Genomic DNA, 72,089 nt, shown 5'->3' with positions numbered 1-72,089 from the left:
AGCCCACTCATATACTGCTCATACCATTCCAATTTTCTGTTTGAACTAGTGTTTTTAAAAGTTGTGTCTTGGTTGTTTATTTAAAGTGCCCCACTGATATTTTTGCCCCAGACTTTAATTTCTGGAATAACACTTGTACATATGTTGATGATAATATATGTCTGAAGTTCTCAAAATACGATAGCATACTACTGCTGGTGTGTGAACCGCTCAGATGTGATGTGCAGAGGCAGCTCCTTGTTTTCCATGCAGGGCCCTTGCCGAAGCTGCAGGTTAAGTGCTGGCATGCAGCTGCTGATGACAATCCTGGGACTGTGAAGTCCTCAGTCAGCACTGCTCAGTTCAAGAGCAACCCATGTGTTGTGTGTTCCCTTGCTCGGGGACCAGCAGTGACACTGAAACGCAGTGTCTGGAGGACTCTGGCTTGAAAGAGAGGACAGTGATGGGTGGAGGATTCAGGTAGGTAATTAAGAGGCCTGGAGATACAGCTGCAAGGAGGGAGTTTGTCTTAATATGCAGTAAAGGTGGGAAAGGATGGGATGGATCCCTGCCTTCATCTCTACATGCATCTTGGAAAATAATGAAGAATAAGCAAGGAGTAGCAGCTGTTATCACTACCTCCTTAGCAAACTAAATTTGGGAACTTCATTGCTGTAAAAGAGATAAGAGGTCCACTGACTTCCAAGATTTATTGGATTATAAGTCACGTTTTCAGTTAGGTTCTCCAAATGTGCACACCGAGTTGAACTCAAAATTTAGGGTTCAGCTATTTTGTCTGTGCACTGTAAGTAACTGGACCTCAGAATTTTATGTCTGATTATACATCTTCTGAGCTTTGCATCTGATTATACAGATAAAATGGGCACCTGCAGAAATCTGAGTGTGAATCTGGCTGAAAACAACACGGTTCAAATTTAACCACATTTGCCCTATTTAAAATCAGTGGCAAATTGTTATTTCATTGAAATAGAGATGGACTGTATTACATTATGTAAAGATATTATGGAATGACACAAAAATCTTTTATTATTCATGGCATCACCAAGCGGAATTTAAGTAGATTTACCTTATTATCAAATACTGGTTTTGATATAATTGTTGATACCTTTTGGCCGCTTGTCTTCCTTCATTGTCTTTGTCCTGCCCAGACTGATCCTTAGCTAAGTAGACTGTATCCAAGATCCTTTCTCTTACTCTGTATTTTCTGTTCTATCCCAGCAGAATTAAGTGTAACGAAGACAAGAACCAAAGTTCCTCTATATGCATCATACACACATCTTTTTAGTGTGGCCATTTGGATACAAGAGTAGGTGAGGTAGAAACCTTTAGTCTGTCGCATGACTGTTTTCCTGGAAAAGCTTTATAAAGTGCTTTCCAGGCCTTCCCATGTTTAAAATGCAATACCATGAAATCATAGGAATAGAGAGGGTAAAGAATGGGAGAGTCTAAAGAATAGCTCCATTGAATTGGTTGCAGATACACTATTCCCACATTTCAACCCATCCCGGTGTAAGCCAGCTTTGGTCCAGAAGCTTGTGATGCATTAGGATAGTGCTAAACACACAAATGACCATGTGTGTAGCTAGGGCTGCCTTGCATACATTGACGTAGAGCTACTACTGTAGTAAAATCCTCAAAGGATTGAAAATATTCTACTCTATTCTACCCTACTTTTACCTCTCACCCTACCAGATGAGGGTGTTTGTGCTGGGAGGTTGGGGTACTTACTCCTCATTGAGAGTAAAGCCAGAAGAACCTGACCCACAAAGTTTACTGTCTTCTGCTTTGTTTCTGGAGCCTTCAAAACTAAATCTATGGGCAAGACAAGGAGGAAAGTGCTATGAACTCTTAGAAACAGCAGTTTTGTGGAACTCATTAGACATTGTTTTCCTAAGTGATATATTAGATTCATAAAAGGGTGTTAGCAGGAATTTATCCTATTTTCTCATTTTGCACCCACAAATTTTGAGATTCAATCAACTGCCTGCTGAGCGGGTGCAGGCAAGAAGCTAATTCCTGCAATTTGTGCTCACAAAATTAGAGGCTGTTAGAGCACATCCCATTAAGTTTTCTTCAGCTTAGCTTGTTGTCTGAAGCAGAGGATGGTCTTGATACGCAAGCCGCTTAATAAAACAGCAAGCTGATACCTAACTCCAGATGCCCACCTGCTTTTTCAATCAGGCAAGATAAAACAAGAATTTTTCACTCACCCAATCAAAAAGTATAGCCAGAGCTAGATTCCTCATTGAACATCTGCCTTGGGATAGAGAAAGGCCATCCACTAGAGCGCCCACCTTTGTCAGGCCTCTTCCCTAACAGACGTGCTTTTCTTCTCGCCTTGGTTGGCTCCTGCTCCCTTGTTTCTCCTGCATGCAGTGGACACAGTCCTGCCGCTCCTGCTCTCTCTGTCTCACTGGTTTGCCTACCTGCATCGCTGTCTAGTGGGGTGCACAAAGGTGATGGGGATGATGCAAGGGGAGCTCCAAAGCCTTCAAGCCCCTCAGAACTGCCTTGTGTCATTCTTGCCAGTAAACCTAATTTGTGGAAAAACAGGCCTCACAGCAAGCATTAAGCTTGTAATCTTATATTTTCCATTGTTAAATGTAATGTTATAACCACAAAGTGATCACATCTGCTGTATTTGGACCTCAGTCTAGCTTCTGTATCATCAGCACTCTGGAAGCAGTAGAGATAGAGAGGAAATTCTAATTCCAGCCCTCCAGGGTGTTAATCAAAGGTTTCAGTTTGGATCCTTGTCCTGTTTTCTCATTTGTTTCTTTTTACCATACATTTCAGTTTCCTTCACTAACCCTAACAATCTTCCGTAACAATAAAGGTCCTTTCTCATCGCTTTCTCCAAGCATGCTGCTAACTGCATGCTAGCTGTACCTTTACATCAAGATTAAAAGCAAAATACTTTAAGTAATTTCGAATACAAATGTGCAATGAAATATCAGCCTGGGTGATGCTATGAGAAGGAAGAGTGTACAGTGTGCTTTATGTGCTTTTAGCTGTTCTACCCTACACTGCAACATGTGCACCCACTCTTGTAACCCTTACTGCTGTGCAAAGATGATCTGTCATTTCTAAGAAATATATATATTTATATTGAGGCAGCTTTGAATCCTACTGCCCTCTAGAGATACTCTACTAGAAAAGCTCAAACTGACAGAGTCAGCAAAAAATAATTGCAATCCTAATCTTAACTTCACCAGCTGCATATAGTGTCAATGACGATCTGTAGAAACAGAAAAGCACTTAAAAGACCCTTTTTCTTGAGCCTCTTAATATCATTTAGACTTGTGGTCAGACTCATGCACAGTTATCCCATTCACTGTATAGGAAAGTTCAGCAAAAAATGAGTTCCTGTTATGCAAGGATTTAAGCAAAAAAGAAACTAAAGCATTTTTTGTAACAAATTTACAAGTGCAAAAGTTGCCTTATATTTCATTGCCAGCATGAGAATGCTTAAATTATTTAAACTACATGTGTAACTATATGATTTTACTCTGTCATTCTCATACTTCTATTTCATATTAAACATGCAGGTGTGATGGTTGCAGATAAAGCTAGCTGTGACTGAGTGCATAAGGTTTGAACTCCCACTGCAGGGCTGCACAGGCAGACTTGGGCTACTCCTCTCAAAAAGGCTGTATTTCCTCCTGCATGTGTAAGTGGGCTTTTAGCAATATAACCGACTGGTTGCATTTATAATTACTGCAATTCCAGCAGTATTGTTGGAAAGCCGTACTTGCATAGTTCTGTAAAATCAAAGTCTCTGAAGATATGGCAAACTGTGTATTTTACAATGCCACGGCAGTATTATTTCATGCAGTTGGGTCAACACAGGCAGAACAGCGACTGCAATATTAGCAATGAACGATAGCACAGCGCAGCTAAGAATATATTCAGCAAACCGAGATCCAGTTTTTACGCTGACAAAAAAAAGAGAAAAATCATAAACTGTGTGTCTGCATGTGTATATTTTTTTTTTCCAAAAGAGCTGAATCCCGCTATCCTGCAGAATCTTATTCATTTAACAGGCTGTCAGCACAAGTTCCTTTACATAGCTCTGCCTTTTCATGCCTAATGGGGTTTGCCCTGTACCAGACAAAGCCTATTAAACATGGCAGAGAAACAGATGATATTAGAGGATGCTGGAAGCAGCGGTGACTGCCCTCTAACGGCACGCGTGCCGGGAGCACGCGCCCGAGCCCCTGGGGACGCCCGCGAGGGTGCCAGCAGGTCAGGGGGCTCCGCCGGACTCGGTCCCACAGCTCCTTGCGTTCGTTGCAGGAGAAACATTTGTATCCAGAACAAAAAATGAAAGTTTCACATTGTATGCTCAGTTTTTCAGAGTGGGGCGACAGGATAGAAGTGGCAAATGCAATCCGAAAGCAGTGCCAGCGCGGAACGGAAGATGTGCAGGCAATGAAGCCACCAAACTGGAGGTCTTGGGAACAAAAATCCGTTCAGTGTGTGAGTATCAAGTGCTGCGCCTTGCAGCTAATCTGTCGATGGAAAGCTATAAATAGTGAATTGTATCAGTGTCTCATTTCTTTTGATTCTACAGGGGAAATTCAAAAGGTTTATAGATTCAGATTGGGTTAAAACTCAAAACTCTGCTTGTTGAGTCAGGATTTTATAACTGTTTATGTATCTGATTTGTGTGTGTGCAAATATCATAACACATAGGTATATGATGAGTTACATGTTTAATTTGCAAGTCTATTGAATAATTGCAAAAGCAACTGTATATATTGAAGAAAATCAACCCCCTAAGCCTGAAAGTGCCATTTAAGTTAAAATCATCAAAGGCACACAAAAAATAGCAAATATCATTATTGTTGTTTTGTTAGAATAGCACTAAAGGATTCAGTATGCCTCTCTGTGCAGTCAGACTCTCTTATAGTCTAAATAAATAAGGGTGGAAAAGGAAATTAAGGTTTCGGTAGTGAATTACTCTGCCCAATCTCTAAGCAGCTCAGCAACAGTGCTTCAAATTGAATCCAGATCCTTTGAATCTCAGACTCTTCCCTCCTTCACTAGACCATTCGTCCTTTCATGTTTCACGTTTCTTGTAATATTTTGCTCACTATACTGTTTTAAATCTCTACTTGAGTCAAAGAGTGCAGAAACAGCAGAAATTTAACTCATGTCTAGAAAAAATTATTCAAACTTTTCTGAAACCTGAAAAAGGTTCTGCTCAGTTTGAGGCAAAGTTTCAGATAGCATTTTACTGTATCCAAACCAAATTTTACTCCATACTTTTATTTATTGTTATTTCTACTAATTCTTTCTCCTCGTCTTTTCCAGTGAGTAATCCAGAGCTCTGCTAAGGATGAATTGAGGCTTTCAGCTAACACACAATTTTACTAACTTTTTTATTTATTTATCCTGTACGTTTACTCTAAACTGAAGGTTTGTTTGCTCTCTGAATACTGAACATCATTCCTATTTGTTATCACTGCTTAAAAATGGTGTCTGAAGATCCCACACACGGGGAAATGTTTTTCCCAGTGTACTGATGATCTAAAGGTGATCTTCCTTATTGATACAAAAGTCAAATAAATATTAGTCTAAAAAGCAAAACTACCATTTCAAAAAAGTTTCCTGATTGTATAAATCAAGTGAGTAAGCTCAGATATGAGAAGGTATTCTCCAGGGCAGCACTCACCTGCCCCTGCGTGTGTTTTGGTGGTGGTGGCCACGGGAACGTCCCGGCACTGTCTCGTTCCACTCGAGAGGAAGCGCACGCCTGCGGGAGAAGGAGGACGCAAAAAAGCTCTGCGTCTTCATCACTGCCGCATGGCAGAAATGGATTCTCAAACATCAGTTTCCACAGTATTCACAATTATTCACTTGCTTGTTTGCCAGTGCCAGGATGGAATGGGGAAATGTAACAGTTGATAGTTGCTGCTAAATTAAACTTAATGTGGGAGTATTGCCTAGTTCCTACCTATTTGATCAAAGTGTGCTTCTGGACAGTGTTATTTGCCAGCACCCTCGCACTGTGGGCTCCTAGATCCATTAGCACAGCTCGTAGCCTGCAGATAGGAGAATAACGGGGCTAGATTTCTGCTTGGACTCACAAAAAATCAGAAGCATGTCTTTTTCTTTTCTGAATCTGAGAAAGCTGCTGTTTGACAGCCTCTCCATTCTCCTCACAAAATCTAGAGGGGAAAACAAGTTTTATGAAGGAGAGCTGAAATAAATGAACAGTGGTTGCCTCTTGCCACAGTGTGATCATCCGAACAGGTATAGGGTCAGAGAAGGAGAAGACTTGATGCTTGCTGTGTTGGAAGAATTTACCCCAAACATCCTAATTTCTAGTTAATTTTACTCATTCAATTTGTTCTGTTGAAGGGGAACCTAAAGATAGAAGAATTTTAACAAGCAGCCAACATCATGGAGGCACTTGAACTTGCATCTCTGTTCCTGGTGAGTGTCTTTACTTGTGGTTCTGAGGTTTATTTTGCTTTTGACCAGAAAATCTACTTGAAACTCAAGAAGTCTTCCCGTCGAACATTTATTCAAAGCTGATATCTTTCCACACAATAAATTCATCTAAATAATCCTCAATTTCCAAGGAAAACATGTTCAGGTAAAAATTCTCAGATAGCTCTATTAACTGACCTAATCCTGCATTGCTAGTGATAACTAAGCCCATACTAGATAAGGCCTGCTCAGCTCATTGAAAGGACAAACTCTCTACAGAGGAGCTTTGGCTTGTGACCATTATCTGCCTAAGATCCACTTTCTACGATACCATCCCATCAGTAGTCACCTGATTGGCCTGTATGTTTATTTTAAAATACTTTTTCATCTTTTCATCATTAATTTTTTATCTTTTCCTAACAACTTTCTAGTATTAATAGCATATATTTCTAATCTGGTTAAAAGGGAAGAAAGCAGTTTGGTAACTTACTGGCAAATCAGATAACTTTCCTGTGGCATTTCTCACTGATCTTAAAACAGCAACCTACTATTCTGCTGGTTTTCCATTGTAACAGAATTTCTGCTGAATCTCATCTTTGGCACATTTCAAACAAGTGTTTGTATTTGTCAGGCATGGACTAAATCAGATATTTTGGGGTGGAGTCCATCAAGGGCTGTTTTTCTTCATGACACTGTCAGCCATACTATTTAAAGCAACTTAAAACTATATGACTTCAGGTTCTTGCACAAAATTTAACATGCTGATATTATCCAATCCCTTTTTTCCATATCTTTCTCTCTCCTCATTATTATAATTCTGTCCTCCAGCTTTTTCCTCTGCTGAGCTTTCAGACACCTTCCTAATCAACATTAGACACAGTGGGAAAATGGGTGGCACCAAAGTGAGTACAAGGCTGTACTGTAATTTGAGGGGCTTCACAATCATCTTCCTGAGTGACGGCACAACCCAGGCAGCAAATACAGCTCACTCACTCTGGGGAAAAACCATTTGATTTTAGATATAAATGTATTTATATTTATGTGCATATGTTTGTACGTGTCAAATATTAATTTCTTTTATTCTAATTTTCTCTCATTTGCAACTGTCCTAGTGCCTCATCATTCTGAGGCTAGCGTGGCTTTGCACAAGGCTTGCCTCTGAGGTGGCACAGAGCAACATCAGTCGAGGGAGGAAACCGAGCCTCTAAGAGGCACAAATCTCAGGCTGTTCCTCCTCCCATGGGGCAGCTGGAAGGTGCAGGTGTGGCTCTGTCACCCCTCATGCCAGTGGTTAGCTGCAAAGCACTTGGATATACATATCCTGGTGCACAGGAGTCAACCTCAGATGCACAGGGTGCCCTGCGTCCCTGAGCGTGCCGGGCTGCATGGTCGCACCGACGGCATGGTGTTAAACAGCTCCTCAGGCTCACGCAAGGGGTTTCTGCCAAGGGCCTCCTGCTGATGAGAGCAGACCTGGGAGCACGCACTGATCCTGGACCAGGACCCAAGGCCACGAGCCCGCTGCAGTGCTGCCAGAGCCCAGACATGACATATGGCACAAACCACTTCCGATTATTAGCCCCTATAATTTGTAACTCTTGTAACATCTCCCCATTCCTTTTGATCTGTATGTGAGATCCTTTATGTCCTTAACAGGGAAAAAACCACCGTGCCTCCCTCAGTGCTATCCTGGAGGCCACCAGGTTAATTCATGCTGCATGCAAGGATAAAGAGGAGGACAGGAGGAAAAGCAGGTCATGCAGTGGCAAAGGTTGAGAAGCTCTGCTTTAAATACTTTATGGGAAATTGTAAAACTTCTAAACAATTTAATAGATTAACTTCCCCTTTCAGTGGCATCAGTAAAACTGAATTATCATCCTCACTTTTAACTGATGCCTAGACCCAATACTCATCCATCAGGGATCATTTAGTGATAAAGCAATCAATCCTGCTATGGTGCAGAGGGGACAAACTACGCAAGATACCATCACCAAATATCCTTTCCACCCCAAAGCATTCTGTGAATCTTTGTCAATGAAAGTGCATTTGTCTAATCTTATCTGCTGCAGTATATGTGGAATACAAAGGAAGAAAGTAAAATATGCATTTGATGTACATGTGCAGATGCCAGACATACTATCAGCTCAAGGAGGAAGACTGCCTTTTTTCCGGGAACTGAGTGTAACCCTTGACACCCAACAGCTATACCACTACATCAAGTACCAAATTAATAGAAATGAAAGTAAACGTGAAGCTGTGTCTTAAAATAAAGCCATGACATATGAATGATTTCAGAGAAAAATGAAGGATGATGTTAAAAAAAATTGTTTCTGTCATATCCCTATTTTAGGAAATCCTTTCTGACTTAAGCCAGAATGTCTAAAAATACTGGTCATCTTTTCATCATCACAGCATGCAAAACATACTTGCTTTTTTAAATTCATGCTTTGACTCCTTACCAGTAACAGTTTTGTTTATAGATGTTTTCTTTTCTAACATATTAAAGATTTATACATGTACTGAGAAGATTACAGATCAGAAAAAATTGGAGAAAGTTACAAACTTCCTCTAATTATTTTGAATAGGCAATTTGATTTTTTATTAAGGAAGGCATATATAATATGTAGAACTATCATTTGGAAAAATCACTGAAAAGTAAAGTAAAAATTGTCCGTGTCCACTACAAAGAGAGGTAGATTTTCAGTAGAAGCAAATCATGTTTGAATGAAACATGTAATAATTTCTTTTCTTGAACAAAGGGAAATGTTTTTTCCCCCAAAATGTAATAACACTTCTATATTATTTGACCATAAAGTAAAGAATTTGAACAATTCCATTTCTCTGCCAGAGGTGAGCTTTACTAAGACAGAATTCCTTGAGTGTTTTGTGAATGATAATGTGGCTACTGGAATAAAAGGAAACCTTCACCTACTGCTGACTAGGAGTTGGGATTTTCATCAACAAACAGGTTCAGGCTAAATTAGGAGGTTCAGTATAGGAGAGTTCTTCAAAAGCTTTGTAGTTGCTCAACTCCAATTAAAAGTCAATTGAATTGGACACTTAATTCCCATTTGTGTCTATGAAAATCTCTCTTCTATAGTGCACTGAATTGCAATTCTAGGCTGAAAAGCGGATGCATAGAAATGTATAAAGAATGAAGAATGCATTTATGTATTTTGAGGAATAAAGGAGATAATAGATACTGTATTTCATGGTTAGTATTTACAAATGCTTAACAAAGAATATCTCCACAATAGTACACAAATAATAACTAGATAATGACAAATTAAGATTTTAATATTTCTAGTTATGTACACGACCTATCGCTCAAGTAGTTATAAGATTTTTAAGTCTAGAAAATGTGTTTTATATTGTGTGCCGAGACAATTGGACTACCTAGCTATAAGCAGCACATGACAGATAGCCAGTACAGCACAGACATGCTGGTGACACATAACTGAATTTCTTTTCAAGGGAATTAACAGGGGCAGTAACCGTAGTGGGGCTCAGAAGTGATGACAATAGAAAATTCTTCAGGGAAGATAGTCTGACTCTGCAAAAAATTACTGACATATGTAGGACAGTGGAAACAGCCCAAGAGCAAATACAAGTCCTATCTGAAGATCGTGTGGTGAAATGTATCAGAAGGAATTACAGGAGATGCAAATGCAAAGGTAAAATGTAACGTGGAATTGTGTCCCCCCCCGCTGCAGAGAAAAATGACATATCGTATCAATCTGGTCTGAAAGAAGCCAAGAATGTCAGAATTACAGGAGACATGAGGAGGGTCAAAACCTGACATTCAGTCTCAAATACTTTTGAATTTATAAGCAAGTCAGGTTCAAATGACGAGACCAAAACCCACCCCAGAGGACTTGATTTTGAGATGGATTTGCATGTGGAAGGACTTGATTTCTTGCTTCTGATTCGGACATGGCTAAAAACTCCCAGCAGCAGCTGCTCCCTGGAAGTTGCTGGCATTTGGGGCTGAAATATTGTGAGAAATGTTCTTGCAGTTTCAATTTCCATGGCTAGCGTTGAGCAGACCAAACTGTCAGTGTGTCCACCTAAAGCAGATTACAGCAATCCTAATGCAAACTTCAGCCTTGTAAATCAGTTAAAGCATCTGGTTGCAGCTGGACTTTTCTCACCATCCTCCTCTGTTACTGAGCAGATCTTGTGTTAACTGCCGTGTCCACTGAAGATCTGTTAACATGAAGTCAGCTCCTGGGAGAGCGGCTGCTTCTTTAGTACCTCCATCCCGACTGTAGTCAGGTGGAGCCTCTCCAGGTTACTTCTTCAGTGGTTTTGAGTGGTTTTATTGAACCTGCAGATAAACTGCCTGTAAAGAGACTATCCGGGCTCTGAGAACAGAACAGTAATTATAAGGAAAATGAATTGCATCCTCCAAGTGTGACCCTGTTGAGCACCATTTGGTCAGCAGCAGTTTTAGATGCTAACAGCATGAACAAGAAGTCAGACCCACTAGCTGAAGAATTATCTGCAAGCATTAAGTCTAGTTTTATCAGTAGCAGCATTAAGCAATAAAAAGCTCTTGCTATCAGTATGCTGATGACTTATTTTATAGAGAGCACTAACCAACGTTTCTCTGTAGAGCAAATACAAGCAGCATTTCTTAATTCTGCTAATCAGCCACCAGCTGATGCAGATCTCTACCAAAACTTTGTGCCTGGCTTTTGTTTGCTTGCTAAGTAACTCCAGCCGGCCAGCCAGGGGCCCAGCTATTGCCGGCTACACAGTGAGCTGGCTGGTGTGATTTGGCTCTGAGACAGGGCCTACACCTCTACTCTTCTTCCATGGCCTCAGGATAGATGTCTAAATTAGCACTGAGATGGGAATTGAACTGTTTTAACGAAAATCGGTCAAAAAGAAGTGAAATCTATTTAAGCAACAAGTGACATTTAGACGTGTTGAGTCACCTGGCGAATTGCTTAGGCCCAAACCATTCCCAGCCAGAGCACTGAACACAAAAGGGCTGTCTGGCAAATCCGTCTTTTGCAGGTGCTTCTCGGCCTCTCTCCTTTCTCTCTCACTTCAGCTTATCTTGCTCGGGGGCGTTATCTTTCGCTAGGCTTTTGTCTAGGGCAGGTTGCCTCATCTCAGTTCTAGGTGGTCCAGTAACTACGAGAAAAATGAGCGAGATTCCTTGTCTCTCCATCCAAGAAAAGATTTTAACCCCCTCCTGCTCCATTATATACTTTTTCTAGTGTAAAAAAAGCTAGAGGAACAGAAGTGTGCTCACTGCCATAAAATATGACATAATATACACACATTCTCTGCACAGATAAACAGAAAGACAACGATAAGTAAAAACAGTGAAAAACTCTCAAATAGCATAAATGTGGCAAAGAAAGGTAAGAGAAGAGAAGGAAAATTATTTCTTCAGAAATTCAGCCAGCAACCAAAATACAGTTTTGTAGCCTCTGGAGCTCATGGCCTGCTTCCATTGTGCAGCCCTATGATTGCACTTTATCCAATGAGAGCTAGGAAGAAGGACCATGAAGAGAAGACTCAATGCCCACCATGACCGGGGAATCTGGCAGAAGCCTTCTACAGCTTCTGGGCTTATTGCAGCTCTGTACTGCCAAAAGCAGGACTGTGTGTCAAACCCATAGGTTATATCTAGCCTACCACAATTGTGGTGGTCACCAAAGTGTGAGCTGTATCTAATATGTGTAAACCTTCATAAAATCTTATTCCAATACATCTTTCTGCAGGCACCTGATTGCTTAATAGTTGCCTGTTAAGTTTACAGTTAAGACTTGGAACAATGAGCAGAAGACAATGCATTGGTATCTTCTGTGCTAACAACCTTTGTGCCACATGATGCAAAATCGAGAGAGATGAAAAGGCAGGAGAACTCCCTATGCAGCCAGATGTGAAGGATTTGGACTGGCTAATTGGGACCAGGTGCAGGACCACAAGGATGAAGCGCGCAGCAGCTAGTGCCTCATGCAGCAGGTAGTGTGCTCCTGCACGACTGCGCTTGTGGGGGACCCTGCATTCCCCCCACGCGCTGGCAGCAGAAGCTGAGAATGATGAGAACAGTTAAAGACTTTCTGGGAAAAAAATAGGCTTGTGTTTCTCTGTGCTGTGCAAGTCTGTAAACTTGGGACTTGATGCATTTCCCAAAAAAGCAATGGAATAATCGCCCTGAGTGCTCCAGACCATTGACCATTTCATAAAAGTCTGTGAGGCACTTCCATATAGTCGTTGTGCTTAAAAACGATTTCACCACCTTTAGTACGAGCAAGGGGTTGGAAACGTGGCCATGTGGCTTCCAGGCTACTAATGAGACTTTGCATATAGACCAAAGCGACATGCTTCTCTGGCTTGTGTGGATGACCTGCAGTCTCCCTTGTACACCAGGTGATGGCACTAAGATGAACCTCAGTTTGTGTAAACTTGTACATGAAAGCAAATGATACAGAGAAATAATAGTGTTAAAAGAGGACTGGTGGAACAAATGTGCAGATATGCAGCAATCAGTGTTCAATAACTTTTCAAACAGAGAATCCACAAAGCATTTTTAGTACCTTAAGCCAGAGAGGGTGGTAATGAGCCTTCAGAAACACAGTGATGTTCGACTGTCATTTCTCTGGTAGCCCTGGGAACTTCTCAGGATCAATAAATATTAATAGATGTAAGACCTAGGTGCAAATTTTCAAAACGCTTTAGGGCCAGTTTCTATGTGCTTGCTACTCACAATGGACTCTAGATTTCCATAAATACTTGGTTTCTATTTAATTAAATAAGTAAGAGTTCAGTTATATAAGTAAGTTGTTCAGTGTTTCATGTATCCCATCCCACAGTGATACTGTTGCTGAGCTCTTCTGAGAATCTGGCTCCAAGGGTGTGCACTGAGTAGCTGGAAAATCTAGCTCATTCTGATCTGGCAGGCTGATTTTGAAATATCTGGAAATCCACTTGCAACATTTGTAATAACTATCCATTTGCATATACAAAAGTTGACTTTTGGCATGAATACAGTTTTCTTGTACCTTGCCTTTAAAAATCTGATCCAGATTGTCTAGACAAGTCAAAACTCTCATTTGTGCTCAAAATTTTGTAATTTATTATTTTGCTGTCCTTTCTGATTATTTGGAAACGTTCCTCAATAAAGAACTAGTGATAGTTTTTTAGGTTACTCATAATCCCACTGCTCTGGTCATACATATCATTAAAGTTTGCTCTAAAGCTTTTGCACACAAGCCCAAACTTATAAATCTTATTCAATCTATTGGCATGCACTTTCAGACATCCACAGTTCATTCAAACACAAACTTATGCATTTGCTTTGTATTTCTTCCTACACTTTTTTTTTCAATAGTAGCATTGTAAATGTTTAAGCAGGTGAGCATTGTAGAGCTAAAAGAAATTTAAATGTGCCATGTGTTTGCTAAGCAAAGATACCATGGCAAGACACTGAGACACCTTTAAAAGGGTCTGCCTCCCTCTCTTTCTCTCTCTTTCTTACTCAAAATACAGCTTTTACAAATATGACATCTTAAAATTAAAATGTTTGTTCTGAAAGTAATAGCCAAGATCATAGAATATTTATGTGATCATTAATATTTGAATTTTGAATAATGCATCCTTATATATTTCCACAAAAGAATGCAATGTGTGTTTTATACCAAAGTCATATTATTTTCCCTGTAACAAGTACGGAAGCAGCTTTATTTGCATTACTCACTTGCAGGTATGTAATATCAGATTACACCGTTAATTCTCTTTGTTTCCTGGAAATATTGATGTCAGACATTTTTCCTTTGCATACATAGGAGGTCCATATTCATAACAGTCAATTTTAAATGCAGAAAAGTTCTGTGCGCTTACCTGTTAATTTTGAAACATTGCCTTTGCTTCTTTTGTAATTCATTCCATTTCATTTATTGCTAATTGCATCCGGTTCTTACCAAAAGTTTTGTCTCTAGGAAAGCTAAACCACATCCTACTACTTTATCAGTAATGGTATGTCTATGTGCAAGGACACACAGCTGCATATCAAATAGCACTTCCATGCTCTGCCATTCGCCATCACTCTTCGGGAAGCTGATGAATGTGCTGACAGACAAAGGCTAATTGGCAGACTGTACAGAGTCAGTTTTTGATGACACAGTAGAAATAATAGGAGACAGAGCAGGTAACAAAGAAAGTTTAGAGGGAATAATAATAGAAATATAGACAGAGAGCATTTCAGACCAGGAGAGCGTGCAGTCTGAAATACAGCAGGAGGGAACTGCAGAACCCGACAAATACACAAAAGCGTGAAAGAGGAAAAAGTAAAGGAGAGGTAACTCCATACTTACTGCTGTTGCAACAGAGACACAGAAAAATACTGTGATGCAAAATTTTAGGCTACATGAAATTAGGTTTGGGATTTCCTTGCACTTTCAAAACTGTGAACTGGTTCACTGAAAGGTTTGCTTAAGGTTCATGAACCTGCTAAGCAAACGTAAATCCATTTCCATAAGAGCCTGGACTTGATATGTATTTTCTATTTCAAAATGTGGGCTCCATATGCAGCAATTTCGCCTGACTTTCACCTTGAGATTTGGGTACAGATGCAGTCATTATGAATGCAAACATTCATTAAAATATTCTGCTGGACATTCATTGGGAAGTTTAATTACAGTATGTGATTATGAGCACAAAGGTATTCGTGGTTTTTTGTGAGGTTACTTGTAAACGGGCAATTCTGAGCATAGACATGGAGTTAATTTGAATGCAGTCCAGATTTTAAGCTCATTCACACTGGAACTGTCTCTTACTGTGGATTTATATAGCACCCAGCTCCAGGAGAGCTGATGGGGCCTTCAAGCACTACTGCAAAACTTGAAACCTGAAGAGGGGCTCTTATGTGGATACCACCTGAGAAAGATATTGCAAAGTAAAACAAATTCACTAAATTGTCCACAGACAGTTCTTCTTTAATTGAAAGTGATTGGTAAAGGATTTCCTATAGTTAACTGTGTAATTAAAAGAAGATTGACATCCTCTAGTGCATTCTTCCATTAGAAATCTCATGTATATCCAAACCTGGATTTTGAGCTTTAGAAACAGTTTGACGTATCAGGCTAACAGAAATCACTTTTTATCCAGTGTTTGTAATAAAATTGCACAAGTGGAGCCTATGGACCTGTATTTCTAAATATCTTGTCTGGATACACGCTTATTAGCAGAAACATGGGGGTGTTATATGCTGGTCAACTAATGGATGTAACTGACTGAAGAAGAACATGTGCATTTAAATGAGTTGAGCCTCCAGCTGAAACCTTTTGCCTCTGTTTTTAAAGGGAGCCAGTGTACTTGGCCTCTTCTTCCCCAGCACAATCCCACTGAGCCACGTAGAGCGTGGCCAAAGCATTTGCATTGCCGACTGTGAGCTTCCATTAGGGATTTAGACGTCTCCACGATCTAAACTGCACTTGTAAATAATTGCAGGTGAATATGCACTCATAATTATTGTTTTTCTCACAAAAATGTTGGCATTTGATCCTTTCCTTTCTATTTTTTTTATTATAAAGTACAAACATGAAAAATATGCCATCACACTCTGCACTGTGCACAGAGACGTTTTACCCTTTAAGCCTCAAAAGAAATATCAGGCCCAAGTAAATGACCTAATTACCGTGTCTCCATTCAGCGTGTCCCAGGTCAGTGTGCAGATATATGCAAAAAGGCAATAGCAGCTTTGGGAAATAATCTTCTTGATTATAAAACAGCCATATGCATGTTCTCCTGTGTGTAAATGTGTGCCACTCACCAAAATATAATCACACAGTATTGCTGATTAGGTATCAAAATGGACGGGGAATATATGAATGCTTAAGAAGGATTTTTAAACATATTTGTCCCCTATAAAGCGCACACACTATCAGTCAATGGGAGTTATCCTTTTAAAATCTGACCCTCGAAGCACACGAAACACCTTTATGTCAGACATTGCTCTCAGTAATTTACTCCAGAGGTAGCTCCCTGATAAGCCTAATAATCACAGTCCATGCATTTACTTTTATTTAGCCAGTACTGCGCGTTCATAATTATGGGATCATTGTTCAAAAGTGAGCATTTACTACTGCATTGAGGTAACTAAGAAGTCATGCCTTTTTCCTCTTCTCTTGGCATGTGAATCGGTTTTCTAAAAATTCACTGTAGTAATCACAAAATGCTGCTGCAAAGAATTACTTGATAAAACCTATTGAGATTTCAGCCTACCTCGTCCCTTTGTTTCATAACTAGAAGGAGTATAATGAATGCAGAAACTCAGTGAATAGAGCTCAGCAGGGCCTACTTTTTTCTCATGACTCCTGTGATTATAATAATTTGATTTTATAGGTGTCTATCCTAAGACCCCAGCTAGGGAGCAATCTTTACTGAGTCATGAACTTTCACATCATTAAATCTCTCTACATTTATTTTAAACATATCAAAAGTGTCAAATAACTTTAGATGTACTAAATTCTATTTGCATTGGGTAAAATGAAGTTTAGCCACTTGGGAAAATAAATGAAATAGTTTCCTTAGCACTCAAGGAAAGTAGTTAGGCTCTGGAGCCTGTGTGATTCCACCCATATGGCAGTGCAGCACATCTCCTGTACAGGCCAGGACACATGTTTACAAGGACAGGAATCTGAGTAATTTCCTAACGGTCTGAAGGGAATATTAAATTCTTCTGTCAGTTGGTAGTACATTATTTATGTTCCTTTTTTTATTATTGTTGTTGTTGTTGATTTCAAAAAATATTTCTTTGTTGGTGCTACACTGACTCCCGATAGAAAGTGATGAAATGCCCAATATGTTAAAAAACCTTATCACTAAATCAGAAGCAGAACCATAAATTTTGGCTTTTGAAACTGAACTGACTGTTGAGGATCATTTTGCTCCTGAAATATTACAGCAGTGATCAATTTGCTGTAAAATTAAGCAGTTTAGCTCTGCAATCTATAGATGGAAAACATGTTGTTCTTGAGCAAAGTTTATGCCCTGCCCAAGGGATAAATTAAATTTTATGGGTAAGACATGCATTATTATATGCTTATCTGTTTAACATATCATTCTTTTCCACATCAGTATTATAAATATTTTTAATCATACATTTGATCTCTTGTGCATATAGTGATATGGTAATTCCCCCTGCCCCCCTCAAAAAATATGACCAAACACAGTTAATTCATCACAGAACAGGGGAGAATATTCTAATCTTTCTAAGAAATATGCTGAAGATTGAGGCAGAGGCAGTTAAAATTGGGGCTACTTTGCAATCATTTAGTGAAATAAAATTTTCCTGAAGGAAGGGGTGGAGCTACGTTACCCATTTTTATTATGGTTGTTATTATTGAATATTTATAATATAAGTCTCTAATCAAAACTGGGGGCTGCAGTCTAAGACAATTCACTTATGAAAGTTAGGGAAAACAGTCAAATATATGCATTTAATAAACTTGTTACTGCTTTTATAAATTTCTGTTGATTTTCTTTAAATTGTATAAACTACAAACAAAGCCCTCAGACTGACCCTCAACCCAGCCTTCAAACACTGGGCAATTTCTCTTAGAGGTTTCCACAGAAATAGATCTTCTGAAGGGAACAGAAAGAAGAGTGAGAAGCTGTGAACCCTTTTATCTTTCATATATGTGAAACGGCATGGAGAAGATCTTAAGGTATTGGTAGGAAAATGAGAATAAGGAATCCTGATACAGTGGCAAATAAAATCATAGGTATAATCACCTATTCAACGTTTAAAACATGTAACACTATTGCATGCTAAAACACTCCAAATTACAAGTAGGTAAACTCCACTTGCCTGTGTTTACCATCAGCCACGCCACGGAATATGTAAAAAAAAATGGCAATGTAGTAACGACACGGTTTAAGTGAAGGTGGACTTCAGTGATCATCAGTGTCTTTTCTTTTTTTGGCCTTGTTAAAGGAGATTAAAGAGGGTAGACTCAAACCCTCAATTACGAGTTAATTTATCTGGTCATTTAGAATAGGAAAAGTAAACAGCAAAGGTATCGTAATTTAGATATATGCTAAACTGTTGACTTAGCATCTGTCATCTCCACTTGGTGCTGTTCATTGTGAATCCTCGGTGTCGTACTTTGTTATAAGTACAATCCTTCCATGTGCAGTTTTGCATTGAGATACCAGCAAATTGTACTGATTTCATGTGGAACTGTGTGACTTCTTTACTCAGCTTTGAAAAATCCAGAGCGTGGGTCCTTGTAACATTATCTTCATGGTTGACAGCCCTTTTCTGCTCTTACCGCCCACTTGCTTCCTTTCAGTCACACAGATCATCAGTCTTCTAGTTTTTGGTGACATGGGTATCGCTGCCATATTATTTCCAGTCATCTCCATCTGTACTTGTTTCTTGCTTTTTATTTTCTGTAGCATATGCTTCCATCATTTTTTCTTATCTGATATAAATGCTTTAAACAGGTACATTTAGCCCACATTTCAGGCTGCCTACAGATATGTTTCCATGTAAATAACCTTTCCCCAATTTTATGGAAAGAAAAGTTTAGGATGAATATCTATTAAAAAAAAAAAGTCCTTTAAGGTGAGATCTATTTGACTATGAAGAAAGCACTGGATGATACACTGTAGGGGACAGTCTTGCATTGTCAGGAAGACAAACATGATAGAGGTAACTTGCCTTACTCACTGGGGTACTGTGAGGATTAATCAGTTAATGTTTTACAGCCATTGGAAGCTGTAAAGAGCTATGGAAGTGCTAAATATTATTATTATTTTACTATATCGTTGCACTCTATATTCAAAGGTGAAATATTTGGAGGAGACAATGCAAATGTGTCTCTTACTACCCTTGCTCTCAATCACTGTGAGAAAGTTCTGCAACTCAAATGTACCTTTCAAGAGCGTGCTGCTGAAATGTAATTACTCAAGGTGTATAAATGGGCTGCCTTCTCAGGCCTTTTGGTAAACTTTAATCCTATTTTTATAAAATCTCTCCTAAAATATAGCTCTCTGGGGCAGGCACTGTCCATGTGATCTGTGTTTGTACAGCTCAGTGGGATCTTGATCTGTGACTCAGTCTCCTAGATACCAGCACACAAAAATAAAACAAAAATATATAAAAATGTTACTCACTGAGCAGAAGTTGTATCAGGCAAAAGATTCAAGCCCTATACATAATAAAGACAAAGTAAATACCGTGCTCCAAAAAAGTCTAGCTAGCCTCTATGACAGACATAGAGTTGATATGTAATTATGTTGTGAGAACTGATTTGTAACTAATTTATAAGTACAGGCTTTGACCTGATCACTCAGAAGTCATTGTGTATTTGGATTTTAAAACTTTCTAGTAAAATCACAATGACGAAATGTAAATGGAAATTATCTGAAGAATAAACATATATGACAAAATAATATTCTCCAGATAAGCCCTCTAGTGGCAAATACTTGGGGTAATTACAAGTGAATAACATTCTTCTAAGACGAGGTGATACAACCATTTTGTACATTTAAGGTCCAGAGAACAGAACGATGAAAAGTTAAAAAGGCTTTTGAAGAGAAGAGTGTGTTCTGGCATGGAAGGAGGCTCTTCAACTTGTCTGAAGAAGCATCTCCATTTGGAAGATAATTACATATCAGGTAAGATGAACACATATATATATATGAAGACTGTTTTATTCTTATTAAGACATACTTTCTCTAAAATACCTTTTAACTGAATAAATACAACAGTGTTGAATCCATGGTTACTAATTTTATAGCCTTAAAGAGAATGACACTGATTAGACATGCCAGATCTACTGAGGTCTGTTAAATCCCTGGTAATGCAACTCAAGTTCCAGGTTGAAGATGGGAGGATAGCGTGAGGCATCCTAAAGGAGATGACAACTTAAGGCTGTGGATCTGAGAAATATACACCCAGTAGAGCCTAGAGATACTAGATAATGTGAGATGAGTTCTATATCCTACCTTACAAAATATCCATTATAACCTTGCAACAACAAAGCAGGTGATTTCTCATTTGTAAAAGCCTTCCTAAATGAACTATTCCATCTCCTAATTCCTGAAGTACATGTGTTCTGCACTGAGGGCAAGCATAAATTATTGTAGCAGGATTTTAACAAAGATCTGTTAACAAAGTCCTGTGCATTGAATTCAGTGACAATTTGCCACTATCTTCATGAAAAGAAGAATGGGTCCCCAGATGGGAGAGTGAAATACGTTCATGCTCTTTTGTGTATCTTGGAGAAGAATGATACAAAGGAGGTGGTTCCAGGATTCCAATATCTCACACAACTCAACTACCCTTGATTATTATTTGCTTCTTACAACCTGAAAAGAAACCTACTACCAGATTTGTCTGTCTCAACCCTGCTGAAGCTGAATACTTTCATACATATGTATGTATAGCTTAAGTTTTTATGAGCATAATTTGGGCTTTTCAAAATAGTGACACAATAACAAAGCAAAACTGAGACATGCATGTAATTTGAATACTGATTTGGTTTTATCTCTTCCTAGTGCTGGCACTTTTGATGCTGCTCTTTTCCATTCCATCTTCTTTCTGTTCTTATTTCCCAGTGAATGGCATTAGTTGTGAGTGCAGATGCTGCTTCTACCAACCAAATATCAAATCTGAGAAAATATATTTCTGTGACCTCTCTAAGGATCTTGGAAGTTCCACATTTGGTGCTACCTCTGGGTTTTCCATGGGCTGCTTCAAGAAGTGTTTCTGATCCTGTCTGCAAAAAGGAAAATGAGCACTGTCAGATGGCTATTGCTATGTTTCTTGGCATTTTCAATAACATAGGCCCTGATCTTCGTGTGCAGCGTTTCATGGAGGTTTTTGCAAAGGATGCCTTCTGCTTGTATTTCAGCTCAAATACTCTTGTCAGCTGTTTGCATCAATTTGCAGACTCAGGGCAGGATTTTCTTTGGGCAGGATTCCTGGTGCTACCCTGGAGTATTCACTCAACCAGTCATTTACTGGTTCCTAATATTCATAAGGTTCATAATATTCAGTATGCTGGATTATGTTGCAAGTTTAGAGTCATTAAGAATCCTCTGTGGTAGAGAATTAGGTATAATGAAGTTCTGCTGTGTCTTCTCACCCTTTGCTGAGGTGTATGAGTAACAGGCAAAAGCCCAGACCTGTCACATCTGTACCAGAGCATGGAGGAGTAATCCCCTGGCATGCAGCTGCAGCCAGATTTGAGCAGTTTAGCATTGTGGAGAATCTAGTCCTAAAAATTATTCATAGAAAGTACTCAGTGAATAATTTCAAAGAGAAAATTAAAAAGTGCTCAGAGGCAATCCACGAACAGAAAAAGGGGGTTAAATTCACCTAATAAATTATTTGCAAATTGAATAATTCATGGAAAATACAGGACACGTTTAGAAGGGTTTGATTCAGTGTGTCAGCTGACTACGGAAATGAAGGCACCTCAGAAACTCAGCGTTTTCTAATGTATCATTTTTGGTATGTTACCATAGCAGAATTTCCATCAGGAATCAGGGCAGTGGTCCAAATTTCTTGCACCTAACACCAACCAGGAGACAACAGAGGGAAAGCTGTGAGGAAGACCTTGTAATTTGTTTATTCCGTAACTATCCAATATGAAGCTCCTTGCATTGAGCAGAAATGGAATAAATGTTTCTTCATAACTGTATTTCCAACCTGGCAGATATTACTACGTTTAAATTTTCAGAATGTGATCAGTGATTTGCTCACTTATTTAAAGTTAAGCAGATGTATATGCCACTGGCAAGATTACTTATGTATGTCATTTGCTGATTGCCTTATTATCTGAAGAACTGTTACGTCATGGACAGACAGACTTTAAGTTATTCATGTATAAATACATCTAATTATCTAATACTTTTGTGAAAGCTGTTAAATACTTGGCTTCATCTTGTGGCAATGAGTTAAATTCAGCACAAGCAGTAAGTTAAAATAAACTTTGGATAAAATTTTCAAAACATACATGAAAGTAGGCTAAAGTATGTTCAAATGCAATTGAAAGTCCAGCACTTTATTATGAAAAGCGGGTAACTAAAGAAGCATATGAGACTTTGTAAACAGAGATCTTAAACCAAATTTAATAATAGAGTTTTTAAACTCCCAAATCATTGTCAGAGCATATATATGTTAAAGGACCTATAAATATATTTTAAAACAATCCATTTTCCTTTCACTTAGCTGCCAAGATCTCCATTAGGAGGTTTGTGTTTTCTTCCAACATTAAAGTATATTTCTAACATCTGTAGCAATGAATGGTGAGAAGTGTCAGTTCTGCTTCTGAAACAAGCAATGTCACCATTTGAAGGAGGAAAAATGTGAAATAATGAATATAGCTTCTGAGAATAGTCTGTTGTGTTGCCAGAGATGTGCAAAGTCTCTTCCTAGGCTTGATCTTCTGAGTTTGTTCTTTGCACCCATAAAGACAGCAACTAACTATGCAAAACTTGGTCATTAGAAGAAGTACTGCCCGGAGAAGCAGAACCCAAATACAAAGTACCATATGCATATTGGTTTCTTTTCTCCTCAGGTATCGGGAAGGAGAGAAACGTATCACATTAAACCAGAGATCTACTTAATTGGAGCAGCCATGACTTGAAACAGCACTTGCCTTTTTCATGAAGGTCCCTAAAAAGAGAGAGGATACTGGCTTTTGTGGTATTCGGCAGGTTTGTGTTCGCTTTTCTTCTCCACAGTTACTTTCTGTGTGACTTTGGCTTCATTTCCCCATCAGTAAATGAAAAAAATAGTATTGTCTGATGTTGTAATAGCCATCAATGAACAGGTGGGTATATTAATGATTGCAAAGTGCTCAAACACTGTAGTGAAAGGAGGTACGTACAACAAGAGAAATAAAAATAATGTCTGTAGGAGCTTTGCTGGAATGACAGTACAGAGAGCTACAGATCCTGTTATAATGTGATGGGCAATATTTTGTCACTATAAATATCTTTTAAAAGAAAATCCCCATTTCTAATCACTAACCAAGAAATGTAATAGGATCTGCAGAAGTTACAAAACCAGGAGAACTCATAAAAAAAACATTTCCAAGGGGAGTGACCTCACTTCTCATTTCCAGAAGAAAATGTAAACAATCCATGCTAGGTTTGTTCCTTGCTAGGTTTGTTTTAAACTGTGTAAACAATGTTTTACATTCACAGAGATGAGGTTGACAAAGATTCTTGGTCTCCCTAAAACTGTACAAAAATTTTACCATGAGTTTTTTCACAAATATTTCACATTTTCCCAAACTTTTGTTTGGAAAATATCCTGTAATTATGAAAAGATGGAAATGTATTTTAATTAATCTAGTCAGGGTGTCATGCCACTTCTGCAAGTAACAATGAGGACAGGCGTTAGTGTCATTAAAATTTTAAAAGTAACAAAAAGAAGAAAACAATTTTTTGACAGTGTTCCGAAAAATCTTTGGGTGCACTTTAGTCTCAGAATTATATTATCTAGCTGTACCAATAAGTAATTTCAAAGAACATGCAGCTGGGTAATTTTAAATCCAAATGCATATCATCTATGAATGTGTAAATATGTAATTTATAAAAACATATGGATATTCAAAGGACTATATTTGCAGATCTAAAGTTTTTTAAAATCTGATTCCTACTAGTCCTGTGTCAAAAACAGAGGCTGAAAACCACAATGGTTAAAAAGAAATAAAATATACTGCTTGCTACTAGACCTTAAATCGAATGAAAGGGGAAAAAAAATCAGTGTTAAACTTTCTGCTCAAGCCTTAATCAATTTTATGTTTTGCTTAGCTTTTCCTTTCTCAGCACATATATAATTTTAGATATAAGATATGCATGGTTTTATATTTATTATCTGTGTATAAGCTCATCCGAAATTGTTAATTCATCCTTAATATTTTTGGTTAAAGTTACACACTTAATGTTATTTTAACATAAGGCTTTTTTGTAATGTAATGATATTTAATTTGCATTAGCACAAGTGACATACAATAGATCATGCTATTATCATGATTGATATCAGATGAACTGGCATAAATTCAACATTATAAATTGAGCCTATAAATGAAACTATTATTTTACAGGAATTACTGTAGTAGAAAGGCTAAGGACCCTCAAGTCAACCTTAGTCAAACCCACTCTTTAGAGTTTTATATTTTATGCCTGCAATAAATGCTTTTGTGAAAGCCCATAACCTGCAAAAAAAGTCATCGGAAGTCTATTAATTATAATAATACTATCCAAAAAGCTGTGAGGGCTTATTTTTGTGACATCACTCTTTGATTTCTTACTGCCTTAAATTATCCCTTTGTTGGCTGGGTGAGGGTAACAGTCATACTTTTGTCATTAAATATAAGGAGTTTTAAAGCCTGATCCAACTTAGCTCTAATTGATATTGCTTTCATTTGGCAGATAGTGACCTGATTTATAATTTAAATATGCATCATTATATGCACCTCTTCTGTATAATGAAAAAGCAAAGTTACTCTCATCTTTTCCTGCAATGTTAACATCAAGGAAAAGTATCTTTCTTTTTTCCCTTTTATACTCAGAGCCTAATTGAAAACTGCTCATTGAATTTCAACATGATAGAAAAGTCTTTTTATCTCTCAATTTGTCCATTAGCTATTATAATTGAAGTATCTGCTACACAGCTGAATTGATATTGTTCTTGTTTAAATTCTGGATTTCTCTAAATCTTCTATGAGGCATCAACTAAAAAAATATGGGTTAGGAGACATTAGCTAACAATATTGCCTAATGGGACATTAGACTAGCACTCCACATGTGTAAAGCTACAGAAAGTAGGAAGTCATCTAATTTTACTGGAGAACGTGTTGCATAATAATCTTAACAGCATGACCATAAGGTTTGCTAATTGCCACATCTGTTTAACAGCTGTCAGATGTTTGCCATATGCTGCCATCAATATTACAACAGAGTACATTACAGGGAGTTTTATTGTGTTTGACTGTTATTTATTTGCCACAGACATTACTACAGCCAGTGACGTCTATTTATGTTAGATCACTAATTATATTTTAAAAGCTGCATGCAAAATCCAGGTTTTTGAGCTTTCTTAGACCCCATTTCTGATGATGTAACTAATAACTTTTTCCCTACAGATCTCTGAACTGATTTATAAATTTCTACCTCTCCTTATGGTAAATAATACTTCTGCAAAATAACTTATTTATGTTATTTTTGAAGCGTGTTTCTAAACCCAAGTTATGTTTTAATGGTGATGTTTGTAAGAACTGATAAATAAATTACTTATTTAAAGAACCCACTTAATCCCATGTTTTTCACTAGCACAGAGGTCAGGGATGGATGATAATTCAGTTTTTACAGCCTGGAAGGTGGGATACCTTTATTCTGGCCCCTTACTTGCCATTGACTCACTGTATGACCTTGATTCTTCATGTAATTGTGATTTGCCAGTCTGTAGGCAAAACACTTACTGTATGGCCGTAACATCAGAACTCACTCATTAAAAGTCTGTAAAAGGTGATACAGTGTTATTACCATTAATGTATAAAAATATGGCTGATCTTCACTGATCTTTTAAATGTTATTTCTCAGATTTTTTAAATTACTCACTTTCAACTGGTTTGTGCATTACTTTTTTGTTAAATGTAACTACTACAGCAATGAAATAGGAAGCAGAGATTGACAAAGTGCAGACTAGGCAAAATATGCATGATGTGATTTAATATGAGTTGATAGGTGTCACTGATCTCTATTATAAATAGACTGTGTGAATTCCATATGATGTATTATTTATCCATTGTAGATGCCTTTTTGTTTCATTAATAAACCTGGAAATCAGACGTATACATTTCCAATGATGAGTTTTTGGCAATAGAAGGCATTGTGATATTTGTCTGCAATTGCTCAATTATTTTGATGATTTTCTTCCTCTTTCTATATAAATGATTAATGCTTGAGATGTTTGTTCAAGATTCTTCTGATTTTAGCTCATTTGTCCAGCCGAATTCTTTTTTTGTTCTCTAATGAAAGAAGATTATTGCAGTGTAAGGACTTCCACTTTGACCTGAATTACAGCTCCTTTGAAATGCTGCACTGGAGTACGCAACATAGGTCCTCTTACTTAGGTTTGTGTTAGACTGTGAGATCTGATAACTCCAGCAAATCTCATGCTAACAATGAATTTGCAGTTTAAATCTGCTCCAAAGCAGAAATACTCTTATGCTGTTTTGCTACCTATAGTTAAAAATGTTTTCCTGGTAAATCAGTACTTGAGAAAGCTAAGAAAACACATTGCTGCTCTTTTGAAAAGAATAAATGAAAGCAAGCATAATTAATTTACACAAAAATAAAAGGCCTTTCTCCTAATTTCTGCACATTTTGTGGTTGTCTCACCCTAATAAAAAGGCACAGGGCACTGAAGCAACTCAGAGAAAGGTAGTAACTGCTTTCATAGTTATCCTGAGATTTTCCTACAAAAAGAGTATTTAAATGCTCAACTCAACATTTTCAAATGTTAGATTCCGAATTCCCTGGGAAGTCACAGGATCTCTGCGTGCTTAATCCCGCTGAAAATCCTGCCACTTTTAATTAACAGGCAGAGACCCGTGTTTTCGGAAAGGCAATTGAAATGAATGGAACTGTGGGTTCTAATCACTGCTGGAAATCACGCCCCATAAACGTGTAACTCTCTTTACAGCAATAAAGCATTAACCAAAGTTTGTTTAGACAGGAAAGAAGACTGAGTTTTTCAATATTCTGAAGGGAACAGTAAGAAGCAGCTAGTGCCTACCATATACTCTTTCTGGAGATGCTCAAGCAAAGATATCCTTGAAGAGATTAAAGGGCAAAGAGTTTACAACAAAAGGCACAGCTGGGGTGTCTCCCTGCTGCCCAGCTGCAGAGCCCTGGGAGGGACGAGGGTGATGGGAGTCCCCGGAGGAGGCCGGTGAGTCTGCGAGTTGGGACAACACGTGCCCAGAGGAGAGGTAGGTGCTCAGTTCCCACGAGAAATCAAACTGCCATGCAAGAACTCCTCCATCTCTAACCTAGAATTTGTCTACATTCTGCATTTGATCTCCTTATTTTCTTCTTATGTGCCTTTTTAATGCTGTTTGTAGCCATTTCAATTATGTGATTTCCTTATCTGTATACCATTGAGAATACCGTACAAGACTTTATAAACAGCTACTGAGTTTATCTGCCTGTCATTTGGTTTTCATTATGCCAGATAACAATCTTTCTCATATCTTATAAGAAGATATAATGTGATTGTTTCTAAACAGGGCAGGGAAAAAAAGTCTAGTCTGCATTATCCTTAGCCTCATAGTATTTGTAATGTCAGTAGTGTCAGCACAATCTCCAGCGTTTTTCCTTGCTGTGGTCCAGGAAGAATTATCTCTCTAGTTTTTTGTGTTTGCAGCTATCTGTTCTTTTTCTCCATTTTAGACACAGGGAGTTTCTTATCTGGAGTGTGGGTATGTGGCCACAGATTTGCCTATATTGAGTCTGATCGTTCCTAACTGTTTCATGGAGCTCATGCACTGAAGAGAGGGATAAGAGGCAATTGTCAACAGTTCACTGTATTAAATATGGATAGATATTACTCATGTAATTTGACAGTTCTTGACTTTCAGCTGTATGACAGTGAAACCGTAGGAATTTCAGCAGCTGAACTTCTGTCTTACTTCAAGATAAGCTTATCAACTGTAGCCTGAATCCATTCAACTCATAAGCAGATCAAAACTCATGTCATGTTGAACTGCTGTACTGACTCCTGCTTCCTACTATTGCTTTATGTGTCCATATGGTCTTAGTTGTTTGCCATCTTACGGTTGTTTTTCAAGGTTTTTAGGAGACAGACTGTCTCTTGTATTTGTTCAGCACCTCGTACAGTGAAGCTACGATCCTGCTGGATGCGCGAAATGCTTATGTCACACAAGTAATATGGAATGAAGTGATAATAGGTGATGGTCAGCCTTTGCATTTTTTTTTCTACTTTCATCAGTTATGCAGGTCATCTACAAAGAAGAGGTTCTTTTTTAGGCTTTTCATTTAACATGAAAAACACCCTGACATTTATCTGGTGCTTTTTATCCCAGAGACTCGGAGGGATCTCTGAACAGTGTGCAGGAATCATGTGTTTCGTTCACCGTTCCCATGCTCCCACCACCGCAGCGTGATGTGGCAGCTGCAGACTAAACAATGTCTTTAGGTTAAGGATTGCTCGTGTCTCTGGAGTGTACATGGACCCTTACGTGCTTTCCAGATTACAGCACCGTTTCCAAATTGGTGGGATTGGGGGCAGGGAGAATAGTGGATTTGGAGAATTTGGGCAGTTGTATATCCAATTTTACAACACAGAAATGTGAAAGAAAATGTGAAACTTCTCTTTTGTGCTCTCTGCATTCATTTTCTCTCTGCTAGCTCACTGGATTTTTGATCTGATGTGCTGTAACCCCTCCAGGCTAGGTTTGTCTTTCTGTTTCTGCCTGTACAATGAAGAGCATAAGAACGTATAAAAATGTACTAATGTTGCTCCTGGCTCAGACCATAGTCTGGTATCCTATCTTCATTTAGACCTAGTCCACTTGCCATTTTGCCTAGTGTCCTACCTCCTGGTGGCAAACATGGGACACTTAAGAAAGTGGATCACTATAGACTCCCCTGGAATGTTTTCCAATAATACATTTTTATTAAATCATCCCTGGTGCATTTTTCTTCTCTGAATTTGTCTGGTCACTTTTGGGTACACTGTTGACCAGCAGTGAGCAAAAATGATCACTGTCAGAACAACTGATGATACAGAAGCTTTGAAATTCCTGAACAGCAGGAAACCCTCACATACTCAACTTTTTACCATAGTATGTGTCAGTAGAAATATGACTTCAGGTTTCAAAATTAAAAGCATGCCTCTATGCCTCAGTTTATGTGTTCATAATTATATTTACAATTAGAAATAATATAACCAGGGATAGAATTTTTTTACTGGCTGAGTGTGCAAAATGGGTTGGGGAGAAAATGTAGATTTAAGCCATACTTTCTTCCCCACAATCTTAGAGATGAGGTTTAAGTGACCCTGACATACATAAGGAAATTATAGGCTAATGAAGACCATATGGGGCTGTATGACAGCTGGGGATTGCCGGTCTCTCACTGGATTTCCTTTTCCACAGCAAAGCCCCAAAAGCTAAGGACACAATAACAGAGGGACATAGAACCACTGTGGTGACTCCGCATAGTTACATTGTGCAGGGATTTCCTGAAAATACCATTATTCCATTACAATGGAGAAGCTGAGCTTTAAATAGAACAGAGGATGGGGAGGGAGCGTGCCACATCGTGTAATTGAGAATTCAGTGCCCTGCTCGGCAGGGTGAACGGGCACTGCCCTGTGCTACGCCGGCTCCTGCGACTCACCCAAATGTCAAAGTGGCACGCAACAAGACTGTGAGCCGGCTCCTTCCCGTTTTAAGTGGAGGCTGCAGGGCAGCTCTGGACCACATGCATACTCTGTAGACACAGGACGTCATTTATGATCGCTTACCTCTCATTAAAACTAATCGGAATGTTTTCCTGGGAAAAATTGATTTTTAATTGAAAACATTAAGTCCATGAGCCTGTTTTATTTTACCTTGAAAACATTTGCTGACCCCTTTGCTGAAAACATTTTGCTGGAAATTGATGAAAAATGTCCTTGTTTGCTGAAAATTTCAAAAGCGCTGAACAATCTTTTTTTTTTTATTCAGTCTTTGCCCAAAATATTCGAAGAAAAATATTTGGTTCAGGTGCTTTGCACTGCAATTTTTGTCAGAAAAGTCACTTTCCATCAAAAGCAAATTTCCAGGGACGTTTTCACTTGCCAGATTGAAGAGCACATTAATGCTGGATGCAAACTGGAGGGCAAATTCTTACAGTGGGCTTCCACACTTCTTGTGATACTTTTCAACAGGACTGTCACTGGCAGCACAAGGCACAGCAATGTCAGTTTTAATTAAAACCTTTCCTTTTACCTACTGCACAGAACAGCTGCAACATAAACTGAGAAACAAAGGCACCATAACGTGTACAAGTTCAGGTTTTGTTGAACATAAACAAGAGACGTTCTTAACGTGAACTCTACACAAAGCTGATTTGTCCAATAAGTTCTAGAAATTTTTGATTGCTTCTTGCTGAAATGTTCCACACGAAGAAGTTGGGCTGTCTGATTTTCAAAGAATGTCATCTAGAAAAACACGAAAGAATTTCTTCTCAAAAAGTAAGACAACCGCAAGCTATTTTACGCTTAAATGTGCGTGTGACTGGGTTATGTTCTCTGCATGAATCATTGCTATATATCTTTAAATAAGTAGCCCATAGAAGTTACCGAATCTAATTCAGTAACAGTTATAAATTTGAGCCTGGGGAGCAGGCCTTCCCAATAAAACCATACTTTTTATATGGTGGACAACAGCTGTTTTGACTGTCACAGTCAAATATTGGAGATACTTAAGATGAAGGGGTTTTAGGTAACAAAGAATTTTAGGTATTGAGTTCTTCTTGGATTTCAGTGTGACTGAAAGACTTGGTCATACAAGATCTCCAACGTAAATAAACACAGGGTAACTCTCCCTCTGTCCCCAAGCCTCAGGATTGCCCTCTGCAGCACTGCTCATGCCCCTGCTGATTTCACCACCGCTCTCATTCAGCTGCCGCCTCTCTCTAGGATGTTCGACCTTGTATTTTGAAGTGGTCAATATAGTTCTCCAACTCTTCTTCTTATCAGTGGAGTGAAAAAGATGATTTGGGGTAAAAGTTAATTCTGGGCTGAAAGGAGAATAAACCTTATGCTGACCCACTGCGCAGGATAAATCTTATTTCATGCCAGTTTGAATATGTAGAGAATGAAGTGGATGAGCAAGTGTGATCGGTGGTGGGGGGAATAAGTTATCTCCTGCCCCAGAAACAATGTGTGGCTGGAAGTGTTTATCACAAACCAGGGTGGGCCCTAATCTCCTTGAGGACCCATCATTACAGTATTACTGCAGGAAACCATGAGCTGGTGTGTCTGATAGCCCTCGTCTTTTAACACTGAGCGCTGGCAGCAAGAGCGTAGGTAAAAATGCAAAACAGCTGTGTCCATGGCAAATTACCGTGAACCAACCAGCCTGGCTTCGGGGCTGTCCTTGGGGCCCACGGTGGGGCTCTCCATGTGATTTCCAACCCTTCCACCCAGAATGAACCAAGTGTCCAAAGACCATTTATACATACACAGTCACTGAAGCATTTACGTGAACTGCCTCGCTGTAGATTGGCGCGTAGAGATGTCCTGCAGGGAGATGGGGACAAGGACCTGGACATGGCCACCTCCTCTACTGGCGGCTGCATCTGAAGGAGGGTGTTTGCCTACAGCCATGCTCCCTCTGCTAAGCCCCTTCTCTTCTCTCCCTCAGTCTCCCCTGACACGCAAAATACAAATAAAAACATTCATTTCCAAGGAGTTGTAGACTATTCAATGAGACAATGATACCCAAGTTATTTTAAAGAGAAAAATTGCTAAATCTTGCGTGCAGTGTGTTTTTATTTCTTTCTTTGTTTTTCAGGGTTTTTTTTTTCTTTGTGAACATTCACAGAAATAGCTTGCAAGATGTGCATCTCATTTTCATGAGAATTTGATGAAAAACCCAGGGAACAGCAACTATATTACCTGAAGTTACCTTTATATCATAAGATATAGGTAGGAACTAGTCAGGAGATGCAAAGGACCTTTGGAATTTAAACTTGTTAGGTGTTCTGCCTAATATAGCTGAGCAGGAATTTGTGCTGGCATTGAAGTTTTCAGAGCTAGGCTATGCTATTTAAAATGGAATTTCACACTAATGAGCCCAAAATAAAATAATGTATGGAAGGAGATTTCAAAGTATATTCAATTGTATCAGTGGTTCGATATAAACAGAAAAAAATTACAAATACAACCAAATGCCACCCTCTACTGGACAATAACACCCATGCAAATGCTTTTTCAGAAAAACACATTTTGCAGAAAATTGTAAGAGCTATGCTGGTCCTAAAGGAGAAAGGGAGAGAAGGTAAGATGCTGCAGATAATGTTTCAAATTGCATTTTCCAAGTAAAACAGATAAAATATTGCTATACTTATTTTTCTATGTGTTTTATATTAGATCATGAAAACTGGACAGAAACATAGATTCCATTTGCTTCAAAAGCAGATTTTAGTTAAGAAAGGTTCATTTTGATCATGGAGTATTTTTATCATTACTGTAAGACCTTTCAGACAGGTCAGTCAACAGATGTGGGTTAATAATTTATGTATCCATTAGATATTTCATTTTTCTGTATTTCTGAGCTTACCATAAAGAGATCATTATTTTTTCCAATATATAAGTTCATAAAAAAATTTGTGGAGCAACATTTTAGTCCATAGTTCTTTACGAGCACTATGTTGTATGTATCTGATATTCTGCCTTCTTCGGGAAGATTTTCTGCTTATGTTTCTGTTTCTCAGCTGAATAAATTTAACTCTTAAGTTCATGTTTCCAATGCAAATTTAAAATTTGCTTTCAGTGAATATGCTGCCACACTCTCTGAAATTCATGAAGTCTGGTAATAGATGAATGAAGTTGTCACAGGATTCCTAGAATGCAAAACACATGTGACCATGGGAAATATGGCCATGATAGAAAAAGATGTAATTGTAAAATGAAAATGAGCATTAATTGAAGTTCTGATAATATTTTTCTAGCTGTGATTTTTGAATACAAAAAGTATTTTAAAGAAACTTAAGATGTTACCCATCATGTTTGTTACCCTTTTCATGATCCTTTCAGGGCCCGAAAAAATAAGTACCAACAACTTCTTGTGACATGATATGAATGGTAACCCAAACAAAAAGCTAAAGCCTTCTTTCAAAAGGATTATAACTTTTTTTTGTGCAGTGAGTAGTACAGAGTTCAAGAATATTATTAAGTTGTTGTGCAAAAAGAGAAAGAAGACATGGTTTTTTTGGGGAGGTGGGTTTTTTTTTTTTTTTTTAACATCAGGACCAAATAAATAAGCTAGATGGCTTGATAATTTGGAGACCTGCAGATAGAATTTCCTATGTGGAATGTCCTCTGATGTTTTGTAAAATAGCAATACATATACACAATTAAAAAGCATTATTAGCAGAGTTCTTTGCAAACTATTTCTGACAAAGAAAATTTAGAGCCATATTTTTTCTGTGCAATGACTGAGTTAATTAAAATTTACAAAGTGCCTCATACATATTGTTTATCATCCTGACAATATCAAAATGTTATCTACAGTAGCCTAGAAAGAAACTCAACCCTTGCTCACTTGAATAATCCCTCTAAACTCAGAATACAACTTTTCTTGTAAGAAAAATTTGCAGTTGTCAGGAGCTATAGCTCCAATGCCCAGGATGTGGTATTTAAAAAATGATCTACAATTACACAATACAAAAGGAATTTTCTTTTCATTTTTATCTATCATCAGTTCATCTAGCTGAAGAAATCTTATAATTAAAAAGGCAGAAAGGTTTGATCTTTAATGGCTAAGATATAAGCAGAGGTCCTTCTTACTGTCATCTGACAGTAAAACATTCTCCTTTTATAGCCCTTTGCACAAGCTGTGGTTGTGTAAAGAGGAAACCCGATAAAGGTGCAATGCCTATTGCTTGTACCGAAATTCTGCAGTCTTTTCTATATGCACGGACTTTATGAAAGATGGTGAGATTTATAGAGGAAACCTGAAAGAGAAGATTATTTTTGGTAAGCTTTGGAGTGTATGAATTAATAAATTCTAGTTGTCCCAGCTCTTAGGAATTCCATTCTGTCTAAATTTCAGTTTTGTTTTCTACTCTCCCTCCCCGGTAGAGTTGAACCTGGGAATAGCATCACTCAATGGCTCGTTAGTTTGATAAAGTGGCATAAGTGACTATAGCTACAATGGGTACCTCTAGCACAGAAGCATTTATAGGTCTCAGGGGAATTCTGAAAAACACCAGAAAGTCTTTAGGTACTGAATCACAGGCAAGTATTTTGAATCTTTAATTTTTTTTATATATCCTTTTCTATGAGAATGTCAGAACTAAAATATGGAATATGCTTTTCCCACTTGGTTTCTATTACTTGTAAAGCATTCAAAAGCTTCTAGAATAAAATTACCTCTATGCCCTGCTAGGGAAGAGGCAAAACTCCACTGAGTATCAAGGGAGTCCCTCTGCTGGTGTTGTTTTCCATTTTTAACCCAAATATATAATAAAAATGACTAAATATTAGACTGGAGCTCTACAATTTTAGATCCAGCATTTATTTGTTATCATACTCATCCCAGTGGAGTTTTATTGTACTTTTTTATTTATACAAAATGTGCTGAAATAAATTCCACAAATTAACTGGTTTATTTTCAGATGTGACATATCCATCATCAAAATAACGAAAGCTTTTAAAAGTTTGTTCACATTATGATAACAGACAATTTGCATTAGGAAAAAAAGAAAAAGAGAAGAATGAAACAGAAATGCAAAGAGATAACAGGAACAGGAAGGAAGGGAAAGTATGGCAGAGAAGGGGCTTGCAAAGAAGAAAGTGAAATGCAGGTAACAACAGGAAAAAAAATTAAAAAACAACAATTTTAGAATACTTTAGTGGTATTCCAATTCAGCAAAGCTCTGAAGTCCACACAACTCTCAGCAAAAAAGGACCGTAGAACATTTGCTTAAGCATAATCAAAGTGTAATATAAGAGCCGCGTTTTCACGCACAAAGCCCTAAGCTCTTTGCAGTTACCACCGAAGGCTGGCTGTGCATGCGGCCAGGGCAGGAACAAAACCCGTGAGCCGAGGTGCACATCAACGGGGCACTTGGCCACCCTCCACACGCACACAGTAACGGAGCCAGCAGGCTGCACAGACCGAGGCTGCTGGGCATCAGTGATAAACAATTTATGCTGAGAAGCAACTGCAGATAATCAGAAATTCCCTGAGAACCCGAATTCACTCCTGAACAATATAGCTAACTTTTCTAACCACAACATTGCAAGAAAGACACTGAAGCATGGTCGCAGAGTTAACCCCATAAAACCCTGAAAATTTCCCTTGTGTGGATAGGTCTGCTTTCTGACAATGAATAATTACACATCTCAATATTAAAATACATTTCTATTGTGTTACAGTATTCATTTGAGGTTAATCACAGTTGTCAATGTGTTGAGTGATTAATATTTTCATATTGAGTTATTTTACAGTCTGTACAGCAGTAAGAAACATCTTAAGGTACTAGCTGATTATTTAGACTTTATTTTAGAGGAAAGCAATGACATTGAAAATATTGTATAAATAGCAAAATATATTAAACAGCGAAACACCTACATTGCATTATGAATTGAAATGACATAATTTTAAAACATTTGAAAAACATCATCATAATTATATGTTATCAACATAGAGACAGATTACCTATTATTTTAACATAATTAATTTGAGCTCAGTGCATTTATGTTGCTGTGTGTCATTATCCATCAATATAATTATGAATTGCTTTTTTTTTTTGAATCTTTAAGTTATTTTAATTGCCTGTTTGTTTTTTCTCTAAATCCACCCTTCATTTGTCTTCATCTCTATTTGAAATTTTTAATTACAATTTATGGGGTTTTTTTGTCTGTCCCCTAGGCCACATTCCAGTCTCACTTGTGATGTTTTTACACCAGGGGCTTCAAGGGAGATAAGCTTTCCCTCTTCAGAGACCACAAGCCTATAACCATGCCTATCTCCTTCTCTTGCAATATTGTTGGCTTTTTACTTCTTATTAGTATTTTCTTTTTCATTTATATATACTGCTGATGTCCTCTGTTGTATGTATACCTCTGTTTTCTATCATTTTTTTCTCTTTTAAACCTATCCTCCTCCATCCAGTGTGAAAAGCAAATGAAACAATAAATGGCATTATATCTGGGGGGGGGCTTTATCTATTTTAGGGTATGTTCTGCTTAGCTCAGTTGATAGCCTTCTTTCCATTGCTGCGGTAGGTCTGGATCAGCTCCTTGGTGTCTCTGAGCTGCAAGGCGGGATAGGTTGCCCCTGGCTGATCCGAGATGACAGGAGCATGGAAGGAGCCTCTGTATGAAAGTAAAAGCCTGCACAGTTCCCCTCATACATAAGTGTCTGTCCCCAGGACAGCATCTAGGTCACAGCTGTCCAACACAGTGCCCGGAAATGCCTGTCTAAGAGTCTCTGATGAGGCTTGACTTTTTTATGCCTCTGTCTGATTTTTTTTTCTTTTTCTCCCATGATTGACATTTGTCTTTTCTGGGACTTGTTTGCTTGCACTGCACTTGTAGGGAGCCTGAAGCAGTGCAGTATTTTCATTTCAGTCAGGTTAAGGGTGATGAAGATTACACATACATACTGATTTATGCCTTAAAGGCTGGAAATAGTGTCAAGTGTGATCTCAGCAGAGCTCTGCTCGATGACTCAAGTTCTCAGGACAGTGTTATACTCTCAGACATCAATCCTCATCCAGTAAAATGAAAACTATGTCTCTGTCCAGAACATCGTTCAATAAAGTCCTGATCTGTGTTATTTGTTATTAATAAGATAATAAAGATGTGTTTGACATTCGTGCTAAAGCCAGAATTGAGCCATTTTGGGCTAAGTACTGTTGAAACAAAAAGCAATGAACAGTGCCAGCCTCAAAGAGCTTTCAGTTTAAATGTGCAGCTGATAAGTGCTATCACTGTTAGGCATATACTTGTGTGCTGCTGGGAACATTTCAGTACCAAGGTCTTATGCAATGACATGATATAACTGTAAGTCCAATACTTTTTAAAGATAGGCCCTTACAGAAATTACATTTGGACATGAGGTATGCCAGGAGTTCTTCGTAAATAGCAGTGGATTCAAAGGTGGATATTATTCCAAAAACATGGGGGGGGGGGGGTATGTTTAAAGTTCTGCAGCAGGATGAAGCCAGTGCCTACTGAATTTTTTTTTCCTTCTTCTTTTAACCATATTTGTAAAACAAGAGCAAAACAAAACTCAAACAGAGAGTGACTTAACAGCTAATAATCCCCTAAGATATAAAAGGCCAAGGACTTGAACCATAGGCACCCGCATTTGAAAGCCACTAGTTCTTCTTGAGCAGGTCCCTTTCTCTACCTAGTTTTAACCAGACGTTCCAGCCTGAACCTGAAAAACTTTTCCCAACGCAGACATTATCAAAATGTGTACGTTCCTATGAAAAGTGTTCATTTGGACCCTCCTGCTCTGCCTCAGTGGAAAAAGTCTGACAATTCCCAGTCGAGCTGTATTTGTAGCATTCTGGGAAATACCAGAGATGGGCAGAAAAATGCAAGAGCAGTCCAAGACTGAGCACTTTTCTTCCAAGTGCTTTCAGCCTTTGCCAGCATACGGAACAAAGCAGTTCAGTTGCTCCTGACCAAGTGCTTTTTAGAAGACAGCTGGAAGGAATGATGGAAGGGGTGGAGGGAATTTCTCTTTCAGATGCCAGCTGCAGCAGTACAGTTAACTCTGAATCTTCTCCCATAAGTTAATTTAACACTTCTCTTTAATGGCGCCCAACTGAATCATGTATCAAATGTTTCTAAAAGAGATGGTAATGCACCAGACACCAAACTGTTCATATCCTACCCAGGAGTACAACCGCAGACCAGGCCTTGTATCAATTAAATATCGTTACCTTGACATGCACTCTGAAACAGCAAGCACATCAGTGAGGACAGCTGCGATGTTGTTATGCTGCTATATTTGTCCTGGCAGTCAAAAGGGTCATGTAGCCTGCCTAGCTGTCATTATAGGCCCTCGGGTAAGTGAAAATTCACTTAATGAAAAATCATTCAGTAAATGCTATTTGAAAATAACAGCACAATGCCCACTGTTTTCTAATCATGTCAAGTAGGCTTGTATTCTAATAAAAAGGCATTAAAGTGCATGAGAAATAGATTAAAATAAGTTATACTACGCTCCAAAGTACACCTTTGACTGCAACCGTAATAGGTGCATAGAGAGGCAGGCACTCTCTACATCAGCTTTGGAAATGGGTCACAGTGTTCTGGAAAAAGTAGCAAAATACGTTAAAAGTCGCCTTTCAATTCTATAGCTCTGTCTGTACTGTGGAAAAATAGATTCAGGTTGATTACTCTTACTCTTAGCTGCAATTTCTTCTGGATATATTCCCAAAACAGTCTCATCAGCACTGACCATATTCCTATTTCTGTGTATACTTTATAGGTACTGGCTACATATTCATGCTACCATAAAATCATCTATATTTCCAGAAAGTCAATGTTAATTCCATGGTTTTTTTTCATTTGGGGATTCTGAATAAACTTTGAAAATCATATTAATACTCATGGTTCAATACACACTGCATGGAGTTTGTTTGCTTTCCTTCTTCTTTAGTATTTTCATTTATTAATCAACTTTTGTATCTAAAACTTGTATTAAAATCTACCTGCAGTCTCAAGGCAAGATAAATTTGATCTTTGCAGCCAGCAGGATGATGTGCTATCAAACACAGTTTGCACGTTTTAAAGGCCGGAACTAGGATTATCACCTTTTGTGCCTTATCCTGTTTGAAGATCAACAACTGTTTGGGAGAGATGGGATCCACCTCACTAAGCGGGGCACGCGTGTCTTTGCCAACAGGTTGGCCAGCCTGGTTAGGAGGGCTTTAAACTAGGAAAGATGGGGGAAGGGGAGAGTTATAGTGCCAGGGTAGTTGGCAAAAGACAGATCAAGTCAGGATGCCTCCAGCAGGAGAATGCAGCCAGGGAAGTGTGCATGGGACATGGCTATGGAGGATCCTCTTGAATCCCTCCTGGGAAACCTGCATGCTCGATCACCTCCCTGAAATGCCTGTACACCAATGTACGCAGCATGGGGAATAAACAGGAAGAACTAGAGATGTGTGTGCGGTCGCAGGGCCATGATCTCATCGCCATTACAGAGACATGGTGGGATAGCTCACATGACTGGAGTGCTGTCATGGATGGCTACGTGCTTTTTAGGAAAGACAGGCCAGGAAAGCGAGGTGGTGGAGTTGCTCTTTATGTGAGAGAGCAACTGGAATGTATTGAGCTGTGCCTAGGGGTGGATGAAGAGCGAGTCGAGAGCTTATGGGTAAGGATTAAAGGGCAGGCTAGCATGGGTGACACTGTTGTGGGTGTTTACTACAGGCCACCTGATCAGGAAGAGGAAGTCGATGAGGCCTTCTACAGACAACTGGAAGTAGCTTCAAGATCCCAGGCCCTGGTTCTCATGGGGGACTTCAACCACCCCGATATCTGCTGGAAAGACAACACAGCTAGGCACAAACAGTCCTGGAGGTTCCTGCAGAGCACTGGTGACAACTTCTTGACACAGGTGGTGGAGAAGCCAATGAGGAAAGGTGTGCTGTTGGACCTCGTACTAACAAACAAAGAAGGACTGGTTGAAGATGTGAAGGCTGGGGGCAGCCTTGGCTGCAGTGACCATGAGATGGTGGAGTTCAGGATCCTGCGAGGAGGCAGCATGGCACTAAGTAGGATCGCAACCCTGGAGTTTAGGAGAGCAAACTTTGGCCTCTTCAGGGACTTACTTGGAGGAATCCCATAGGTTACAGCCCTAGAAGGAAGGGGGGTCCAAGAGAGCTGGTTAATATTCAAGCATCACTTCCTCCAAGCTCAAGATCAGTGCATCCCTATGAGCAGGAAGTCAATCAAAGCAGGTAGGAGACCTGCATGGATGAGCAAGGAGCTCCTGGCAAAACTCAACCAGAAGAAGGAAGTATACAGAAAGTGGAAAGCGGGACAGGCCACTTGGGAGGAACATAGGAACATTGTCAGAGTATGCAGGGATGCAACAAGGAAGGCCAAGGCCCATTTGAAATTAAATCTGGCTAGAGATGTCAAGGACAACAAGAAGGGCTTCTTCAAATACATCAGTAGCAAGAGGAAGACTAGGGAAAATGTAGGCCCTTTGCTGAATGGGGTGGGTGCCCTGGTGATGAAGGATACAGAGAAAGCAGTTACTGAATGTCTTCTTTGCTTCAGTCTTTACTGGTCAGGCCAGCCCTCAGGAATCCCAGACCCTGGAGGCAAGAGAGAGTCTAGAGAAAGGAAGACCTTCCGTTGGTCAAGGAGGATCGGGTTAGAGCTCATTTAGGCAAACCTGATACCCACAAATCCATGGGCCCTGATGGGATGCACCCACAAGTGCTAAGGGAGCTGGTGGATGTTATTGCTAGGCCATTCTCCATCATCTTTGAAAGGTCATGGAGAACAGGAGAGGTGCCTGAGGACTGGAAGAAAGCAAATGTCACCCCAGTCTTCAAAAAGGGCAAGAAGAAGGACCCAGGAAACTACAGGCCAGTCAGCCTCACCTCCATCCCTGGAAAGGTGATGGAGCACCTCATCCTGGATGCCATCTCCAAGCATGTGGAGGACAAGAAGGTGATCAGGAGTAGTCAGCATGGCTTCACCAAGGGGAAATCATGCTTAACCAATCTGAGAGCCTTCTATGATGGAATGACTGGCTGGGTAGATGAGGGGAGAGCAGTGGATGTTGACTTCAGCAAGGCTTTCAACACTGTCTCCCATAACATCCTCATAGGTAAGCTCAGGAAGTGTGGGCTAAATGACTGGACAGTGAGGTGGATTGAGAACCGGCTGAATGGCAGAGCTCAGAGGGTTGTGATCAGCGGTGCAGTCTAGTTGGAGGCCTATAGCTAGCGGTGTCCCCCAGGGGTCAGGACTGGGTCCAGCCCTGTTCAACTTATGCATCAATGACCTGGATGAAGGAACAGACTGCCCCCTCAGCAAGTTTGCTGCTAATACCAAACTGGGAGGAGTGGCTGATACACCAGAGGGCTGTGCTGCCATTCAGAGAGACCTGGACAGGCTGGAGAGGTGGGCAGAGAGGAACCTCATGCAGTTCAACAAAGGCAAGTGCAGGGTCCTGCACCTAGGGAGGAGTAACCCCATGCATCAGCACAGGTTGTGGGTTGACCTGCTGGAAAGCAGCCTGGAAGAGAAGAACCTGGGAGTGCTGGTGGACAAGTTAACCATGAGGCAGCAATGTGCCCTTGTGGCCAAGAAGGCCAATGGTAGCCTGGGGTGAATTAGGAAGAGTGTTGCCAGCAGGTCGAGGGAGGTGATCCTCCCCCTCTACTCAGCCCTGGTGAGGCCACATCTGGAGTACTGTGCCCAGTTCTGGGCTCCCCAGTACAAGTACATGGCACTATTGGAGAGAGTCCAGCAGAGGGCTACGAAGACGATTAAGGGACTGGAGCATCTCCCCTACGGGGAAAGGCTGAAAGAGCTGGGCCTGTTTAGCCTGGAGAAGAGAAGACTGAGAGGGGATCTTATCAATGCATACAAATATCTAAAGGGAGGGTATAAAGAGGATGGGGTCAGACTATTTTCAGTGGTGCCCGGCGACAGGACAAGAGGCAACAGGTACAAACTGAAACACAGACAGTTCCATCTGAATATGAGGAAAAACTTCTTCACTGTGAGGGTGACAGAGCACTGGACCAGGTTGCCCAGAGAGGTTGTGGAGTCTCCTTCTCTGGAGATATTCAAAAGCCACCTGGACGCGATCCTGCACAACGTGCTCTAGGTGACCCTGCTTGAGCAGGGGGGTTGGACTAGATGATCTCCAGAGGTCCCTTCCAACTTCAACCATTCTGTGATCTTGTCCCCCTAACAATCCTGTGTCTGTGTTATATTGTTCTGGCAAAATGGGTCAATGGAAATGTCAAGCGGATGCCACTTTCCCAGGAAAATAAAACTTCAACTGTAATATGAACTAGCATCTGAAATTCTGGGTATATTTAGTGCATACACAAACTTTTCTGTATTTATTAATGATTACACTGTCACACATCTTCGGAGTTACAAAAACATTCAGTAACAAAATCAAACTCACAAGAAAATATCAGAAAGAATATTGTTTGTTCTCCCACTCTTGTTCATTCATGTTAAATGACCTTTAGTTACCCATTTTACTCCATTCTGCCCCTTCTGCAGCCGCTTTATCTCCAGGTGAGTGTTTATCTTGGTGTGAAGCTGGGTTTTCCTCCACACTGCTGGATCAAGCACTGAGGGTGCAGGAGAAACATTGGTGCCTAATTCGGGTCTGGGGGTATCAGGAGCCTGAGCTGGAAATGAAGTGTGTGTAGCGGGTGCCTATCAGAGGCAGACTTCAGCCACCAAACACGAAGTCTTTACTGATCACAAGCAAACGAAGCTTTTTCTTACAGTTTGGCTAAATTCAAGTAGCAGAAGGCATCTACCTGAAGTAGACCCACCTTCCAAATTTTATTTTCTCCTCAGTGTATAATGCTGTGAGTCTTTCCTGAATAGCTGAATTTTTTAAACACAAGGCAAAGCAACATAACTTGCTGAAATTGGGCCCACTGAAATGGCTGAGCCAATCTCAAAGCACTAAAGAACATACTCGGCACAGAAAATGTCACCCTGTCCCCCTAAAAAAGGGGTACCTTCTTATAGAGTTTCCAGAGCCCTTAAATATGAGGAATGCTGCCTGCCTGTAAGGAACATTTAGGTCTACATCCAGAAATCCACTCAAACAATGGAGAGGCTTTCCAGTAACTTCTGTGGGTATCAGTTTCTTATTGGCACTATAAATGGAATGAACACTTAGGTTAGTCTTTGAGATTTGGGGTAAGCATGATTGAAGGAAAGGTGAGAGCCTGTGGTGGAAAAACAGTCTGTTAGAAAAGAGGCCTAGAAAAGAAAGAATGGTAAAAAGCACTGGAATATCGGAGACGCTTGCTGAAGACCACCCGCATGCAGCCAGCTTGTTTCTCGGCGTGTTGCCGTACAGCATCGTGCTAGAAACGCACAGCCCCTCAGCACGGGATTTGCACCAAGATGAGGAACTCCACCCAGAAGAAAAGGCCAAGACTTGAGGCTCGTCTTCGCAGCTGTACTAGTGCAAAGCACAGTCCAAGCGCCTGCCCTTGCTTTCAAATTCACACCAACACTGCTAGATGAAGGAAAGCTTTAACTTAAGATGATGAAGGAAAGCTTTAAGTTAAGACAACAGCCCATGGGGGAAGCGGGGTCAGGGCGCTGGTGCTGCCCCAGAGCACTCCGGCCAGCAGACATGAGCATGGGCTCAAGGAGCGAGGAAGCCCTGGGGGCTAGCGGTCGCCAGCTAATGGCGTTTGAGCTCGTCAGGGGTCTTTCAGCGCGGAGTTGAGGTGCCTCAGGCCCTGTGAGGTGCTTCAGGCCCCTTGAGGCGCCTCAGGTCCTCTGAGGTGCTTCAGGCCCCTTGAGGCGCCTCAGGCCCTCTGAGGCGCTTCGGGCCCGGTGAGGCGCCCGCCGGCCGCACGCGGGTGCCGGGGGGAAGCGAGGCAGCGCCCGAGACGCGGGCGCCCGGACGGGACGAGGAGGCAGCGGCGGCGGGAGCCCGCAGCGCGGCGGCCGGTGAGAGCCGCCGCCGCCTCGCCGCCGCCGCGGCCACTGAGCATGCTCGGCTCCTCCACATCCGTCCCCGCTCGGCCGCCGGCAGGGCTGGGGGGAGGTTCCCCGTCGCTAATAAGCCCCGTGCGGGTGGCGGAGGCGCGGGGCTCGCTGCCGCCATGAACGCGGGCGGCGGGGGGGCGGCGCCGGCCTTCCCCGGCCCCGTGCAGTGTAAGTGCGCGGCGCGGCGCGCCGGCGGGCTATGCGCGCTCCGGGGCCCGCGCGGCGGAAGCCGAGTGGAGCCGGGGCCTGGGCAGGCCCCGAAACCTGAGTAGCGCCAGAAGCAGGCGGGAGCGGAGCCCGGGAACCTGGCTTTGGGGGGAACCCGGGAATCTGGGTGAGCGGCGCGGGCCGCGCGGGGCCGCGGACGAGGCGCCGCGCCGGGGGCCGCGGGCGGGCGCTGCGGGGCGGCGGCGGTGGGGGGGGGGGCTCCCGGGCAGGGCCGCGGCGGAGCGCCCCCGCGCACGGCGGCGGGCACGGCGGCTCGGTGAGCGCCGGGCCGCGGCCCCGCGGCGCCGCCTGCCCCCAGCTCGAGGCCGGGCCCGGCCCCCGCGGTGTCTCGCTGCTGCGGCCCTGCCGCCTCCCCGGGGTGAATCGATCCGAGTCACAGCTGCTGTTTGTTAATTGCGCAGTTCCAGGAGGCACCACGGTGCTGGTGGAGCTCACCCCGGACATTCACATCTGCGGCATCTGCAAGCAGCAGTTCAATAACCTCGATGCCTTCGTGGCCCACAAGCAGAGTGGCTGCCAGCTCACCAGTGCTGCGGCCGGGGCCACCAGTACGGTCCAGTTTGTGTCGGAGGAGACGGTGCCCTCGACACAGGCCCAGACCACCACCAGAACCATCACTTCAGAAACACAAACCATCACAGGTATCGCGGCGTTAGGTGTGACGAGCTTGCAAGCACTTAAGTGGCGGTGCTGCGTGGCCTGGTACTCACCTTGTCCCCGCCGCTTGAAGCAGAAATAACAGTTTTCACATTAGTCGGCACATACGTGCGTATAAAGGGAGAAAAATAAGTGATGTGCTGCCTTTTTTGGTATGACAGCAGTTACTTAATTTGCTAATTGAGGTACAAGTTCTCTTAGAATAGCTTAAGTCTAGTATGTTGTATAACCGACTTGTGAAGACTAATTAAAATTGTCAATACTTATGAAAATCAAATTACTATGCATTTTATTTTTTTAAGAGTGCTCTTGATGAGAAACAGACTGAGGATTGCTGTCAGGCACCAATCCAGGCCTTTTTATGTGAGAACACTGCATCCACTAGCATTGCTTCCACAACTAATTGGCAGGAAAAATATTGCTCAAAATTTCTGCCTATGCAAAGGCTCAAGTGAGGTCCTGATCCTGCAAATGTTTAAGTATAACTAGAATTTTATTCCATGCATGAAGTTTTGCCCTTCTGTATATAGTTGTATTTTGTTTTGGTCTGGGACCTTACTAAAACCCAGTTTTTTTTAACTTTAAGTTGCATGGACAGAATAGGGAAGAGCATTTGAAAGAGCAGTGAAGCAAACTGAATCCAGGGCTTAGTTCCAGGAATTCTTGTATTATAATCCCTCAAGTCAGTGTGGATTTTGGATGAGCCACTTTTCTGCTTCTTATTTACTCATCTTTAAAATGAGAGCAATTACACCATTTTGCCCTTTTTACGGTATACAATGGTTTAATTGATTTAAAAGCCAGTATTTTGGCTAACAAAGTTTTACCTGTTATTTTTATGCATAACCGTTACAAATGGTGTAGCTGAAGGGAGCTGAACCTTTAAAATAGCTTTTTATTTGTTTTTTGGACAACATTTTCCATATAAATAGTTTGGGGTTTGTTTATTTGTTTTTCCTCTTCTGGGCTCTAGCACAGCCAGTGTTGAAAAACAAGCATAATTTTATTAATGTAAGACCTGGGCAGGCATCAGAAGAAACTGAACCGTTAATTGTGCAGTCAGATAGGATTCGAAGAGAGAGCCGAGTTAGGGTCGTGCTAAGTTCAGCATGGCTCATGGGGTCTTGACAGCATTCTCGTCTGATAGCAAGACAGCAAGGGAGAGAACAGCTCTCTCCCTGCCCCCCCTTAGGAATAGGAAGCCAGGAACAGGAATGTTGCTGGAAAAATGGAATAGAGAAGTAACTAATGAAACTGGAAAATAACTAAATTTTACTTACTGGAGAAGTTAATGCTGTCAAATTGAGCTCTTTTGTGTGTTTAGTTTCTGCCCCAGAGTTTGTTTTTGAGCATGGCTATCAAACGTACCTGCCTAGTGAGAGCAGTGAGCCTCCAACTGCTGCTATTGTCTCCACGCCACCAAAAGCACGCTCGAGAAAATCCACTTCTTCACTTACACAGAAGAAACTAAACTGCTGCTATCCAGGTAAGGTGATGACTGTGTCTTCCTTCTTTTAATTTTAACATCAATAGGTTTGGTATATTTATATGCACAGTAAGGCTGTCTAATGCAGTTAAGATGCACAGAATCTGGAAAGCAACCTACTTACCAAGGGTGAGATCTACTAACATTGATGTCAGTAGCACTTTTGCTGTTGTCCTCACAAGTCCTTGGACTTTGTTGCTATTCTGTGGTATATTCTGGTGAGGCTCCAGTGGACTTGTGTATAGACACTGGCCTCTGTCCACACCCATCACAGTGTAAGGGCAGAGCCTTGCTAGCTTTTTGCTAACTGCCATCATTGTATGTGAAAAATCTTATATGTGCATTTTGCGTTACACACTTTGTTCAAGTAGAATGTTTTTAAGGATGGATTGAACTGAAATATTTTCAGAGCTTAATGTGTAAAAGAACCGTACAGTGTGCAGAAAATGTATGCAGAGACAGCCACATAGATGAGTGGCCATATTAACGGGAGCAAAAGTTACAGCATTTCTTTTTACGAGCCTGCCTTCATTTGAGAGGCACGTTTCAAATGCGCAGCATTCACTTCCGTACTCTAAAAGTGGAGCACTCTCAGACAGGATTCCTGAATGGTGAGCCGTTAGCCGAGTTCCCAATAGCACTAACCTGAGATTATATGTGAAACTAATCAGTTCCACCTGTGTCCCCCAGGTACTGTAAAGAGCATCTCAAGTCCTAGGCAAGATTCCAGAGAATTTGTTTTAGAGTTTACTCAAAGAATTACAGAAAAAGGTAATGCAGAGAGTGAATTGCCCCCTAGGGAAGCACTAGAAAGCTAAAGTTCATAGGTAATCCAGTTACTATTTTAAGTAGATGGGAGGAAACAGGATGGGGACTTCATTTTCTAGAAATACTGAATTTTAAAGAAATTGTACTTGAGAAGAAAGACAAAGCCCAGGATAGGGTAGTACATTTTTATTATTATTATCTTGTTAGTTTTTCCTTGAATTTAATGTTTTGGGTTTTGTTTTTTTTTTCTTTTGATAATCTTACCATTTTCAGGTTGCCAGTTCAAGACTTCCTATGGTATGAAGGATATGGAACGTCATCTGCGAACACACACAGGTTAATGTAGTTGCTATATTTTGGGTTTAGTTGTTTTCGTCCTTTTCTGCTTTTGCCAAAAGGTGTTTTCCTACAAAATTACATATCTATAGATAAATTAGATAAAATATACATGTATATCTGTACATTTTAATATTGTAGTTCTCAGTATCTGAGAATTGCCCTGGGTAAGCCAGGTCCCGCTGTGGCCCGTACTGTTCACAAGTAGGAAACTTAAACGTTGTACATTGGTTAAAGGCACAGCTAAGTTTGAGATGCACACCATGTGTTTATCAGCGTGCTGCAGTATGGTAGTGCATGATGTCTCCTTAATAATTTGCTAATTTGCCCTTAATTTCTAACAGTGATTCCAAAAGTTTTCCAAGCAGTAATTTCAGAGTTGTAAGGGGAGAAATTTCCAAAGGTCTTCTAAATTTTTGGTTGTACTTGCATATGCACCCTTTTAGAGCATATTAAGAGAGCTTAGTTAACAGGCTGGCAGCTGAAATCCTGCATCCAGTACATACTTTTATAAAGCCTTTTCAGTAACTAGCACCGTTGCTATTTTAGTGTTTGGTGCACTGGGTTTGTTCTTTTTTGTTTTGTTTTTAATTTCTGCAAATGTTTCTATGATGCAAAAATTCTTGATGTGTTGGTGCTCTTCTGTTTGTTTCAGGAGACAAGCCCCATAAATGTGAGGTTTGTAACAAATGCTTTAGTCGTAAAGATAAGCTGAAGATGCATATGCGTTCTCATACTGGGGTGAAACCTTACAAATGCAAACACTGTGACTATGCAGCTGCCGACAGCAGCAGTCTCAACAAACACCAGCGCATTCACTCCAACGAACGTCCTTTTAAATGCCAGATCTGTCCTTATGCAAGCCGCAACTCTAGCCAGCTCACTGTACATCTCAGATCCCACACAGGTAAGTTTATGCCAAGATTCAGATCTGTAAAGATTTGAAAATCATTGAGAAGATTTTTAAAAGCTCTACAGGTATCCAGATGGCAGGAAGTGCCTATTTGACTTCTCAGAAGCTGGATGCCTAGATGCTTTTGTACATCTCATGGGCATAGAATCTAACAGGACAACACAGCTCTGCTAAAAATATGTAGAAGCAATCAGAAGGCATATCTGACTCTTGGTAGTTATTCTTCTAAGTTGATTTTTGAAACTGTCTATGAGACATTCTTAAATCAATAGAACTTAAGCTGTGTTGTTGTTGTTAGCATTTGGATTCCTTCCTGTGTCTTTCAAATCTGGTCCACAGTATTAGAAACACTGAAATTATTTTATAATTGACTGGTTAAATCGGTGCAAGCCTCAGCTGCATAATTTAATTTCTCTTGCACCAGTAAATTAGAAACTAATTAGCAATTTAAGTTGTATCTCTTATGACCTTTCTTTGTGGTGCCTTCCACGTGCAGGCTGATGCACATTAACAGCAGAGTATGAGAAAACTGTAACTAAATTCTGCCCATATTATATTTGTCTGGTGGACAGAAGACTCTGGTCTCCAGGCTTATAAATCTTCTACCATTTTTATATTTGTGTTATTTTCCTAGGTTTCCTGTTGATCAGAATCTCTTTTGTAGGCCGTTCCTAGAAGTGATTTGCTGTAAAGATACTCTGGTACAGTTATCTTTGATGTATAGTTATCTTCATATGTAGTTTTTCACCTAATCCAGGGTATTGAATTAGTTTCCGTGTTGTCCTTTATATATTTGAGTAGTTCTGTGAATGTTAGCTGCAAGGTGGTTAAGGTTCAGTGTTTACTAGATTAGCTTTGAACCTATGCTAGGTCTGATTCTGAAATGAAGTACTAAACATTAGTTCAGATGTGTGCAAGATGGGATTTATTTTGAGTAGATAAAAGAAACAAATCCCTTGTGCATTGTGAAGGAGGGGAGGGTTAAACCAATCTGTCTTTAGCAGAAAAGAATCTTTTATACTTCACAAATCTGCTGTGATGGAGCAGGCAGGACTGTCGGGCAGTTTTACAAGTTTGCCTGTTTCCTTTGCTATACAAGATGTGATGGTGGGTCCTAATGGTATAGAGACGTTGCGAGAAGTTACCTGGTAGTAAACATACTAGTCAGAGACCATGATGACGCTTTTTGCCTGTGTGATAGAGGAGTGTGCAAACTCGTGCATTTCTGTGCATGGACAGGTATGCTCTGAATTCAGCTGTGGGAGAACTTCTGAATGATGATGGTACTCTTGCATTTCCAGTAGTGTGTGGTGGGTTTGGTTTGGTTTTGTTTCTTTTTTGGTAGCATTAAATATTGTAGTAGTCAGAAGGGTTTTTAGATAGGTTCTTTTTGACAGATCAGTCTGTTGCATCATTTAATTATGCTAAAATTCAAGTCAAGTCTTTAGTTTGGTTGTCTCTGCTATTTCTGCTAAATAAATCCATTTTTGTAAAAAGACCTTTTCTTAGTCATTGATTTGCTGAAAGGAAGTGCAATAACTTAGAAAATAATCATTTCATCCTTATTATATTGCAAAGCTGTTAAGCAACACTTAACCAATTTTAAGAGAAAATTGAGATGGGTAACTACAATACATTCCTTATTGGAATAAAATTAGTCCTTCTCTAGAAGGTGAATGTAATTTACATAGCTCAGTATCAGATCATTTACATACCCTTACTTGTTGAACTATTCATATAAAGATTGGTTTTCTGTTGAGAAGAATTACTCTTATGGGTAAGAACTTCAAGATCAGACAAACCCCCCCCTTTTTTCTTTTTTAAGTTTGGTTCTCAGTAACAGACCACTCTTTAAATAACAAAACAAACATACTTTCCTTTATTCAATATAATTAGTAATTTTATCTTTCATATATTACACTATCCTGAATATGAAAATTAAGCCATTGAAATATGTACTGTGCCTTCATCAGCAAAACAGATAAAAATTCAGTAGCTGAGTATGCAGCTGAGACTGTAAAATAAACCAGATGAGCAAACAGTGTATCTTCATTAATAAAGTCTGTTTCATATACATAATACACCATGTATCTCAATTATTAAACAGATACATGGATTAGCACAGTAGGCCACAACTTGATTTGAAAAATATGCAAGCTGAATCTATGGCATCTGTAGCTGGATAAGCAAATTATGCAAAATTATACAGCTATCACAAACTCTATAAAATATTAACTTATAAAATAAATTAGCCGTTTGCAGTTTGATTATTAAAGAAAAAAAAATTTGCTGAACTAAGTAGTCTCTTTCTGTTCCCCATACCCTTAAACCCCTTCTTAGCACCCACTAACACAGTTCTGTTTTTTCAAAATAATACCTAAACACTTTACACCCTAGTTGTTTAGAGAACTACCTATTTAGATTAAAGAAAAAAAGTGAATGGTGTTATTCAGTAGGTTTGCTTTGGATTTTCTGAAGACTTCGGAAAGGTGTCGCTGGTCTTTACCCTGGAATTGATCCAAGGATTATAGACTAAACAAATCTACAGCTTAATTTGATCATACATGTTGTGACACAAGCCTGCAAATAAAGAAAATGAAAAATAGTGGTTTAGAAACATATAGTTCAAATGGTTACTCATGTAGGTAGTTTAATGTAAGTAGACTACTAATGATCTTACAGAAGAATATGTTCATTTTTCACACTTTAGCAGTTAAGAATTTGACCTAAGTTTCAACTTTGTTGTTAGGTTTTGGATCAGGAGTGTTCTTATAAAAATTATTCACCTATGAACATTTTATATTCATGTTTGCATGAATGCAAACTGATTAGAGTTTCTTAAAGTGATCTGTAGAAGATTATTAGGTGTGATGCATGGTGCAAATATCTCTTTCTCAGGTGCTGTAATGCCAGAAGAAACAAAAACTTAATGTTATTTCTCTGTATAAGCACATTTCCCTTGAGTCACATACTTACATACATGCTTCATTAGTATCCTATTTCTCTTTTGCAGTTACTGTTGTGTATCTATGATTCCTTTTTGTTGTATAACTGTAATAATGCTGTGGTTCTGCAGTCACCTGTATAGACTCTTGTCCATACACCGCCTGATGTTCTGGACAAAAGTTTTCACTCCTTCCCTTGTGCCAGCAGTAGTATTTGTGCTGTGCCACATGAGCCGGGGCAAGGAATTAACCAGGCCAAAAAGTAATCCGTTTTTCTTTTCAGCTAATCAAACTTAGCACATGAACAAATCTTGGTACAAGAGAGGCAGTAAGGAATATACGAGCAAGCAGGGAGGCTGGTGCCAGTTAGACACTCATTTCTGCAGTAGCCTACTATTTAGCTTGGGCTTAAAGTTTGTCTGCAAGCCACACTGTAAATCATGTACTGTAAACCCGAGATATGCATGTGTTTATGTTGATTTCTTGGACTTCAAAAAATCTAGCAGATGTTAAACTTCTATAATGTTTATTTTAATTAATTTTAAATGCTAGTTAGACATACTCTTGCTGAAGAAGTATAAATGGAGAAACTTCAGTCCCTTCTTTTGGAGCACTTGGAATTGTTTTACCCACAAAATGAACTAAAAATGGAGACTATCTAAGATGCAGATATGAAGGCACAACAGGTGTGGGTAGGCATGCTCTTGGAAAGTGTGTGCGCAAGTTGTCAAACCAGGTGACATAAACCATCCCCTTGCAGAGTTCTCTACATCTTGAAAATATGTTGGGAGTTTACAGGTATTTGAAACAAGTCAGCTGTGTATTATAGCATTTGATCTCTCCAGGAGAGAGATGGATCTTGGTTTCTCTTCTCTAAATTGAAATGTGGTGGTTTTTGTTTCTTTTTTTTTTTTTTTTTTTTTGGACAGGAGATGCTCCTTTTCAATGTCAGATGTGTCCTGCTAAATTTAAAATCAACTCTGACTTGAAGAGGCACATGCGTGTGCATTCTGGTGAGAAGCCTTACAAATGTGAGTTCTGTGAGGTCCGGTGTGCCATGAAAGGAAACTTGAAATCACACATTCGTATTAAGCACAGCATGGAAAATACTCTAAAGTGTCCAGAGTGTGAGTTTCAGTGTGGAAACAAAACAAGCCTTCGGCACCACATAAGGACTCATCAGCCTGAGCAGCCAGTGAAGTGCTCAGAGTGCAACTACTCTTGCTCCAACAAGGCAGCTCTGAAGGTACATGAGAGAATTCACTGCAAGGATCGTCCTTTCAAATGTGAATTCTGCAGCTTTGATACCAAGCAGCGGAGCAACCTGACAACTCATGTGAGGAAAGCTCATGGAGACAAAGTCAAGACCAAGAAGCAAACTGTGGAGAAGAAAGAAGGAGATAGGCCAAAACAGGGTGGCTCCAGGCAAGTTGCCAAATTGGATGCCAAGAAAGCATTTAAGTGTGACCTGTGTGAGGCTTCCTTTGTCCGAGAAGATTCTCTTAGGAGTCATAAGAAGCAGCACAGTATGTATAATGGGACTAAAAATAATGAACTAGCTGTTCTACAGCTTCACATGGATCCCAGTCGGCAGACTAGTGCCCCGATTACTGTCAGTCACCTCCAGGTCCCGCTTCAGGCTGCTCAGGTTTCTCCATACAATGAGGGGAGGGTCAAGATCATTGTGGGTCACCAGGTCCCTCAGGCAAACAGTATAGTTCAGGCTGCGTCAGTGAATGTCATGCCTCCCGCACTAGTTAGCCAGAATCAGGAAGACCTCTCGGCCAATAGCCGGTTGCAGCTGCTGGGCCAAGTCAGTTTGTTGGCGCCACCTCCGCCTCCCATATCTCAAAGTGAAGCAGGGTCTGTGGCCCAACCAGCAGTTCTTCTCACAACTCACGACCAAAGCGATGGAAGTGCTTTACACCAAACTCTGATTCCTGCCGCTCCTGTCAGCAGTCATGAGGCTTCAGCCAACCAAGCTTTCATCACCAGCTCTGGAATCAGCTGCTCTGACTTAGAAGGCCTTAATGCTTTAATACAAGAAGGAGCAACAGAAGTGACAGTGGTTAGTGATGGAGGTCAGAGTATCACTGTGTCCACTTCAGCTCCCCCTCCTCCTATCTTTTCCTCATCCTCTCACACAGAAGCCCCTAAGCAGACCTATTCTATCATTCAAAGTGGAGCCCATACAGCTTTGCTATGTCCAGCAGACTCCATACCAGATTAGTCACAGAGTACTATTCCTAAACAAATTTTGGTCTCTGCAGCAATGCTGGAGTCAGTAAAACTGCATAGGACATAAGTGAATGCAGAATTTGTCCTATAAAGCCAAATACCTTCCACATAAATGTTTTTACCTGTCTGTACATGGAAACATACAACTTGTATGTGGGAAAAGAGGATGTGTATATTTATGTGCCTCTATTAAAATCAGAGGCTGTGTTCTTTGTAAAATCTGAGTATCAAAACAGCTGTTTAAAATTTCACCTAGCAGTAAGCTTCCCAAAATATGATTCTTGTACTTGATAAATGAAGAAAACATCACCTTATAAATGATCGTCACAGCAGACTCCTTTTTTTCATGCACGCACAAAAAGATAATAGTCCAAGCCATTCTGAAGTATATTTTTAAGCAATGCTAGTGGTGTTTTGATGATATGCTGTGGATGCATCAGCTGGACCTGGCTGATAGTTAACCTTTTAGAAATACCAGATCTAATGCAGCCATAGTAAAGGTTATGGGACCTATTCCTTAGTGTCAGTAGAAGTTGGTAGCACCTGACAATTAATCTGAAAATGCTTATGCAGAAGCAGACCAGGTGATTGTTTTTAGAAGACAAAAAAAAAATTTGTCCCTCCATCACTAATAACTACCTTTATTTGTTAGCAAGAACACTATTGCAAATCGTGTATATGGCACGGTGATCTGTCAGTCGCCTTTGTTTTAAAGAACAGAACAACTGCAAATATATTTTTTACAAACACAGTACTTAAATTTTTGTTTTTATTTTGATGTTGCCTTCATACTTGTTTGTGGTTGCATGGGTGGAAAAAGTGCGTTGTATTTTTGACTCTGTTCTTTTTCAAATTAAAAGGGGAAAAAGAAAAGATTGAACTCATTCCAGTAAAAATGAAAATTAGTAGATTCTATTCCAAGGATCAAAACTAGCATAAATTCAGATTAGATCCCAGCAAGACAGTAGTTCACCGTAAAATGATGTACATTTGTATAATGAGTGAATATGTGAATTTAGGGATGTATTTTGAACTATACAATATTATAGTGCAGTCTGATGAGCACTCTTGTAATGGTAGCTAATATCTTCACAAAGAAATTATCTAGTTAAAGAACAGACTTCTAACTTGGGAAAGTAGACAGCGCTATATTGTAGCAGCCTGGATCTGCAAAAGTGAGAGATCATTTCACAGCCAGACAGTATCCCAAGGACAATTGTTAACATACGTGAAGACTGAAAAAGACTGTTATCAAAACCAACTCAGAGGTTCCCCCTTGGGGAATCTAAGTCAAGTTAGATTTCACAGTTTTTGCTAGTGGGAGACATTGAATGATTACTTTCTGTTCTAGAAACATGCTTGGAAAACTTGTAAAGAATATCATATAATTAGGGCCATTTTCTGAATAGGCCCCTTGTGTTTGAATCTTTTAGCCTGTACAGTCTTTATTTTGCATGTGTAGGGTTGCCCCCCATGTCTTTCCTCTATATGGTACAATTTCTATTTACAGGGTAAGGCTTCCTGCTTTACAAAGGCAGATAGGAAAATGCAACCTAAGTCACAAGTGCGGTTATACAGGTTGTTCCTGAAAATGTGGCATTTGTTTTTTGTCAAAAGAAAGGTAGTTTAAACTTGAATTCTCCAGTATCACTGTCTTCATTGGGAAATAATGTTTTTGGAAATCTGGGTCTCTTCTGCCTCCCTAATCCTTGATTCTGAATTAATGCTCTTTTAAACAAAAATACCCTTCCAAATAATCCTCTTATTTTTGAATTCTCATCTTTGATTTTAAACTGCTTGACAGTGTATGCTTCTGGTTGTGGATATCAGAAAAGACCATACTTCAGTTAGAAGGAGAAACCTTATGAATGCTTAATTAAAACGCATTATTAAAGCGTGTTTCCTAGCCTCGTGCTGTATTGAAACGTGAAGTAAAAATTCTAAGTTCACTGATAGCTATATTTCAGGGATTATTATCCCCTACGCTTGTTCTTGGACTGCTTTGGTGATACAGGTTATCACCTGCTAATTATCTCTTCCCTACAGATAGCTGATTTATGGAGCTGACAAGGCCCAGTTCCAACTCACTGAGCACACCTATTTTTCTATAAATTAGAAGTACAGAGCAGCAGGGTTTTACTGCATTAGAGCACTACAGAGACATTCATTGAGAACAATGAATAGAAAGCCTAGAAACTGAATTTTAATGTTGGCATTGCTGTGTCGTGGCTCACCGGTCACGCCTCGTCGTTGTGCTGTGGCGCAGACCTGCTCGCTACCTCTCAGTGGTGTCGAAGCTGCTTGTAAAGCACCGGAAAGAAGAAAGGCATCACAGGTAAGTGCTTGATCTTATATGTGGTCACTGGTCTCAACTTTGTAAGTGATCACTGGAGCAGCATAGATCAAACTTTTTATGTTACCTTTGAATGAAAATGCAGGGCATGGTAACAATTCTCTATTAACCCAAATGCTTATGTGTACACGTGTGTGCTCTGAATTGTCCAGCTGAGAACAGCATGGCCCAAAGTTACTATAAACACTAGCAAAGGTGGGGACGCTTTCAGTCACGTAACAGTAATGTGTTTTTCACCCCTCTTGAGGCGCTTCCAGCCCGCGTGCGGCACTAGTGTTGCAGGGAGGAGAAGCGGGTGCTCCGCGGAGCTGCCCGCGCCGCAGCCCGTGCTGGCCGGCCACTGCAGAAGGACAGCGAGAGCGAGCGGGGCGATTCAGCGCAGCTCCCAGGGAGTTCGCCCAGGGCGGGAGCAGGGCTCCTTCGGGTCGCTCCAGCAGTCCAGCGTGCAGCACTGCTCCCCAAACGGTTACGCTAGCATCACTGGTGGGCGCAAGATCAAGCGAGATCAAAATGGAGATGATTGGGGGGAGGGGGGTTCTTCAAAGTGATTTTATTTTACTGTTTTTATTTATTTTGCCGTATTTGTAACATTGAGCTAACACAAATGATGATAGCTAGTATCTCTTTAGAGCAATCACTGCTTTCAAATGCTGTTAGGTCTCTGAGCACGAGATATTTTGTATCCTCTATAGGTGGTGCTAGAGATCCAGTTAAACTTAAGTGTAGTCCTTTCTGCTTGGTAATGCATGTTTCCTGTTAAACAGATTTCACAGTTTCCTGCTTTTAACTCTTTCCCAGGTACAAATGGTATTTCAAAAGCCACTTTTATAAGAAGTTACAAAAGGCCCGGCTGTAAACACTCTGTTACGATCCCATGAAACAGACTTATAGTCAGAAATTAATCTAACAATTTAATGTAAGTATTGATAATTTTTAAATTCCTAGTAATTAATTTTAAGCTGTGCATAGTGTTCAGCTGCAGGTCTTAGTGGACTACAAGAATGGTACAAAATGAGAGATTTTTCACAAAGCTGGGTGGTTTGAATTGTAATTATCTGTGTTTGCCCTTGGCCAATAGACCTTCATCCAGGGGATGCACCAGTAAGTCCAGGAATCTCATGTTCAATCTAATGTCACACTTAACGTTACACAGCTCTGTTATCTGCATTTCAGTTTTACAAAAAGAGTTGTTTACCTCCTAAAATAGGAAACCAGTAGATTTGTCATATTGTAAAGACTAACCTTCATTCTGGTCCCCTGTGTAGCTCTAAGATAAACAGGAAAGATAACAAAATGGTGTGAATGAATAGACAAAGCTTAGTGCTGCTTCTTCAACATTGTTTAGCTGATTGCATTATGTTTAAGTAAACAATGTACAGAGACTTCTTTCCTCCACCCTAAAAAAAAAATAGCTGATAACCAAGCCTGAAGTGGGAGCAATTTTTTTCATTTTTCTCTTCCAATATTCTTCCTTTATTTTTATGTTCAAAAGCAGTGGTTTTAGTGTTTTGGAGCAGGCAGAAGCAGATTGTTTTAATCTCTGATATTCATTTAATACATTCTTCATGTTATCAACAGACCTATCCCTTGAGAGAGCATGGTAATTCGTAACAGCATCTCTTGCAAAGCTCGCTTGCTTTCAAGCCTGTGGTAAATAATTCGCGTAGCCTCCTCGAGTTCTGCCATAGCCACGGAGATCTGCAGCAATTTGTCTCTTTCCTGAAGAAAATAATATTTGGATGGATTTTGTTCCTCTTGCCTCAGGATCTCAAAGCCCTTTGTGGTGAGTATTGAGAACTACTTCACCCATGTGACACAGGGCAATCAAACCCCGCTGTCCCGGCTGCTAAGCAGGAGCACTTCTCACTTCCCGCTTCCTACAAAATGGATGGTGTTTGCATTGCATTGCATTAGATTGGCTCTAAGAGGAACATGTAGAATTAAATATTCCTAAGTTAGGTTCCTTCTACACTTAATTTTCATTGCAGATTTTGCTCTCTACACAGTTTGGCACCTTTCTAGAATTTACTTGTGGTGTCCAAAATGTGAGTTACTGCATGTTACAGTCTTCCTTTCTCTGTGAATATGAATCGCTATGACTACTTAAAGAAACAAGGTTAAACAGAGCAAGAATGTTAGCAGGAACACAAAAAAGCAGTGATGCACAGTGTATCAATTTTCAAAAAAAGCAACACCCTCCTTTTCACCCTTCCCAACCCTTTTTGATATTTTTGCTGTTACTACAAGACACTGCTTTTTAAAACCAGACTCAAGTACCACATGGGCAAAGGTTTATTCTCTACAAGGCCTACTGGAATGTGCTTTTCCCTTTGCTTTTGTGAGATAAAAGTATGCAGCAGAAAAAATACAAAGTACAAAGAAAAATTTATCTTCAACACCTTTCATTCTGGTTCAGGGTGGCAGTTATCCGGGTGAGCTCATGCACGATGTTCGCAGGAGGTGCCACGCTGAGCTGGAGCAATAAACTGGCAGTGTTCAGAGCTAGGTCCTTGCTCAGCCTTACTGGTATCTTTAACATGGTTTTGATACACACTTTAACTGTGATTTGCATCAAAATGGCAGATTCCTGCTCAAAACCAGCATCAATTTGTCTGGTGCGCAGGGGGATTACTGGATATGCAGATGTGCCAGGAAGCGCTCCTGCGTGATTGCATGGGATCAGATCCTCATGTGAGATGAGGCCTAAAACCAAGCAGAATTTGGCTCAAAGCTAGCTCCTTTGGGATTTTTGGGAAACCCAAACTTGTATTGAACCCGCATGATTTTTTTATGTTAAAAAATTATAATATTTTCCAGTCATTTTGGCAGCGCTATTTATGCTATTATGATCTGACCGTACTGGAAAGTACCTTCAGTTAAGGGGTTTAAAATTATTCTTTAAGAATACTAGAAGAGTGCCAAGCTGTTTTTCTCTAGGTTGCAAACAACTGAGGAAAGGCTTCTTTATTACTTGCATTTATTTTATTCTGTATTTCTGATTTTACATTTATTTATCTGTGTTTTCAGGCAGAATATAGTCTGTCATCCTTTTTGCAATGTGATGCTCTGGTGTCTGTAAAAATATTTGCTATGTGCTCAATGGAAATGTTGAAGGCTTCTATCCTATAATTTCAGGCATATTGACTAGATACTCTAATGGCCTTTTACATCTCTAGTTGGAAAATCTTTAACCTTTTTATTTAAATTTTAAGAAGAGAAACCAATATTGTTAAGAGAAACTAATGTTCCCTGTCACTTATCCAGATGACCTTTCATAAGGTGATAAAGGTTTCTATAGTGACCTGAGGAAATAATGTCTCAGATATCATTGTGAACTAAAAGTCTATAGTAGGAAAAGCTTTCTTTTCTCTCTCGGGTATCCAGTTCTGCCTTTGCCTTTATTCTAATCGCTAGACATGGAGAAGGATTCATAAAACATACAGTATTTGGTTACATGGCTATCTTTCATCTTTTAGAGACTTACCTAGGCACAATGTTGTAGGGAAGGAAAAAAGTACATGAGAAAGGAAAGACTTTTTTTTTTCCTTATGCTATGCAACAAATATGCTATGCTTATGCTATGTAACAAATAATATGTATGTTCAGGGCCACGTTGTCTGCTGAGGCAATGTCCTTTAACTCTGTGACCTGTGATACCAAATAATTTATTCCATGAGCTTCAGGGTTTTGTTCTGTGCCTATAGGAAGCAAGGATTATGTACTAGTGCAGGTTCTGCTTTGGCACACGTGTTGTGGGAAATGCTCTCAGTTCCTGGTTTCAGACCTCGTGTAGACTTGCTTTTAATGTCTAAATGTGGAAACTCTCCTGGTTAGCAATGAAAGTGGGAAAATTTTATAGGTTAAAGTATGTTATTTGAGAAAAGCGTGGTTTTGTCTTTTTCAGGTTGCAAGGATATATTTATGCCTTCTAGATGAAACAATGTGTGGTGCTATGAACATCTTCCAGCTTACCAAGACTTGATGTGGCAGACACCTAAAATGACGGTCAGAAAAACCTCTAACTTTTTCAGCTTGCTTCCTGTCGATGTCCTTCAGAATGATGGAGAGCTGCTAAAATCTTTGTACTATTTGTATAAGCAGCATCTGGGGGGGAAAAAGCCTAGCCCTACCTAACAGACCTATTCTGTGTATCTCTGTTGCTCAGAGCTGCTCACATAATTTTCTAACCCGTTTTTTGATCGCAGATGGAAGCTCATCAAAACTAGGACTCCCTGATGGATGGGAGGCAGAGCAAGGCCGATGATGCAGGTCTTCTGTGTCCTGGGTGAGTGTCCCAGCCACTAACTGGTCAATGGTTGTATTTTAAATGTGTGGGATTTTTGTTTGTTTGGTTGGGTTTTTTGAAGGAAAACAGCCCCCCCCTTTTCTTAATACAATATCATACTGCTGAACTGTCTCCCCACTTACTATTAATGGCCACATTTATAATTATAGCAATAATGTGTATTTTCACAAGATTAATGCTGCTGGATCACCCACTGGCAGAAGGTGACGTGCACCTCAGAAGTATACTGTGTGGATGAGAATAACTTGGATACCTCAGTGATGAGTGAGATGCAAATACCTAGATAGATACTGTAGATAGTCGCATCTCATGATGGCCTAAAGGAAACTCTGAAAGAACAGGAATGTGTAATGCTAAGCTGCATAATGCATAACAGGCGTAATTAATAGATTAAAATTCTCTGTGAAACATGCCTTTTAGTGTTAATAAAGGAAAGAGACTATAACTGGTGACATATATTGTTGTCTTGCTACAACTAAAATGCCTTGTTAAAGTTGTAAAGCAAAATAGGTATTAAAAATATACCTTGTTTTAAAACTTATTACAAGCCTGATTTAAAGCTTACCATCATATGTAGGAACGCTTTCCCTCACCTCTAGGGGCCTTGGATCATTCTATTTATATAAGTATATATAGTTTCTAGGGGATGATGAAAAAGTTGCCAATCCTTGCTTCTTACTCCCTCTTTAAAACTTCAGAATTTATCATGTGAATCAATTTGCCTAAACAATATTAACTTTTGCTGTTGTTGTAAAATCATGTGGATCAGCCATTGATATTACTCTAATTGGATAGGGATGCTCGTAATTTAAAAAAAAAAAAAAAAAAAAAAAGCCTGCCAGCAAAATTGCTTTTTGGTGATGACTCTGCTTGAAAAGTGCTCTGCAGGGGCCCATTCCCAATTGATTATCTTTCACAGCTAATAGCTTCAAAGGCTATTTGGTGGACAGTCCAGTTTTACATTTAAATGTAAATCTTGATAGCCTTGACAGACTGATGATCAGAAAAAAGGGACGAAAAAACAGTAAAATAAATGTACAGCTGGTATAACTTTCACCAGCTCCTCCAGGGGCAATTGTAGTGAAATTAAAATGGTTACAGTTTGACAAAGCTCTTTATAGTGGATGGTGAGTGAAAACTTGCCTCAAAAGATTTAGAATTAATAAGCTGCTAAATAGCGTGTCAGCCTTAAAAGTTCAGTACAGTGTCAATGGCTCCCATTTGTGCTTCATTTGGATTCAGGAGTAGAGTTCAAAGCACTGAGCCACCAGGATAAGGCCAGTCTTTTGATGAAGCTACAGCAGAGAAGTTCTCTGGCAAACCAAGTTCACATTTGCAGCTAAAACATCATAGCAGACCAGGTCGCATCACTGTAAAAAGCTCTGCGTCCACACTCCTGATTTCCTGTAAACTGGGAGAGGCACCGCCGCTCCTGCTGGAAGCAGGAGTTTTTCTGCCTTTCAGTCACAGTAACAGTTGAGTTGTTGTGTCCATGCTACAAACAATTTTCTTCCTTGCCCTGTTTACCAGCATGGCTGCTGCTGCGGCAAGGTCACAGTGACCTCCCTGTTTGCATGTACAGGTGCAGCTGCATTCGGCTCGCTTGTGTTTGTGCACGAGAGCTGCCAGTCCACGGGGCAGCTTGCTCGTGCCCTGTGCTTCTTGCTGGGACTGGGCTGCTTCTGCACCTCTTTGTTAGCACAGGTGAAGGTGAAGTCCAGGTTTTGACAAACATCTTTTTTTCTTGAGAGACTCACCAAAGGGTCACATAAGTGGCATGACAGCAAAGCTAATAAAGATAGCAGAAGATGGATTTCTTGGCAGCACGTCAACTGCCCATCCATGTTACAAGCTGGCTGGGATTTTGGCACAGGGTGTGTAAGCTTCAGTGTCAGCTTAGAAACAGATGAGGCAACAAAAGGACCTTGAGAATTGCATAGTTGATGCCTCCTTCCACAATGATATGCTTGTCATCTTTTCAGTAAAAAGACTGAATTCAGGCAGCCTGGAGGACCTTGCAGAGATTGTCTGCATGCTTTGTAGTTGCCATTTTGCCAAATGACATTTTGCCTCTCTTCACCTTCTCCTGAGGTTTATCTTTTATCTAACCCTACACATTCCCCATCTGATCACAGTTGGCTTCTTTGCTGGCATCATTGTCCAAGCTGTTTGGGACTCTTCCCAATCACTGGCCATAACGTATTTCCATGCCAAATGTACCACGTTGAGGAGAGAGGGAGAGATGCACCCGTAAAGGACGGAGCAAGCCATTAATGCAGTTCATCACTGCAAGCGTCCCATTGGTAGAAACCTAGGGGAAGGACTTTTCACAGCATAAAACTACTGAAATAAATTGCAGTCCAGAAGTAACTCAAGGTTGTTACCTCGTTACCAACTTTTTAAATTTTCTGATGTGCTCTGAGACTCCTTATGTTTTAATATTTAAGGGAGTTTCTTAGTTGTTTTATCATGTGAGTCAGAGATGGATCCTTCACCACTGGAACTGCTTGCAAGCTTACAAATGCAATAGCTGCTCTGGCCTCATTAGACATCCCCATCATCTGCTTCTAACGCTTGCACAAAATGCTCTGAAACGTGGTCAGTGAGTAGTGCTACCTCTTTGTCTCACTCTGATTCTGAAACACAGTGTAGAGGAGCTGTAATCTAAAACTGTAATCCCAGACTGAGCCTCTGACCACTGCCATCTCCACGAGCACTGCCAGTCCCTATGTTGAGCTCCCAAAGCACATGGGCGAAAAGGTGGAAAAGGAGTTCCTCATCTCCAAAACATCTCAAGAACTGTATTGCCTTTTTTTTAATCTTTGTTACCATGGAAACTGAACTACAGACATTACTTGCTTGTTTTCTCTTACATCATCTTCCGGTGTCCAAAGATTCAGGAATACCAGTTGGCCATTGTCCATCATTTGCTAGACTTTCAAAGGAAGTAAAAAGGGAAATGCCTGGCACAGCACTGAGAAACAAGGCATCACAGAAGGAAAGACTGTCTCTGTCAGATAAAGGTGGAAAGGTAAAGAACTAAGGATAACTGGTGACAAAGAGCTAGCAGAAAAGATGTCTGTCCTGAGCAAGGGCCACAGCAAGCCACTGGCATGCTCTGCCAAGGCTGTCTCTTGTCCTCTATTTCCTCTTTTTTCATACCAGTTTCTGATATCATCCGCATCAGGTCTATGGACTCTAGACAGTTTTTCCTACTGCAACCAAAGTAACTCCAAGCATGGCTCATCCATACACAGCAGTGAAACCAACATCCTGGTAGAAACAGAATTGATGTCTCCAGCCCCTTTACAAAGATAGTTAGCCATGCTTGGTGCCAGCATGAAGGAATGAGAAGCACTTTTCAGTCTTCTGGCGTTTTTAATAATACTAATAAAAAATAATATGCCTTATCCTCAGAATTAGGCCTTCCCATTTTTCCTAAAATGGTGCATTAGGTAGTCAAAAAGGCCCAGAAGGAAATGGCTTATGTCATGAGGGAAAATAAGCTATGGGGTTTTTTGAGTCTGACCCCTCCAGATATTGTAGAAATACATGTTTCTTAGCATGGCCCATGTCGTGGGAACAGTCACCAAGTGTGCAGGACCTGGCAGCAGCGCTCAAGAGTGGAGTGCCCTGCCCACAGGTCTGGGTACACTTGGTGGAAATGCCTCCGTGCAGAAGCTGGGGCTCAGGGGACAGAAGCCAGCTGGCCATTTGCACAGTTACTGAGTACCGGCTAGTGCAGAGCAGTCGCAGGGGAGTATTTAAATTTGAATTTATCCTCTATTCTTCCCCATGTAGATAAGTCTTTAATAATAAATCCAACTATCAATCCAGTTTATATAAAAAGACATGATCTATAAAATCCATGTGCAGAAAGACAAAGCTCTCTCTATATTCAGCTCTAAATATAAAACTTCATAGGAATCTTTCCATTGATTTCAGAGGCCTTTACGTTTGACCACCCCCAGTTAAAATATGATTGATGATATGATTGGTACAAAAACTAGCAGTAACTTTATACAAAAGAAACAAAAAAGAAGTTTGTTTTACTTGTCCTTTTTCCTGTTTGACATGCCAGTTTCCTACTCTGGGATAGGTTTTCAAGTATTTGTTTCACAATTCTTTGACACATGCATGCATAGTTGGTCTATCTGCATGCGTAAATTTCTATTACAGTACTTGCCGTGCAGGTAATTCCATTCCTACACATTCCATTGTATGGATTCAATTTTTGCATTTGTTAAGCAGAAATATTTTGCATTTGGAAGAAAACTGTACCCCAAACGCAATTCTTCTGTTTGCTGTGATAACTAACAGCAAGCATTAAAAACCTAACAAAGATAAGCAAACGTGCTCACCATTAAAGCAGTACTGATTCATACTGCCAATAGAAAATCAAGTTCCTCCAAAGGTTCTCCATTCTGGACCTATTCATGTCATAAAGATGTTAATTTCTTTAAATAATAGAAGACTATCATTATTTAAGTTTAAATACAAACATAAAAACTCTACCATAAACTTAAGAATTTTCCTCTCTTTCATTCTGCATGGTCTTTTATTAGGGGAAAACAATTCCAAAGCATCTTTGGAATGGACTTCCTGAAAACTTAATCCTCATTTCTTTTAATTTTAAAAATGTTCCGTTTAAACAGTGCACATATCTTTCTGTAGTCATGTTTGGTAAAAATCTGGGTGATCAGTAATGGAAAATTTTATGTGACCCCTGTCCTGCTTATCCTTTGAGCTAGCTTGTCTAAAGAAAGAAGGTATCACTATGGTAATTGAGAATAGTTTGGCAATAAGGGGATAGTTAGCATGGCTGATGAGTTATGCCATCAATACCAAACTGATTTCTAAGATAAATGCAACCCTGAGGCATAACAAAGCACAAGTTATGACCAACTGTCTGTGTATGTGATCATCTTAGAGTGATAATAGAGTTTAGAGTTGCTTTTATCACTAGCCTTGTAAAGCATTCATTGTGTTTTTTCTGGAAGGAAAAAGATTAAATTAAAAAGACAGTGCAGTGTTATCAGTTAAATTCTTTAGTTAGCTCCTGCATTAACCTAATCATTGAACAAGTTGCTCAGCTGACATTAAATGATTCTAAGAAAAATTGAAGTATAAATGATTCATTAGGAAAGCAAATAATTTGGGTTACAGTTACAGAAACAGAATTTGAAGCTCCTCAGTGAACACATCATCTTCCATGTACAAACAGTTGATAATGTTATCAATGCAAAGCTGCCTCTGTGCTGCATTTAAAAGCAAGTTGCCTTTATTCCAGCTTCCATGCCATTGAAATCTGCTATAAATACCTACTTTATAACACTGACCCAATATATAAATTGCTTAGTTCAAAAGAAAAGCTTTTTTGGGGGAAGGAGGGGAATGGAGTAAGCGCAGTGTGTTGTAAAAGCTAAGTGGTTTTATTGGCACTTTAAAATACCCTTTTATGCTGAACTCTATCAGCTCTGATTATATATAACAACAGTAGTTATGTATTAAAAAATGTGTGTCAATAGTTATACTAACACTGTGATTTGTCATTTGTGTGCCAGAGGTCCTAAGGCTTGACTGACAAAATCTAGCCACAGCTTCACATTAAAGGGATCAAACACTGTTGATCAAATGTTGTTTATTTGGTAAATTGATAAGAGGTACCATCTCAGTTATTTAAATAAAAAACTTCATATATACCAACCACAAAAGTGCTAATGCATTCTGCATTCACACATCTCTTACGGATGCCCATCTCTATGAAAGTGCAGAAATCTCGACTGTCATATCAAGTCACCAGCCCATCTAGTGCGGGAGGTTTATCAATGAAATAATGAATGAAATAAAACCTCTATTAAAGATTAAGTAACAAGTTTATTCATATGCACACAGGATGTCTGCCATCCTCCTGTGCTCCGTGATTTAGTTCGTGCTGCAGTGGCTGTGCGGCTAGATGTTGGTGATGGTAGGACCTATGAACTTTTGCTCCTAAAACAACATCCATATGACGTGAGGTAAAGGTATGTCTCACTAAGAGGTAGTAAGCCATATATTTTCCACAGATTAGCTACTCAAAACTAGCACACTTTTTTATGTGACAGGTGAGAAGGTACAGTCTTACCTGCACTCTAGCCAGTACTTAGCCATTCAGGCAGCTTGTCTCTCCTAAACTTCTTAAATAAGCAGCATATAAAGCAAACAATAACACAATTACTTGCAAAGATCAGTAAAGCTCTTAAAGGTATGGTTTTAAAACAGTGCTGTATATAAAGTAGTGAATAAAGTGTCATTGCACTTGACACAAATGAAGCTGTCCTCAGTCAGCAGGTGTTGAGCCCGTTTTGGTCAGTGAGAGGAACCACTTTTTCTGAACTGGTTTGCTCTGCTTCCACGTGAATTCACCAGCTGTGAAATGAAATATCCCTCAGGACAGTTCACTCTTGGAATTCTCCACCTCGGCTATACTGTACAGAAATTAGGGTAAAATGGAGGAAGCAATTTAATACTAGAATTCCCAAGAGTTTAGTTGTTTTGGTGAGGTGTAGCTATGTTACACATTATATATAAAAATGATTTCTGAAAACCCTCTCTTTGCAATCATAGCTATTCTAGTAGGAGTTAGATCAATGACTTAATATTGAGAATTGTTGAGACCTCACTGAGTAGTGAGGTCTTTGTTTTCTTTTCCAGCTGTTTTCTTCTCAGCTGAAGACCAAGCAGTTAAATTCCTGCATGATCAGCCAGCTGTTTTTCACCATTAGTGAGCATGCTTTGAACAACGTGCCACAGCTGGAGAACATGCACCTTCTTGCCCACATATAGACCAGCTGCCATCACCTTTGAAATCATTCATTTTGAGTTGCATCTTCAAGTCCCAGGTCCTCTTAATTGCACAAAGGCTCTGACCTGCATTCACTGAGCAAACGGCTGTGGACGCTGGAGAAGTTACCCTCTATACAGCTCTCGTTGTCTTCTGCAGCAGAGCTGCCATGCACAGAGTATTTGGCAGCACTGCTGCTGCTCTGTTCACTTTTAAAAATAAAAATCCGTTGTCGTCGGTGCCTTAGACTGTTGTGCAGTACTGCAAATGAGGAGGGCTGGGGCAAGGGTTGAGTTCTATGCTCTGGAAACAGAGACCTCCAACAGCGAGCAGAAGGACTGCTGGGAACAGCAAGGTTTTAACGTGCTTTGATAAAACACTCCGGGCTTGTTGTCGGAGCCCTGTGCCAGAACGACTCCAGGAAGGAATGTCCTGTCAAATATTGGTAGTGGCTGATATCAATGAGACCCTATAAGGATGGGAAGTTTGCAGCATTATAGCTTTAGGGTGACAAACATGGCCTTGTTGCTTTATTTGTAAGGCACCTACCATCGTTTTAGTGGCTTATGAATATACGGTAAAAGAAATAATCATTTCAAAACATTTTTGTTTTAAAACTCCATTTATAACTTTGCAATCTAAACTGAGGAGGATAGTCACAAAGGCTGACCATCACCTAATGAGGCTAATCACACCCTGCTCTCTCCATATCAGCGGAGGGAAACAGTTTTCTCCCAGGGTGACTCAGAACAGCGTTAACTTTGACGCACCCTTCGGAAGAGCTTTGCTTTTTGTTTTGCTACATGGTGAAACTAAGCTCATGAGGCTGAAGTTAGCCTTTGAGAGTGTTTCCTGTAAAGGCAAGCGATGCCTGAGACTCCCTTCTTTCCTCCGTGCTCGTTCAGTTTAGAAGCACTTGTTTTCAGTTTTATAAGGAGAAAGTTTGCTAAATGAAATGTAGATTTTATTTTTTTTTAATTTCGAAAGAAGCTGAATTTTCTTTGTAAACTGTATGTTTCAATGATAATTTCTGGGTAACCAGCATGTTATTCAAGTGATGCCTAGGTGCTTCTGGCTGCAGATACTCTGTTCAGGAGCAGCAGTATCCTGGTTTTTCGGTTGTGTACAAAACTCATCAAATCAATTACAGAGCCAGTTCTGTTAGTAGCCTTAAGATGTCACTAACTGACTTGGCCTTGGCTTTTTCTCCTGTTTTGCAGCAGAGCTTAGACTGGAGAAACGGAAATGGACTGTTATTTTTAACACATCTCCCCCCTCCTACAGTGACTGACAGACAAGGTGCTGATGTCAATTGACTAGTGTTACAGGCATTAATTAAGTCAACTAAAAGTCCTTTTAGTTTCTATTTCCTTCTGCAGGGACGACTAGCCTACATAAATGGGAGATGCAAGGAGAGAAGGCGAGCTCTGGAGTGATCAGCAGCTCAATATGCGCCAGGAGGAAGTCGGGCTTTGGGAGCCAGCAGAAACATCTGTGGATTTGCTCATGCCTTAATGAGCTGCATGAAGAAATACTCGTGTGAGGGCCTCATCTGAATGTTTGCTTTATCGCAAGGGCTATATTAAGCATCTCGATGTTTTTCACTCCTCTTTCGACTCACTTTTTTGTTCTGTTTCTATCTATCAGCACTCCATGGTCTCCCCATGCGTTACGTTGAGTTGCTGAAGCTACCTCTGTGGTGCCATCCCAATCCTTGCTCGCTCCAAGCGAGTCTGCTTATTTTTCCCCTCTGACTAAATTAGTCTGGTCAGAAAATGGCTCTTTTCAGCACCCGTTTGTGATGGTTTTTAATTTCTGTAGTGAGATATTTGCATTGGAACGGTGCATGGATGGATGCAATTGGACACTGGTAGAAAATTATTTTATAGCAAGACCGGTTTATACCTGATCCAAACCGGGTGCTAGCAGCTGCTGGTATTGCAGGATGCTCCGGGCGAGTCAGGGGTGCAGGCAGAGACTCTGGGGAGTCACACCCCAACCTCGTACTGCTGGCCAACCTCCCGAGCTTCTCTCCACCGAGCTCCTAGAAACGACCACAAGACAAGCCAGTGGCAAGTGGGTGGTGAAACTGAGGAATGTAAGCCCCTGTCAGAAATGTTAAACTAATATGTTTCGTTTTACATTTGCAATGGGCTAAGACCATACTAAGCCAGCTGACATGTGATAACTAGGGCCAGGCCTTTGACCGCTGATCCCTTAACTCCCACTCGCTTCGGGTTTTGTCAGGGCCACCCTAAACTTTACTGAAGTCGGAGAAACCACTGATGACTTTCAGTGATCTTTAAATTAGATCTTTAGCACCCATCGTACTAGCATCTGTACAGCTGGGATCAGTGCCAGATTTTTGTCTTTTCTGTTAAGCAAGTATATTTGGGCACTACAAAGGAATGGAAATAACAAGGAACTTCTGCTCTACTGAAATAAGATGTGCAGCATGTCTCTGGAGCATCCTAGCAATAGATAAAGGTTAAACTGGGAAAAATATTCTGACTGTTTCAACTCCTTTGTCTATATTTACAGTTGTTAAATAGGTATATCACTGGTTTTATGGAAATACAACTATTTCGTTCTTAATATTTTGTCAGATACTGCAGTTTAAACTGCCTTTATACTAGATTATTATTGCTTGTCCAGCCAGTATAATATAGTACCAATAACTCCATATCTATATTTTATTCTTATAATTAAAATACATACAGCTTCCTCAGATTAAAGCATAGTTTACTGAAGTACAAATCTGTGACAAAATCTGTCAAATCTGCAAATCTGTTTTTTTCCTACTCCTACTAAATGCTCTATTCTGTCTCACAGAAACATTATCCCAATGCTATTTTCATGTAATTTTGTAGACATTTAATTAACTGGGATCTGGTCTGCATGTCATTTCTTTACCAAAAGAATTATTTTAGATGGTTATACAAGTCACCTAGTGCCTTCTATCAGAAACATCTGTTGTTCCTACACAGTATATTCGCAGCAGCAAGTAATACAGCCATGAGCTGTAAACTAGCAGTTAGGGTAATATGACAAGTCACATGTCGACAAGGCCATCGTCTTACATCTCCTTTTGCCTCTTCTCACTCAGTTAGGATTCATAGCACGCTTATCTTTGCACAGATATGCCAGTGCATAAAAAGCTGGTATCCTGTTCCCTAGAATTATATTTAACAGGGAAAAGAAAAATTATGGCCAATGGGGGAGGACTGGATACCTTTTTAATAGTACTCGTTAATTAGGAGAATCAGTGAGTATAATGAGAATTGTTGTTGTGACATGCAGTGAAGTTTTAAAACACTAATGTTAAATGTTTAGATCTTCAAGAGAACAATGTATTTGCATTTTTGTAAGGTTTATTACTTAAAAAAAAAAAAAGTAGTAAGAAATGGTAAACACCAGGCAACGTGGAAATGCATGGTAAGAGAGAGTGTACTGGCTGTGGTTATAGTACAGGTCTCTGATTCAAGGTTTACTACTCTACTGTGCTTGCGTGAACCTTTTTGTGACCCCAAGCAAGTTACTCCCATCTCACTATTCTTCCATTTCCTCTTTCTGTAAAATGATATTAATAGCACTTCAGCTGCAGAGCAGGTTTATTGTACAAGGCTTAATGAATGTTTGTCCCCCTCTGATTGAGATTCTTTCCTGCTGGAGGCAAGAATTTTAAGCAGGTTGATTAAATATAAAAGGTTTCTAACTTGGAAGCTATTATTAAAAGCAGAAGGAATTATTTCTTAGGGAATTTTTAATTTGATGTCCATTAGAATTGTCTAAAACTCAGCAGCTTTAGTTCTTCTGTTATTTAGCAACTTTATTTTTCTTTCCCAGGGAAATTCTACTGGGGAATGCTCTAACTTTTGAAATAATCCAAGACAATTAAGGCATAGACTAACGCCCTTAAACTTTCACTGCCCTGAGGAGTAGCAATTCACAGCCGTTCTGCAGTCAGAAAAATTGTCACTATGCTAGCAATATAGCTGCAGTTTTAGGATTGCAGGAAAACCTGATTTCAAATATTTGGCCAGACCCAGCTTCCCTTCCCAGGGGCCTAAAGCTGTGATGTTGGCATAAAGCTGTGACCGGAAAGCTCAAACCCTCTTGGTGAGGTGCGAGGCCCCTTGCAGTTTGCGAGGAGGGAACTCAGCAGCCCCTGAGTGCTGCGTGTTGGACATGGAGCACTAAATCAAGCCAATAGGAAACACTGGAGACAACTTTAGGACATCCTGAATGTCTGGTGGAGGCCAGCGATGTCACACCTGTGTTCACCTGTAAGCCAAAGCCCAGAAACCTCACTTGTTTTTTGCCCTTTGAAAGAGGGTTTGCATTCTTCCTTTAAAAAATTGCTGCAAAAGGATGTGGTTGTGCCCTTCGTTTTCAGAATAGTTTATTGGTAAGAGTCATTACTGAGAAAATAGTTCATGTCCTCTGCCACCTTCTGTCCCAGAGGATTCAGAGGAAATTTCATCCATCGTTAGTGTTAGCTGGTGGACTGTGCCTCAGGAGCATGAGGGTAGCCTCTTTCCTTGTGACAAAAAGACAGATACTGGCCTCTGGCCCTTGCTCTTAGGACAGTTTCTGTGATTTATGTTAAACCATCTTTGGATAAAACACAGAAACAGTCCTAGAAGCAGGGCAAAGCGCAAGAGCTCGCGCTCCTCAGGTGGCGATCCTCGCTGCTCGCTGCAGAGCCGTATGCCTTCCCCGGCTCTAGCGAGTCTTGGGCTGCGTCCCACCAAGTGGCAAGGCTTTACAGGATACGGCTCTCTGTGTTTTGCAGTATTGTTCAGCGGGTCTTTTGACATGGCCTACATTGCAGCTCAACAGCTGATTTCTTTGTCAGATCTGGAAATTTTCTCCTAAAAGAGAAGCTTGGTTTCCCAGCCCTCATTCCCTGAAGACCCCTGCTGCAGAACGTCCTGCTGAAGCTCACCGGCGAATTCCCAAATATTTTAAGTATCAATCATGCCAACTTTTTATCTAGCACTGTTCCATTTTCTTTCGCCAACTCTTGCTGTCACTTAGTTAAGATAGCTTCTGCCACCGAGAACATTAAGTAAGTGACTGGTCCTGGTGTTGAACCATTATTCTTGGAGAAAGAAA

The 72,089-nt window shown here is 40.1% G+C and overlaps 1 protein-coding gene and 1 long non-coding RNA gene across 2 annotated transcripts; both read left to right on the top strand.

Moving 5' to 3' along the window:
- The first annotated feature begins 44,008 nt into the window (after window positions 1–44,008).
- Window positions 44,009–54,241, top strand: ZFP64 (ZFP64 zinc finger protein). Its single transcript, XM_067307441.1, has 6 exons — window positions 44,009–44,086; window positions 44,548–44,787; window positions 46,128–46,289; window positions 47,331–47,393; window positions 48,049–48,300; window positions 52,181–54,241. Exons 1-6 carry the CDS (start codon window positions 44,035–44,037, stop codon window positions 53,479–53,481), a joined length of 2,070 nt encoding a protein of 689 aa, XP_067163542.1. The 5' UTR covers window positions 44,009–44,034; the 3' UTR covers window positions 53,482–54,241.
- A 2,144-nt stretch (window positions 54,242–56,385) lies between these two features.
- Window positions 56,386–69,897, top strand: LOC106491749 (uncharacterized). Its single transcript, XR_001293819.2, has 5 exons — window positions 56,386–56,758; window positions 57,421–57,625; window positions 59,747–59,847; window positions 60,048–60,127; window positions 68,351–69,897. It is a non-coding gene; the product is annotated as an uncharacterized lncRNA (long non-coding RNA).
- The last annotated feature ends 2,192 nt before the right edge of the window (window positions 69,898–72,089 follow it).

The sequence above is a fragment of the Apteryx mantelli genome, chromosome 18, assembly GCF_036417845.1.
Source record: "Apteryx mantelli isolate bAptMan1 chromosome 18, bAptMan1.hap1, whole genome shotgun sequence".
Taxonomy (NCBI): Eukaryota; Metazoa; Chordata; class Aves; order Apterygiformes; family Apterygidae; genus Apteryx; species Apteryx mantelli.
The sequence above is the reverse complement of the archived record's forward strand: the minus strand, read 5'-3'. Positions and strand labels throughout refer to the sequence as shown.

Coding starts and splice junctions, on each gene's coding strand:
- ZFP64 (XM_067307441.1), top strand. CDS start 44,035: ATGAACGCGGGCGGCGGGGGGGCGGCGCCGGCCTTCCCCGGCCCCGTG. Junction 44,788..46,127: donor AGAAACACAAACCATCACAG/GTATCGCGGCGT, acceptor TTGTGTGTTTAG/TTTCTGCCCCAGAGTTTGTT. Junction 47,394..48,048: donor TCATCTGCGAACACACACAG/GTTAATGTAGTT, acceptor TGTTTGTTTCAG/GAGACAAGCCCCATAAATGT.